Genomic DNA, 71582 nt, shown 5'->3' on the forward strand with positions numbered 1-71582 from the left:
AAATAAACCCACGTATATATAGTCAATTAACTTATGACAAAGGAGGCAAGAATACACAATTGGGAAAGGGAAGTGTCTTCAATAAATGGTACTGGGAAAACTTGACAACCCACATGCAAAAGAATGAAACTGGACCACTATCTCACACCATACACAAAAATAAACTCAAAACGAATGAAAGACTTGAGCTTAGGACCTGACCGTAAAACTCTTAGAAGAAAATATAGGTGATATGCTCTTTGACACTGGTCTTGACAATAATTTTTTTGATTTGACAGTAAAAGCAAGGGCCATAAAAGCAAAAAGGAACAAGTAGGACTACATCAAACTAAAAAGCTCCTGCACAGCAAAGGAAGCCATCAACGAAATGGACCTTGTGGCTTGTTTGGAGGTTATAACAGAGGATCGCCACTACGCATGTGCCCTTGACCCAAGAATGACCCTCCTCTATCAGGGAAGGTCATGTGCTTCAGGAGGGACACACATGGAGTGGTGAGGGAGGAAAGGAACCCCTGTCCATCCAGCCAGATCAGCCAAATCAACCCTGGTGACCAGTGGGGTGACAGATGTCTCAGCCAGACTGCCCTCAAAACCACATCAACAAAATGAAAAAACAGCCTACAGAATAGGAGAAAATGTTTGTAAATCATATATATCTGATATGGGGTTAATATCCAAAATACGCAAAGAACTTTCATAACATATAATCCAATTAAAAAATGGGTAGAGGATCTCAATAGACATTTTTTCAAAGAAGACATACAGATGGCAAACAGGTATATGAAAAGGTGCTCAGCATGACTCAGCATCAGAAAAATTCAAATCAAAACCACGAGTCCTCCCTTTATACCTGTCAGAATGGCTATTACAAAAAGATGAAAAAAACAAGTGTTGGTGAGGCTGTGGAGAGACCGGAACCATCGTTCACTGCTGGTAGCGATGTAAACTGGTGCAGCTACTGTGGAAAACAGTCTGGACGGTCCTTAAAAAATGAAAGAATAGAACTACCCTATGATCCAGTGATTCTACTTCTGAGTGTTTATCTGAAGAAAACAAAAACACTATCTTGAAAAGACACATACATCCCCACGTTTATTTTAGCATTATTTACAATAGCCAAGATATGAAACAATCCATCTATCAATGGATGAATGGGAAAAGAAAATGTTGTATGTATACACAAACACACACAAGAATATTATTCTGCCATAAAAAGGAGGAAATGTTGTCATTTTTTGATAACACGGATGGACCTTGAAGACATTGTGCCAAGTGAAATAAGTCAGACAGAGAAAAGCAAATACCGTAATGATATCACTTGTTGAATCTAAAACCAACCAAATCAAAACAAGCCCCCCCAACCACAAAACACCCAAAACTGAACTTGTAGATCCAGAGAATAGACAGAGGGTTACCAGAGGGTGGGGTTTAGACAAAATGGGTAAAGGGAGTCAAAGGTATAAAGTTCCAGTTATAAAATAAATCACGGGGGGGAGAGGCGCCTGGGTGGCTCAGTCAATTAAACATCTGCCTTGGTCATGATCCCAGCATCCTGGGATCAAGCCCCACATCAGGCTCTCTCCTCAGCAGAGAACCTGCTTCTCCCTCTCCCTGTGACTGACATTCTGCGCACTTGTGCTCTCTGTCAAGCAAATAAATAAAATATTTAAAAAAAAAAAAGTCATGGGGATATAATGCATGAGGACTATAGTTAATAATACTGTATAGCATGTTTGAAAATCAATGAGAGAGTAGAACTTAAAAGATCTTGAAGATCTTAAAAGTTTTCACCATGAGAAAAGAAGTTTTCTAACTGTAAATGGTGACAGATGTTCACTAGACTTACAGGAGTGATCATTTCACAATACATTCAAATATCAAGTCATTATGTCATACACTTAAAACTAATGTGATGTTATATACAATTACACCTCAAGAAAAAAATAAAAGAGAAAAGAGAAAAAAATACTTTAATCAATACCAATACAGAATGTGCAGTTGTGGGACACTGAATCACGATCATTTTGGGCCCGTTGCATTAAATAGGTGATATATTTGAGATGCAACTGCCTTGAGTAAAATCAAAGGATTTTCCAGTCATGCTCCCATCTGAGTTGATTGCTTTCCTTTGTTACAAGATAACTTCAAGGTGCACACACTCAAATTTGGTGTGATTTGTTTTTCAATCTGTCATTAGTTCTACATGGGAATTTCAAACACTTTTCAAAATCTATCAGCAGGAAATTGAGGCAGGAACAGTTTAGAAAGGGGTGGTTGGGTGTCAGGAAACCACAAAGAGGATTGTGGCTCCCGGGAACTGTTATGGAAACCTGGAAGGCGAAGAGAAGAGGCATAGAGATGGCTTCCTGCAGAGGACCTGGATCCTCCAGTTGCAAGTTCCAGCTTACTCAAAGTGACCTTGCCCAGAGGGAGCTCGGGTAATAAATACCCTAATCCACTCTTCCTCACCCATTTCCTGCCGAAGCCTCCCATTGGGGGAACCCACACGAGCACCAGAGGATGAGAGAGAACTTGGAATGTCCATCGGGGTCAGAGCTTGGGTAGAAAGCAGGAGCAAGAGCAGGAAATAGGTCTGGAAGATAATTTGTCAAAGGAAGGATCTGGAGTAGAGAATTGAGTGACCTCTCTTCAGGTGGGTAAAATATATAGAAAATGACATCTAGGGCGCCTGGGTGGCTCAGTGGGTTAAGCCTCTGCCTTCGGCTCAGGTCATGATCTCAGGGTCCTGGGATCGAGTCCCGCGTCGGGCTCTCTGCTCAGCAGGGAGCCTGCTTCCTCCTCTCTCTCTGCTTGCCTCTCTGCCTACTTGTGATCTCTCTCTGTCAAATAAATAAATAAATAAAAATTAAAAAAAAAAAAGAAAATGACATCTAAAGAGGAATTAAAACATGAATGTACAAAAAAACCACATGAATATATGGTAAGCTGAAGAGTTGTAAAAAATACAAAAAACACAACATTGGACTTTAAAGTCCAAAGTGTTGTTTTATCCCCCCCAAATCCTTTGTAACAGAAACAAAAATATAATCACATAAAATCCACATGATCATAACGTCAGTTAACCTGTCTTGGGTATGCACCGGAGCTGGGGGTGTGTATAAGCTAAGTGCCTCTGACATGCATGATGAGGGGGATTCAAGACACTTGCAGTCTGTTACTCAGTCCTAGGTTAACAGTTGGTCTGCAGATTAGAAAAGAAGGGGAAACTGAAGGCACATGATTGAGCCAGCTTTTTCTGGGGCGAGAAGTGAAAACATGGAGTCTTCCCCAGTGTCTTACTAGAGCTGGGCTCTGTGGCCAGGAAGGCTTGTGAGACTTACTCTCCTTTTGACTCCTGATGGCCGGAACGTGGTCTGACCTAATGCTGAGCCAGCTCAAGTCTGGCAACAGCCAAAGGGCAAGGAAGGCCACAGAGAAAGACCGGATAAGGGAAGAGAAACCAAAAAGCCAGGAGTCCTGCGCCAAGACAGGATCATGAGCAGATTCAAAGAAGACATCAAGGCTATCTATAGAGAGAAGCAGGGGCCAGAAAAATGGGGAACTAGAACACAGGGAGATGATATTTTGAGACTGTGGGTTTGGGTAGTAAATGTGTTTATTTTAGCAACTGCTGATAGGTTGGTTTTCGGCCATCAGAACAAATGCTCACTGCCCTTTGAAATCCTGACCAACTCTCCAATGAAAGAAATGACTTTCCACTTCTTTATTTTTGAAAGAAAGGTATATTTTATTAATGAGTTCTAAAGATTTTTAAAAAATAATACGTGATGAAGCAAGGAAAAGTATGGTTTGAGAAACAACCATTAAGCATTTAATTCTGCTTAGGAGTGGAAGTGGATAGAATTCACTTGAAAATATATCTGAATTGGACCCCAGTGGATTTCCAGGAAAAGGTCATGGGGGCGCAAGGAGTGAGTGGTGAGACCAAGCACGAGGAAGTGTGACAGCACCTAGGCTGGAAAAATGGGCCCTGGGTCAGGTGAACACAAGACTTGTTCCCTCCACTTCATGGTGAGTGTGATGAAGTGTAGGCAAAAATGCTTCAGGTAGGGTGCCTGGAGGGCTCAGTCGTTAAGCGTCTGCCTTTGACTCAGGTCATTATCCCTGCGTCCTGAGATCAAGCCCCTCATCGGGCTCCCCGCTCAGTGGGAAGCCTGCTTCTCCCTCTCCTACTGCCCTTGCTTGTGTTCCCTCTTTCGCTGTATCTCTCTGTCAAATAAATAAATAAAATCTTTTTAAAAAATGCTTCAGGTTTGGGAGGGTACAGTCTTGTGTCATACAAGATGGGCCAAGAGTTTTTATTAAAAAATCAGGTCCGTTAATTTGCCAAGAGGAAAACCAAGCAAAGTGTAGAAGTGGGCAGATCTGAGATACAATATAGGCAATCATTTATGAAAGGAAATTGTATCTGAGAAGATATGGTTCCTGTAGTTTGTTTTCTAGGGGAGTGATTGCTAAATAAGCAGGCAATTGTGAAATTAGAAATTCTTATGCCAAATGCTACAATGTCTAGGCTTCAAACAGCCAACCTCTTATCACATGTTCTGAGGCTATCGAAGACAAGTAGTTTATAATCTAGTTAGAGAGCAACATGGAGGGATGAGAAAATAACACAAGGTGGAATTTAATAAAAGGCTTAACTGTGTAGTTCTGGCTGTCAGCGTGACACAAATTCAGAGAAAAGCCCGTGTGGTGTTGACAGGTTCTCAAGAAGTTGGGAAAGATGCCAGCTGGGCCTGGAAGGACAGAGAGAATGCCAACAGTGCAAGAGAGAGAATGTGCCATTTGGGGAGTGCGGGCACTGGGACCACAGACTCAAAGGAAGGAATGAAAACCAGGCCAGAGCACAGGCCTGGCTGAGGGTCCTGAGCAAGAGGGCGGAGGGGTCAGGGTCTGCGGGGTCTGGAAACACCACTAAGCCATCTGGAATAGTTAGTACTAACTCTCAGAAGCCACTGGTTTCTGAAATATTTGGGTCACACAAGAAAGACAGTCTTTGTGAATTCGGCCCCATGAGGTACCCCCTGAGCATGATTCAGATGCCGGCCCCATTCTTCCCAGAAGCTAGAGAGGACGGTCGACAATCATGACACAGCCCTGTTGCTGGAGAGGATGGCGATGCTGACAATAGCAAGTAGGATTGTCAGTCACTGAAATTTCTTGGATTATAATTTTTTTTGATTATAACTTTTAAAAAATCACTACCAAAGAGCCTTAAAACGGCTATAGATAGCTTCTTCGCAGGTGAATTCATCAAAATATTTGTGGAAGAAACAATACACAGGTCTTCCCGAAAACGAAGTGAACGGAATATTCCAAACCCAATCGATGAGGCCAGCATTACCCTAATACCAAAACCGGGCAAGGACACAACAAGAAAAGAAACTACCCACCGATATCCCTCATGAGCATAGATATAAAAATTCTTTTTTTTTTTCAAGATTTTATTTATTTATTTGACAGAGAGAGATCACAAGTAGGCAGAGAGGCAGGCAGAGAGAGAGAGAGGAGGAAGCAGGCTCCCCGCTGAGCAGAGAGCCCGATGCGGGACTTGATCCCAGGACCCTGAGATCATGACCTGAGCCGAAGGCAGCGGCTCAACCCACTGAGCTACCCAGGCGCCCTAGATTTAAGAATTCTTAACAGCATTTAGCAAATTGAATCCAACAATATGCTGAAAGGATATTACATCATAACCAAGTGCAATTTAACCCAAGAATTCAGGGTTGATTAAATATTCAAAACCACTCAATCTAAGTATCCATATTAAAAGATGAAAAAATCCTGCATGATGTCCTTAATAGACGTAGAACGAAAATTTGATAAAAACCTTACCTCCATTCCTGACTAAAAACTCTCAGCAAGCTAGGAATAGAAAGGAACTTCCTCAATTGATAAATGGCAACTATGAGAAAGCCGCATTTGACATCACGCTCAAACGGCTGGAGATGATCCCTCTGCCGCTATGATCAGGAGTGAGACAGTGCATCTGCTCTCGGGCCTCCTACTCCACTCGGCCCTGGAGATGATGGGGAACTACAGTGGTTTATTCCCAGCACCCCTTGGTTTGGCCCGTTCTCCTGCATACCTTGCATGGTTTTGAGAAGCTGTGTCACTTCTAAACAAAGGATAGTTGTGCCCTTTGGGGGTGGAGTTGGTCTAAGTTGTGGATCTTGGGAAATTTAACTACAAAACTAATGAAATATGTTTTGATATTCTTTGGTTGTGATTTAAAAAAAAAAAAAAATCCAAAAAGAATGAACAACTGGTAATTGACTGAGGTCCTTAGTAACCTTATCCCTAGTGAGCCCATTTCCAAACCCCTTCCTGAGTTTGGGAACCCCGTCCCTCTACAACAGATGAAAATGCCAGATCCTTGTTCTCCAAGTTTCCCCTTTGCTGCTAGGGCCTGAGCCTAGGTCATAAGTTTCATCCACCCAAAGGCCCAGCCCAGATTCTGAAGTAGGAGGGCATTGCAGGCAGGAGGTGGTGGGGGCGGCAGGGGGGGGTGGTGGTGGTGGTGACAGTCACCTGCCCTGCCCAGCCAGAGAGGAGACAGGGCTGTGTGCTGCTGAGCGGTGGGGGGCTGGCCCACAGTGCCCCAAGCACTGCCTTGCCTTTGGTTCTTTCTGGACTCTGCCAGTTCAGCCCTGCTGCCTGAATGAAGTAATGTCACTCTGGGGCAAGAAATCCTCTTGCCAGTTTCTCTCGGTCATTTCCTACCTGCCCTTCCTAAGCTTTCAACTGATCAGCGTCCTTGCTCCAATTCAAGCCCTGCATTTGAAGCGGTGTGCCCAGGGCACACACGAATAAGTCTGTGGTTTAGCTTCCATCCCCAGCTGGGCCTGGGCCTGGCCCAGGAAGATGACAGAAAGCACGGGAGCAAAGCACTTCTCCTCAAATAGCAGTGTGGCTATGGGCACACGAACACCATGAAATATGAAATATCATAGACACATTTTTAAATGGCATAGGTCCAATCTCAAGTCATGGAATTTCATAAAATGGCCAAGATTTTATAACCAAAAGTCGTCTTAAAATCAGCGGTGCTTCATAACGAGGACGTCATGGACCAGAACGCCTGTGCACTTCACCGGAGGTCTCATAGGGTGTGATTGCTGCCATGCTCCACTGCTCCTCCCCTCACTCAGGATGTTTATTTGACAAACATCGTTACATTATCAAGTTCAATAAAAAAATCTCTTGATCATTTGAAATAACCAGAACTCTCATTTGCTGCTCGTGGGAAAGTAAACTGGTACCATCACTTATCCAAAATACTTGGCAGTACCTACTAAGCCATAGCCTAGGACCCAGCAATCCCACTCCTGGTGTGAGCCAATAGAAATGTGCACATACGTGCACCAAAAGATACGCACAAGGTTCGCAGCAGCTTCCAAGGGCCCCGGAGACAAGCTGAAGGTCTACCAGCAGAATGAAATGGGCGGTCGGTTCTCACCATGGAAAACTAGACAGCATGAAGACAAAGCACAGCTACAGGACACAAAGCTGAGTGTCCCCAAAGAAGAGAGACCAGACAGAAATACAATGTGCATGATTGCATTTATATGAACTTCAGGACATGGGGCTCCTGGGTGGCTCAGTGAGTTAAAGCCTTTGTCTTTGGCTCAGGTCATGATCTCAGGGTGCTGGGATTGAGCCCCGCATCGGGCTCTCCGCTCTCTGGGGAGCCTGCTTCCCCCTCTCTCTGTCTCTACCTGCCTCTCTACCTACTTGTAATCTCTGTTTGTCAAGCAAATAAGCAAATAAATAAAATCTTAAAAAAAAAAAAAAAAAAGAACTTCGGGATGCATCTCTGGTGTTAGAAGCCAGGATATGGGTAACCATGGGGGAGTAGAAGGACTTGGCGATGGGTCTCAGACAGGAGCTTTTCAGATGCCAATTCTGTTCCGTCCCTTGTCCTGGATTACCGATGTGTTTACCTTGTAAAAATCCATCTGACAGTATACTTATGATTCTTAATACCTTTTTTGTGTGAGTTATGCTTTAATATTTTTAAAATGCCTGAAAACTTAGATAAACAAGATAAGTGAATTTATTTTACATATAAGGAAACTGAGGCCCAAAAGGTACAAGACCTAAAGATAAAGTCTTCAGTCGGTCAGAATGAATCTCCCACAGTCCACACACGGAAGCACAAGCCCTGGACGCCCACTCTGGCCCCACCAGAGCCGCACTCACAGACACCTGTAACGATTTTAGACATACTTCTAATACTTTTGTGGCTCCATGACTTTAGTCCACAGCATATTAGAAACAGGAAATCTTCTAAGTTTATGATGTGCTGGGACAGGTGTCTAACGCCAACTTTCTAACGGTGGAAATGAGAATCAGAAGGCAAGAACTCTAACTGCACATTGGTGCAGGGCCATTTAGTATAGGGAAAATGCCTCATACACCAGCTTGGGGTTTCTGTTAAAGATTTGTTTATTTGAGAGAGACGGAGAGAGAAAGAGTGTGGTGGGTGAAGGGGCAGAAGGAGAGACAGAATCTCAAGCAGGCTCCACACCCAGCGTGGAGCCCGACACCGACCTCGATCTCAAGACCCTGAGATCATGACCTGAGCTGAAATCAAGAGTCAGATGCTTCACCGACTGACCACCCAGCTGTCCCACCTCACACACCAGTTGTAACTCATGAGAACTTGCTTGTATTAGAGCAGAGTACAAATATTCAGAAGTTTAATTCACTGATGATTTCCAATCTTTATGAAAGGTTCGGATTCTTAGTGCATGTGGGTGGAACCAAATAGAGTATTTCAGAAAGAGCCCCACAAGAGTCAGGAAGTTGCTAAGGCAAGAGGCCAGAAGCCATCTCTGCACACAGGTCAAGGGATTGGGCTCAAAGGAGCCACGGCAGGAATGAAGTCAGACTGGGGTGGCGGGAGTGGCTCCCTGACTGCCCCAAGAGATGTGGGATGAAGGGCAGGGCATCTGGACTTGGTCAGAACCCATCTAAGTGCCCCAGTGTGAGTTGAAGAGTTAAGGGAAAGATGCAGATCAGTCAGAGTACATCAGAAGTAGTTGGAGACTTTTTAAAAAAGATTTTTATGTATTTATTTGAGAAAGAGAGAGAACTAGCAGAGGGAAGGGCAGAGGGAGGGACAAGCAGACTCTCCACTGAACAAGCAACCTGATGCGGGGCTTGACCCCAGGACCCCAGGATTAGGACCCAAGCCAAAGGCAGATGCTTAGCCGACTAAGTCATCAGGCGCCCCGTATATAGTTTGAGACTTTACAGAATGAATGGTTTTCTAAGATGCTGAGAGCACAATCATGGGTTCCATTTCTTGCTCTTTGAAACAATAGCAGGCAGAACACTCATCAGCAAGCCTAGCTTCCCGGGACAAGGCATGGTGGGGAGTGGGGGATGAGGGATAGAGGGGTCTCCTGCGCCCACAGGCCTCTGGACTTCTCCACTGTACTACCAGGGAAAAAGGTGTCTGACACTATCCTTTTGCTCAGGAAATGTGTCCCTCCCTTGGGTGGCCAGGCCCTCTTCTGGCCCTGCCCCCATCCCCACGGCTGAGGCACACTCTGGGAGCCGGACTGGTTGGTCCACCTGCCCTGGGGAGGAGCAACGTCTTGTGAGGACATGGAGTAAAGGGCCCCGTGGAGGAAGTCTCAGCTTCTCGGAATCTTCGGACAGTTTCTTTTTGAGCTTAGAAAATGAACGTCGGGACGCCTGGGTGGCTCAGTCGGTTGGACGACTGCCTTCGGCTCAGGGCGTGATTCTGGAGTCCCGGGATCGAGTACCGCATCAGGCTCCCAGCTCCATGGGGAGTCTGCTTCGCTCTCTGACCTTCTCCTCGCTCGTGCTCTCTCTCACTGTCTCTCTCTCTCTCAAATAAATAAATAAAATCTTTAAAAAAAAAAAAAAAGAAAAGAAAATGAACGTCTCTGAGCCTCCATGCCGTCTCTGTCTTATTCCACAAAGCAACTGTCCCCAGGGCTTTTCAGATCGACTTTTTCCAGCACTTTCTCAAAGTGCAAGTACTGCTGGTGGAAACACAATGTCACGGGTGAATAAGAACAAACAAAAATCAACAACACGGCAGCAGAGTGAGGAACCATGGCACGGGGAGGAAAAATCGAAGCAGGCTGGCAATTTAAGCAGGCAGGCGTTGTCATAGCGTGGGGATTAGCAAATTTGAGGTTTAGAGAGAGCAAAATAGGGAGGGAATCTCAGAGATGGGAGAATTATAGTAATTACAATTGTTTTCTTTCTCGATGGTATGCACAGAGTGTTAAAATAATAATTCATTTTAAGTAATGGGTAGGAGCTCTGTTGAGAGAGGAGGGAAGGACCAGTGCTCAGGGGGACCATGTTCACCAGGGTGGGTTACTCGGACGAGGAAAATACTATCCTGGGAGTGTGATCCTGGGACTCTGAATTAAAGGTAAGCGCCCCACTATTTAAGAAAACCTTTGTCAGCCTTTTGAGGCCATATCTGTAATGTTAAATTAGTGTTTACATAACAGGTCTGGATTTAAGAAGCAATTCCAGCAACCATAAGGACCTGTGAAACTATTTTCCCTCATTCAGACTCTGCAAAGTGGTATTAACTGATGAGGTCACACTTCAGAGAGGAGACTAGGAGCCTCGGTGCCCCAGGTGTGGCTGTGCATGAAGCCTGAAACCTGAGTCAAACCTGAGTCAAAGGTTGCCCTTCCCAGTGGTGATGTTAACAGTGCATCCTGGTGGGGGGTTGGGGAGCTGTACCCTACCTGCCCCCGTGAACCCAGGCAGCCATGGCAGGCCCTCAGCACTGTCACCAAGTTCCTCACAAAACTGGTAGGCACTGGCTTCTCCAATCAACTATGATTCTCCCCAAATCTCTGTCCCTGTCCCTTCACCTATAAGGTGACGCTACCTCCCCTTCACTAAGAAAACCCAGGCTGAGAGATGGAAATCACAGCAACTTCCTGCTACTTCCTCCAGAAATGGGTTGCTACCTCCTCATCGGCCTTTCCCGGTCGCATCTCTCTTCTCGTCACTTGAGTTCCTTATCTGATAGCTTCTTGAGACTGGGGCCTCAGTATAGGTTCATCCCTGGACCGCACTTGAGCACTGAGTAAGGAGTCTATGCAGACAGGGATATGTGGCCCCCTGGGTCCATGCCGTGCCTCTTGTAGGACATGCTCTGGGTGCAGGGGATCCCATTATGTCCTTTCCAGATGGCCCTGTGGGCCTTTTCCCTGGGCCCATGTGTATACCCCCAGGACTGAGGTATGGTAAAGAGGAAGGTGTTCACAAGAGCAGGGGAGAAGGATGATGGGATGTCTGGATTGGGGTTTCCACAGGGGCACACTGGATACCTCAGGGTGCCTGTGGCGTGAGGGCTGAAAGGGAGCAGGTCAGCCCCTGGAATGGGGCTCCTCTTGTGACCACATCCAGAGCAGAACTCGAAGCACTCTGAGAATACTACATCCAGAATACGTAAGGATTCATTCTGAGTTGAGAAGGCACATTTGCCGAGACAGAAGGGTGGAACACACTCTGCTTTATAGTCTAGTAGCTTGATTTGTACACTGAAATCTCAAAATATACATCATATAGGCCTCCGTGTGTATTCTTGTCCCAGACCCCGCAAAGGTTAGGGTCAGGCCTATTCTCAATCACTCGTTTTTTCCATGCAAACTGTCAGGGGGGAAATAAGCAGATAACTCTGTGAACAAAGCTCCCTCCCTCCCAGCCCCCACTGCCCTGGCTCTCTCCTTTCAATGACTGGTTAAATAACACTGCACTCAGCAGATCAACCCCCAGGGCCTGATGCTCAAAATACACTGAGGAAGAAGAAACTGTCTCTGCTCCAGTATGTCTACAACCCACGGGCACTTACCACACCACGTCCACGGATCGGGGACGGAGGAGACGGGTCCCCACGGTTCAGAAAATGCGCCCCACACTCAGTTGTGTCCTGCGGCCGCTGTGAGGCTGGGAACTTTAGGGTCTTGACTGGCGCTTCAGGGTTTCTCCATGTCACCAGGGAGGCCCGTTATCAACTGGAGCAGCCATCCTCTGTACGGTGAGCAGGGACTATCACACCGGACCCAAGCTACCCAGGAAAGTGGGCAGTGTGTCTTCCATCCAGTAGCGTGGCCCCAGATATCCACCTTGTTTCTGGAGATTTTCAAGACTCAAGATGGTAATGTTTGTGTATCAAACAACAGAGGAGAGCTTAACAAGTATATTGTTCTTTTTCAGTCAGGAAGTCTTAACTGGGATCAGCACTCTGGCTGAGGCTACTTATGTGCCCGCCTCCACCCCCCCCAGAGGCTCCAGCAGCTTTTGCCCAAGAAGTGTGGCCCTGGTGGCGGGGTGCGGTGCAGGAGCAGCAGGGGGCAGCAAGGAGGCCAGAGAGGAAGCACCTGAGAGGGGTCCCGGAGCAGAGGTGAGACGCGCCCTGCAGGAGCTCAGGAATCTCAGGTGAGGGGACTCGGGAAAGCTCTGCCTCAGCGGGCAACCCAGAACAGGGTGGCTAGTCAGTGTTCATTTACCTTCCACAATAGGCACGGGAGCGTGGGTTGCACATGCGGCCATGCACGGAGTCCCTACACGTGTTCACGCTGCCCCGCCAGGTGCTGCCTAGGTGGACACGGAAGAACATTCTCCCCAGCCCACAGCTTCCGCTCCCTTGAGTGGCCATCCTCCCGCCTTCCTCTCTCCTTGCCGGTATCCTCTGTCTGTGTTCTGCCACTCAGTCCTCCATGACTCTGGTAATGGCCCACAGAGGGTTTATGTTGAGCCCAGAAGACAAATCAAGGGGCACCTCGGTGGTTCAGTCAAAAGCATCTGCCTTTGGTTCAGGTCATGATCCCAGGGTCATGGGATCAAGCCCCACACAAGGCTCCCTGCTTAGTGGGAAGCCTGCTTCTCCCTCTCCCTCTGCTGTTCCCCCGCCCCGCATGTTCTCTCTGTGTCAAATAAACAAAATCTTAAAAAAAAAAAAAAAAAAAAGGCAAATCAAACGTCTCTCTTCCTATGTATGACCTTGTCTCTGTCCTCAGAGCTCAGCACATAATGCACAATCAACAGGTCCTAGAGGACCAACGCTGAAAGAAACATGGAACAAGTGGTTTTAATCAGAACCAAGGGGGTAGGAGAAGCTGAAAAAAATAGCATGTCAGCCAAGATAGGAAGGATGGGTAGAAGTAAATCAGACAGAGGTGGGCTGCCAGGGGAGGAAAGCAGCTTCTAGGCTCCAGCAGGAGCGATCTGTGTCAAGGCCATGAGGGAGAAAGGAGCACAGCTGGCCTGTGGAACCGACCGAAGTGAACACTGAACTGGAATGCGGACTGCTGGGCCAGAGGCAAGGCTGGAGAGATGAATGGGCGGGTCTCCGAAGACCTGGAACCATGTTATGGACACTGGATTTCATTCTAGGAGACACAAGAAGCCACTGAAAGGGTTCAAGAAGAGGATGTGATCTCAATGTGCCTATCTGTATTGTCTATGAGGCCACCAGGAAGCACGAAGGATGACTGGATGGATGGGAGGTGGAAGCAGGGAGACAAATAAAGTGATGTGGGAATCTGGGAGACAGAGGAAGGCTGGCATGGGTTACGGCCTGGAGGTGGATGAAGGAGGGGAGGCCAAGATGACTCCCAGGTTTCAGGTTTGCACAACTAGTGTATAATGGTGGCATTTGCTGATAGGAAAGATGGAGGAGGAGCACATTTTAGAGGATCAGAGAGGATGAGAATTCTCTTTCTGCCATGCTGGGTGCAAGATCCTGTAAGCATCCTGAGTTTATATCTGGGCAGGGGATTTTATATCTGGGTATGCATCTTTGGAAGAAGATCCAGGTAAAAGAAGCCATTCTGAAAGTGGTCTGCATTTGGATGGTACCTGAGGCTCCATAAGTTGAAGAAACAGCTGGGAAAGTATAGACTGAGGAGGGCAGAGAGACTTTGACCAAGCACTGAGAACTCTCAGTGTGTAAGGAGCGAGCAGGGAGACCCTGGTTCATCATCAGAATCATCTGGGAAGCTTTAGGAATTGGTATCTGCTGAGGGAGTGAGACCATATAACTGATATTTTGAAAAACCTGCCATAGGCTTAGAACCCACTTGGTAAAAGATGATGACTGTAAAAGGGCATAGGTGGTTAGGAAAGAGGAGAATAAAGGAATGGTAGCCTTCCAGATTCCAAGGGAAGGGCTTCAGAAAGAAGGGCTCAGACAAGATCAGGACTGAGTTTACCAACAGGAAGCCAGATGGTGGTGCATCCACCGGCCTGACTCCTTAGAAGTAGGGAATTGGTGTTTGAACTCCACCAACATTTACCCAGGTATTACAGGAAGGAGCGCAGCATCGCTTCTGGTGCTCAAAGCTCTCAGAGAAGGGTGCAAAGGGTGGGAGCAGGGGAGGAAGAGGAGAGCAGGGTGCACTAGATGGCAGAAAGCTTTGCGCTGGAAATAGCATTTGAACCAGCAAAGGGGCTGAGAAGTCCTGAGAGAGGAAATAATGAAAGTGAAAGTATGATGAGTTAGAACTACCTCCAGTTTAGGAAACAGACTTAGTTCCTGACTGGAGCACAGCAGATTAAGTGTTGGGAAGGAAGCATGAGAAGGGGGGTAGGGGGAGTGCAGAGCCCAGTTATATGCCAAGGTAAAAATTCTTTGGATTTCAAGGTAGAGGCATAGTTAGATTTGTGATTCAGAAGCCCACCTGTGGCAACCAGTGTGAAGGATGGCTTGGGGTCAGGGAGGATTAGGAAAAGATAAAAACCCAAACTTCCATCAGGAGGCTGTTGCAGGGATCCAGATGAAGGGGGACGGAATCGCCAGGGTCGGAGTGAAGGAGAGAAGTGAGCTGAGGGGGTGGGGTACTAGAGAGGGGTACCTTGGGTCAACACCTAGTTTCTGGCTTAGGTGACCCATTGGTTTGAGGTGTCAGTCCCTGAGAAAAAGAACAAGGAAGACTCGATATAGATGAAGATTGAGTGGCTACTGGGGCATGGGAGAGGACATTTCAACACTGGTTGGTCATTCCTTTCTCCAAAGGAGAAAAGAGGTATAACATTACTGCCAGTTTCCCTATTTATTCTCTCTCAACTCTAAGTCTTTCTGCAGCCGGTTTCCTTCACATATCCAGATTCATATAGGCACCTTTCCTGTTTTAGAACACAGTAGCTTCAAGCAGTTACTGCAGTGGACTTGATCATTTGTGAATTATTTCATTAAGAACCAAAGAAAATTTGTTCCGAAGACTTGCAAGGTAGTATCACCCAGAAAAGGTAAGTGAACAAAACATTACCAGCCTCCCCCTTATGGAACTCACGTTCTAACAGGGGCCAAAAAAGACATTAACCAATTTACAATCCACGCAGTATGTGGCACATAACGAGGGGTGGCGGGAGAGGGTGTCCCATCGAAGTTTGTAATTAGGTTTTAGCAGATCTGTGAATTCCCCGAAATCTACACGTAAAATACTGTCTGTACCTGCATACATTTGATGGGGGCAGGGGAGGGGCTTACATGCTCCAAGGGGTCTGGGACTCCTAAAGGGTTAAGGACCACTCTTCAAGCCCATTTGGACTCCCAGCCAATATACACAAACTTGTTCCGCACGCGAAGGCAGCGACCAAGGGAAAGCCAGCAGCTTGACAGTCTGTTCAATCCACTCAGAACAACACTAACTTTACTCAGACATTAAAAGTGATCAGTTGGGACGCCTGGGTGGCTCAGTTGGTTGAGCAGCTGCCTTCGGCTCCGGTCATGGTCCCGGTGTCCATGATCGAGTCCCACATCCGGCTCTCTGCTCAGCAGGGAGCCTGCTTCTCCCTCTGCCTCTGCCTGCCACTCTGTCTGCCTGTGCTCTCTCTCCCCCCTCTCTCTGATAAATAAATAAAATCTTAAAAAAAAAAAAACCTTAAAAAAAATAAAAAAATAAAAGTGATCAGTTTTCCAACTTAATGTGAGAATGACAACACGGTTATTGATTTTTTTTTTTTTTAGATTTTATTTATTTACTTGACAGACAGAGATCACAAGTAGGCAGAGAGGCAGGCAGAGAGGAGGAAGCAGGCTCCCCGCAGAGCAGAGAGCCCCATATGGGGCTCGATCCCAGGACCCTGAGATCATGACCTGAGCTGAAGGCAGCGGCTTAACCCACTGAGCCACCCAGGGGACCCTGGTTATTGATTTTTAAAAGAACCCAGTGTTTGAAAAAAGGTCACGAGATGTTCTGTTCCTCAACCACGGCGGATTTCCCAGCACGTGCCCAGGCTGACAGCGGGACACAACCTGGCCGACCCCCTCCGGCCTCCGCGGATTGGGCTGCTCCGACCTCCGCCTTTTAGAATTGGCCGAAAGGAGTCCGCGAACCCGCTGGGAGTCCAGGCCGGATTTTCGCGCCTGAAGGCGGAAGTAAGGGCGAGCCGGAAGTTCCAAAGCCTGTACCGAGAAAGTGGGGGCGGGGGCGGAGGAAGACTCAGGGTAGGAATGGCGGCTCAAATTCCAATTGTGGCCACTACATCCACTCCGGGGATAGCTCGGAACAGCAAGAAGAGGCCAGCCAGTCCTTCCCACAACGGCAGCAGCGCTGGCGGTTACAGTGCCAGTAAAAAGAAAAAAGTGTCCGCCGCCGGCTTTACGCAGGTATGCTTAGGCTTGTCTAGTCTGCGCGTGCGCGGGGCCGTGCGGGGCGGAGCGAGGGCGCGTGCGCAGGGCAGGGCGGGGCAGGGCGAAGGTGCCGGGCCTTGAAGTCCCGCTTGAGTGGGGGAGAGGGGGTTCACATCGCTGGCGCAAATGAAACATTTTTTCCCAAGTGTGGACGAGTGGGCTTGGGTTCAGGCACCACCCGCCTTGCATTGTCCTTGAGAGCGGGAGAGGTGGGGATGTTATTACCGACTTAGTGCAGGGATCGTCTCTTCCCGTCGCGTTTAGGTTGAGGCTCGGGACGTTTCTGTGAGTTTCAGTCAAGCACAAGTCCGCGTGTCTCCCGTTGGTCCTTTCTGCAGATCTGTACCAAGTGTCCGTGAGGTGCAGAGCGCCCCAATGTCCTGAAAATGGAGAAATCCCAAAATGTATTGATACCGATGGCGTCCCTCATTCTCAGAAAAGTACTTTGTGGACAACTCGGTCTCCCCGTCCTAAAGTGGTTTGGTCTTACTCCATGGCTTTGGTGAAAGGATTCCGTGAGATCATGGTGGGAAGGCACTGAGCACAGTACCTGGCACAGATCTCATGGCATCTGGATAATCTAGGCTCCACAATTCCAGCAAAAGATTTTCTGCAGAGGAGTGATTTGGTTAGATTAGTGTTTCTCTTGGCTCCTGCATTTTATTTCATGCAATTAGAGAGCACTGTTCTAAGCACTTTCTAAATACTATCTCCTTTAATTCTTTTATTAAAAAAGATTTAAGTTATCTATATATCCAACATGGGGCTCGAAATTACAACCCCAAGATCTAGAGTCGCCAGCCCCAATGAAGGAGAAAACCAGGTACCCCTTTCTCATTCATTCATTATTTATTTTTCTTTTCTTTTTTTTTTTTTTTTAAATTTGACAGACAAAGATCACAAATAGGCAGAGAGGCAGGCAGAGAGAGAGGAAGAAGCAGGCTCTCTTTTCAGCGGGGCAGAGAGCCCGATGTGGGGCTTGATCCCAGGACCCTGAGATCATGACCTGAGCCAAACCCACCGAGCCACCCAGGCATCTCCATTCATTATTTATTTTTAAGATTTTATTTATTTATTAGTGAGAGACTGAAAGAGCATGAGTGGGAGGGGCAGAAGAAAAGGGAGAGGCAGGGTTGGATGGCAGAACCCTGCGATCATGACCCCAGCAGAAGGCAGAGGCTTAAAGCACTGAGCCTCCCAGGCGTCCCACCCTTATGTCATTTAATTCTTAAAATAAACCTCTGTGTTTTGCTTTGTTTTTAAAGATTTATTTGAGAGAGAGAGAGAGAAAGAGCACACACAAGTGGGGGGAGGGGCAAAAGGAGAGAGAGAGAGAATGAGTGCAGAGCTGGTTGCAGGACTTGGTACCAGGACCCCGGGGGATCAGGACCTCAGGCAAAATCAAGAGTCAGATCCTTAACCGACTGAGCTACCCAGGTGCCCTTACCTTAGCTTTTAAAAAAATATGATAATGTTAGTTTTAGAAGTTCCTTTGTTCTGTTTTTCAAAAGAAAATTTATTTTGAGAGAGAGAATGGGGGAGGGGCAGAGGGAAAGAATCTCAAGCTGACTCTCCTCTGAGCACACAGCTGATGGGGGGCTCATTCTCATGACCCTGGAATGGTGACCTGAGCTGAAATCAAGAGTCTGACTCAACCAGCTGAGCCACCCAGGTGCTCCCCACCTTTTTTCTATTTTTAAAATGGACATAAGAGTCATCCACTTCAGGGCGCCTGTGTGGCTCAATGGGTTAAAGCCGCTGCCTTCGGCTCAGGTCATGATCCCAGAGTCCCGGGATCCAGCCCCGCATCTGGCTCTCTGCTCAGCAGGGAGCCTGCTTCCTCCTCTCTCTTCCTGCCTCTCTGCCTACTTGTGATCTCTGTCTGTCAAATAAATAAATAAAATCTTAAAAAAAAAAAATCCACTTTTCCCCCGACAACTGTTATGATTTGTCTTTTTTATGTGGAGATAGTTTTTCATTACTGTCCTCGATGCATAACATTGTGTGCCCTGCTTTTCACTCAGCATCATTTCACGGATCTCCCTATGTTGACTGGCTTCCGAAGAAATTGAGTGCTCTTATTTAATTGACTTTATCGAATATTTTGCTTCTCGCAATTCTGTCTTAAGTCACCCTACTACAACACTGCAGTTCTAGATCAGGCTCAGCGACTTTATCCTAGAATACTGTCAGATCGATGTAACTGGGCATTCGGTTTTCCGGTGATGAGACAAAGACCATTTGTCTCCCTCCTTCGTGACCCCACTGTCCTCACGTCTGAGTCGGTTGTGCAGGTTGCCATCTGGAGACGTGAAGCTATTTGGCGGGTAGAGGTCTTGCTGACTGCAGTCTCAGAGGCAGGCCGGGGCTGCTTTGATAGGGCCAGGTTTCTGCTCCCTGGGACTTGTGTCGTCTCTTCTCGAGCTGCAAAGAGAGGACAGCCCTGAATGCTGAGCATTACTTCTCTCCTCTTCATAGGGTATTCGTGTCTCAGGGATGGGCTGGTTCATCTCGGAAGGTCTCAATGTTAACAGTGGCTGAGTAATGTGGAAACTGTAGGTCATTTACAATTTTATTTTCTTGCGTTTCAGCCTCACAGACTTGATCCTCCCTTTCACTGAGAGCCACTCCCTCTCATCCCATCGCTAATAGGCAGCAGAGTCTCAGCATGGCTGAAGCCCAGGGTGCGGGATCATGCAGGGTGGGGTTCAGGAGGAAGGAATGGCACAACACCCAGTTCTGGGCCCAGGATCTTGGATCCTGGTCTGAGAGGGAAGAGAGTCCTCACTGTTTTCACAGGCAGGAGGCAGCTGTGGAATGACAGGGCTCAGTTCTTGTTGGGATGCCTTCCTTTCTCTGCCCCTTCTTCAGCAAGCGTGGATCCTCACCGGCCCTGCTGACAGGGGAAGGACAGAGGATGGAGGGACCAAATGAGCAGGAGGGGTCCGCTTTGAATCTCGGTGCTGGAGCACATCCTCTCCGTCCCCTTGCTGCCTCTTCTCTGGCACGCTGCCCTGAGTGGCGGTGCAGACTTCTGGCACTCTCTCCCACACCTTCCCCTTCCTCCCAGCAGATGCACCTGTCTGACAGTGCGTCCTCTCCCCTGGCAGAGGGCCCAGACCTCCCAGCCCACACACACTGGCCGAGGTACCTGTTTCTCTCGGCAGCCTCTTGGGCAGTGCCGCCTCCCCAGTCTCCGCCAGGCCTTGCCACCTGCCAGCGTTCTCCCATCTCTTCCTGGGGCCTGGGAACGGCCTACGTCAAAGAGCACCCGGATTCCTTCCCAGGATTTCACTGTGCGCACAGCCCTGGGAGCTCACCCACTAGGCATCAGGGACGGGGCCTCCGGAGAACGGGAGAGATGCAGTCTCTCTGGCCTTCCTGCACAAGAGAAAAGCTGAGACCGTCATTTGAGGATGGTGGCTGCCAGTGGGGTGCATCCCCTACGTGCTGTCTGTCGGGCCTGGAGGCCTGCTTCGCCCATCCCCCGCTGGGATCTTCCCCTTGCGTTGTTAGCATTTCCGTTTGCTTATTTTCTCCCAGATGGGAACATTACATAAGCAGTCATTTTCTTTATAAAAAACTGCAACAGTGAAGTTGCCACTTAAATGTGTGTGGCCCTGGGAAACCTCTCCCTTTCTGCCTGTTTCCCCTGAGCTGTCCCTAGCGGTCTGGCTTTTCTGTCCCAACACGATGCTCCCTGTGTAGTTCTCAGGCTGTCTTTTCTCTCTCTCACGTACTGGAGGCTACCTGTAGGCCAGCCTCCCCGCTGCCTTTGCCCACTGGCCCATCCTCGCTGAGTAGTCCCAGGGCCGCCCTGACGAATCCCTAGATTCCTTGGGGAAGAGACCACTTTGCTGCCTCTGACACTGGCCAGTTTCCTTGGACCTGTTCATCTCGTGTGCCTTCCAGCCAGTGAGCAAGGCTTCCTCCTCCACCCCTGAACTACAGCCTCTCGGGAGAGCAGATGGCACTCACTCTTCCTGACCCGCCTGCCAGCTGTAGCTTCCTTTTGGGGGCCGTGGAGCAACCTGGTTAGCAGGTTAGCAGCTGGGCGAACCCTAGGGGAGAGGTTTCTCTTGGCCACTGTTATTTATTTATTTTTTTAATGTTCTAAACATTTCAGTGTGAATTTCCTAAAATCAAAGTCATTCTCCTACATAACAACAGTACAGCCGTCAGATTTAGCGATTAACACTGAACCAGCACTGACCCCTAACCACAGATGGCGTTCTTATCTTTGGTCGACCCCAGGATTCAGGCCGGGATCACACGTTTGTTTTATCATATGTCTTTAGCTTCTTTTTCTATAGGACAGTTCTCTGGTCTTTATCTTTCACGACGTGACGCTCTTGAAGAGTACTGGTCACTTATTTTATAGAGTGTTCCTGAATTTGGACTTGTCTGATATTTCCTATGATCAGATATGGGTAATACATGGGTAATACATTCTTGGCAAGAGGACAGAAGTGACACTGTCCCCTTCTCAGTGCGTCGTATCATAGCACATGGTGGCCCGTGTTCTGCTACCAACAGTGTTTGCTTTGAGCACTTAGTAAGGTGGTGTCTGCCCACTTCACAGTCTCTCCACTGTGAAGTTAATTTTTTCCTGTTCGTATTAAAGAATCCTGCGGGGGGGATACTTTGAGACTAGCTTTATTCATTCATCCATAAATGTGTTTGTTTGTAACTGCTTTATTGAGTTACAATTCACATCTCATAAAATTCACCCTCTTAAAATGTGCGCTTCTGTGGTTCGTAATATATTCTGAGTTGTGTAACCACCCCTACCATCTAATTTTAGAATATTTCCATGACCCCAAAAAGAAACCCTCTACCTATTAGCAGTTACTCCCATTAACCCTTCCTCTGAGCCTGTGACCGCCTCTGATCTTTGACTGCTGTAGTTACCTCATGTGAATGGAATCATAGAATATGTGGCCTTTTCTGTCTGTGTTCAATTACCATAATATTTTCTTTCCTTTTTTGAAAAGACTTACTTATTTATTTGAGAGAAAGAGCGCATGAGGAGGAGCAGGAGGAAAGGGAGAGAAACTCAAGCTGACTCTGCTCTGAGCATGGAGTCCAGTGCAGGGGCTTGATCTCATGACCTTGAGATCATGACCTGAGCTGAAAACAAGAGCTGGACGCTTAACCAACTGCGCCACCCAGGTGCCTGTTGGTTAGCGTAGTATTTTCAAGGCTTATCCATGTGGTTGCATGGATTAGTACTTTATTCCCTTCCGTGGTTGAATGCCACTCCATTGTACGGATATACCACACCTGTGTATTCTTCAGTTGATGGCCATGTAGGTTGTTTGTACATCTTAGCTTTCATGGGAAATACTTCTATGAGTATGCACATGTTTTTACAGACTTTTTTTTTTTTTTTTTTAATTCTCTGGGGTATATATTAGGAGTCGAATTATTGGGTCACATGATAATTCTGTTTAACATTTTGAGGAAACACCAACTGTTTTTCGAAGTGACCACACTCTTTTCCTTTCTTACCAGCCCTGCGTGAGGGTTGCAGTCGCTCTGCACCCTCCCTGGCACTTTAGCCAGTGTCTTCGATCATGGCCATCCCCGTGGGTGTGACGTGATAGCTCAGTGCAGTTTTGAGGATGCCGAACATCTTTTCTGCTGGCCATAAAAGAGGAAATGTTGATTGGAATCCTTTGCCCTTTTTACAGTGGAATTTGCATTGTTGTTGTTGAGTGATAACAATCCTTTATATGTTCTGGATTAGTGTTATTTATTTTGATGCTCAAATTATCCTCTGCTAGTAGGAACCTCTTCAAACCGCTTCTTTGTGTTTTAATAGACCCCCGTCATTTTCTCAGTGCTATTACGTACTGTGGTAAACTGAATTGTTTCCCTTCAAGATCCATATGAAGTCCTAGTGCGCTCCCCCCTCCCCCCCGCCCACCGCCCGTACACCTCAGAACATTACTGTGTTTGGAGATAGGGCTGTTACAGAGGTAATTAAGGTTAAAGGAGGTCAATAAAGGTGGAGCCCTAATCCAATAGGACTGTTGTTCATATGAGAGGAAGAGACACCAAGGAGGGGAGTGTACAGAGGAGAGGCCCTGTGAGGACACAGCAAGACGACAGCCATCTACAAGCCAATGACCCAGGCATCAGGAGAAACCAACCCCGCTGATAACTTGATCTGGACTTGTAGTTCCCAGAGCTGTGAGAAAATGCGTGTCTGTTGTTTAACCCACCCAGTCTGTGGCGTTTTGTCAGGACAGCCCTAGCCGACCAATACAGCTATTTTCTTACTTTCTGAACCACAAGGCTCATCCTGTACTTTTCTGCCCCAGCCCTGGAACCAGTTACTTTTTTAAGGATCAGTGTTCTTGGAGAATCACATTTAGAAACCAGGATCTGAGCCCAGGTGTACCTGTTGTTTCCAGCTGTCTCTGTGGAGAGAGCTAGGAAAGATGGGGGGGTGTGTACCACCCTCCCCATACTCTCTGTATCGGTTTCTCTGTTTCTCTGCCTGAGCTGTATTAAAGCCTTGAGTACACACTGCGAACCTTCGATTTCAGTCCAGTAGCACAGGCTTCGTTCTAGCCTCCCCTTGGTCCTTCCATGCCCCTCTTCAGGACCCATATACACTATTTCTGATCCAGTTAAATGTTGGGAACAGAAGGCTGAGCCACACTGTGGGGCAGGGTGTACATCTGCTCGGAGATGCTCTCTTTCCTTGTCTGGTCATCTCTCTCTCATCTCTCCTTCTTCTGGTCTGTGGTTCCCTGTTTCATAAAGCTGCTGTTTTTTTCCTTGACTAAGACATAAATACAAACTATCCAACATATATCTAATTTATAATAGATACTAGTCAACCCAAAATAACATTGACAGCTGACTAAAACTATACACGGTAATGTTGGTTATTGATTAAATGTGATGGGAAAATCAAATTTCCCTCATCAAATTGGGCCTTCTAGGATACATGTACCTGGCAGAAATGCCATGACAGGAAGGAAAAATTACAAGGGCAGTAAAAGTTAGTTATGTACAAAATGCTAGATCTAATCTTTGTTATAAAATTAAAGCTGACATGAATTAATCCCGATGAAAATAATCTTAGGAAAGTATAAATGAAAATGGGAAAATTGGAAACTATTTGTGCCATATAGAAAATGACTCAGTGGATTTGTACCGGAAAATACAAAATGCAGTAAGGAGGGATAATGAAAGGTAAGGCTGGAGAGGAGGCCAGATGTGTTTCTCATCTCAAAGTCCGTGGGGCCCACCGGCCTGCTGGAGGGGAGGGGAGCCCCGTCAAGCTTGCGTTTAAGAGGGCCTCACTGTGCTGGAGACAAGGAGTGGGCAAGGTGTGCACCGCCGAGCCCCTCCTCTGAGGGGCAGGCTGAGGAAGGTGCCAGGTAAGGGAGGACTGTGGGAAGGATGGCTGGGGGAGGGAGGGAGGGAGGGAGTGCGAGAGGAGAGAGAGACGCAAGAACACTTGTGGCTGTGGCTGGTAGGAAAAGGTTGAGGAATTGGAGGCCTCTTACTTCTTACAGGGTCGGCATCGAGCTGGGCTTTGGAAAGATCATGGGTGGGGGTGGGTTGAGCGGCATGTCAGACAAAAGAGGTGGTGTGGACCAAGGAGGCGCCCAGGCCCACGTGCAGAGACTGGCAAAGCCTCTGGGAAGGTGTCTGAGAGGAGACCATTTGGAGAACTACGCATCAGAGTGGGTGCCCCCTGCGCCCCCCACAGATGTCACTGCAGGGTTGGAGATGGGGTGATAGACCACACACACACACACACACACACATCCAGCACGCTCATACACTGCTGCTGGGAGTGTCAAATCGGGCCACCATTTAGGAAAGCGAATTGGCAGCTTCTTTCAGTGTTAAATACACTTACCCTGTCATGCAGCCATTCCGCTCCTAGGTGTTTACCCTAGAGAAGTGTAAACACAGGTCCACCCAAAGCCTGTAGGGACTGTTCACAGCAGCGTTATTTATACTAGCTGAAGCCTGAAAATGGCCCACACGTTCATCAGCAGCGAGTGGATAAACACATTGTGGTACAACCATACGGGGGGATGCCGCTCTGCTGAACATACACAGATACAGCGAAACGAATTACTGACCTCTACGGCAACACGGAGAGATCTTCAAAACTCTGCTGCACTAAAGAAGCCAAACACGAGTACATGTTGTCACATTCCCTTTATATGAAGTTGTAAAAGGGGCAAAAGTGGGGTGGGAGTAACCACAATAGCGACTGCCCTGAAGGTGGAAGGTACTGCCTAGGAAGGGAATGAGGGAACTTTCTGGGATGACGGAAATGTTCTGTAATCCATAGGGACACAGATTAAACAAGTATAAAGATTTGGCAAAACTCACGAAACCTATACTTAAGATCTGTGCATTTCACTGTATGTAAATTATATATCAATTAAAAATAATTAATTGCAGTTTGGGAGTACTGGAAATTGCATTAAACATCAGAAGCCATTTCTTACTTTGGCTTGTTTTTTCTTGGTGATGGTGAGCTTGAAAGGTTATTTTGTTTTAAAGAGTTTAGCCTGCTATTGGGGGCATTCTGGCGGCAGGCGGCTGACCTGTGGCTACCCAGCCCCCTCTTCCTCTGCTCTCCTCTTTCAGAATGCCTGTTATCCCCTTACTTCGCTGGCGCAGAAGAGTTGTAGCCTGGGTTCTCTGACTGATGACACCCTTACAGGGGCTGGCCCTTTTTTGTCTCAGTGTGACAAGATCAATAGGAGTAGGGACACTGTGGTGTTGTGGAGATGGTGAGGACTTTGGAATCGGCTCCACCTGGGTTTGGATCCAGAGGTAATCACTGTGTGGTCTTGAACCCATACCCCTGAGCCTCAATTTTCTCTTCTGAAAACTGGGGATAACAGCAGTTGTCAGAGTTCAGTGAGGCGGCTCATGGGGGACAGCCATCCCTCCTACTTGGCACATGGGGGATCCGGGAAGCCTGGCAGCTGGGGTCCTGGCTCTCCTTCCCATGGCTTCCACACAACAGGTGTTGCTCCCAATCTGGCATGCCCTTCTCTTGTGCAGGCCACCTGCTAGGGCTCTGGGGCACTGTCTTCCTTCACATCTCCCGTGGCGTCATCTTTGGTCTCGTTAGGAGCAGAGTTAGGGACCTCGCCAAGAAAAAAACGGACCTCAGACTATCATTATGTTTTAAGGGTATCAGCATGGAAGCCATGAGCGAGAATAAGATGGTGCCCTCTGACTTCAGCACGGGACCTATGGAAAAAGCTGCCAAGCCATTGCCATTTAAGGATCCAAACTTTGTGGTAAGCTTCTAAGGTATTTTAGAAATGAAAAAAAAAAAAAAAAGCAAAAACAAACAGCCACACCCCAGCCTCTGATCCTGCTGGGCCGGCAGCCCGGGTGGCCCTGGTGGCCCGTTCTCCGTCAGTTCAAGTCACCACCTTCTTTGCCAGGGGCTCTTAGGAGAGGGTGGTGCAGGAGGAAGGCCCTACCTGTTGCTCACCCCGTGGGCCGGTTCCCCAGGATTTAGGTGCTCCTCGTGGAACTGATTAAAGGGTACTCTTCTGAGGGTGGGTCATTTCCATGATGGTTCACCATCCCTTTTCACTGGGCTTATGTAAGTTTTCGTTGAAAACTAACTAAAAGAGGAGTTCTCCTTGTTAGTTTAAGTAAATCTAACTTATGTTGCTGTAAAGTAGGAATAGTCTACTCTTCCTTTCATTCTTGAGAGCTATAATTCCAGAGATTGAGATGATATTAGAAGTTTGTTTTTCAGTAGTCTTTTTTTTTTAACCTTTTTTTTTTTTTGGTCAGAGAGAGTGAGCATAGGCAGACAGAGTGGCAGGCAGAGGCAGAGGGAGAAGCAGGCTTCCTGCTGAGCAAGGAGCCCGATGTGGGACTAGATCCCAGGATGCTGGGATCATGACCTGAGCCAAAGGTAGCCGCTTAATCAACTGAGCCACCCAGGCGTCCCTGTTTTTCATTAGTTTTAAAAATACAGTATTACCAGTGCCTACAGCAGATTTTGGTATTCTTTTCCATTTTATTTTATCATTTTTATAGAACAAGAAAGAAAACAAATTTCCAGAGGGCTTGCCATGCCATGATTGAGGCTTTCTTGTGTTTTCCAGCATCTCCAGTGACTTGCCAGGCAGTGAGTGACCTGCCCTCAGAAGGGAGTTGAGAGATGTGGTCATGAGTTTAAAGCTGACTTTGTAATAAATTTATTTTAAAGTAAGGGAGGATTCATGAATGCTCTAAAGTTAGTCCCCAAAAGGATGTGATTTTTCTATGAGCATATAAAAACAGACAATAACAACAAAAAAACTCATTTATTTCTACTCCATGACCAACTACTTCATGGGTTTTGATAATCCAAAAGCTTTGTGTTTTTATCAGTAAGATTAACGTGTACAGTGTAATACTTAAAAACAAACAAACCCAGCCCTTCGGGGTACAAATGAGCTGACAGAACAAGGGGCATGTTACTGTTAGGGATGCGTGTCATTCTGATCCTGAAATGATGGCCTCCGCTGATTCCTGTCGCTTCCACCCCCATCTTTCACTCCAGCACTCTGGCCATGGTGGCGCAGTCGCCGGCAAGAAGAACAGAACCTGGAAGAACCTGAAACAGATCCTCGCCTCTGAAAGGGCATTGCCGTGGCAACTAAACGATCCCAACTGTGAGCTGTCTAGAGCCTTCTGTGTGTCCATGATGATGCTTAGAGTAGGAACTTGTAACAAACCTGCGTGTTTGTGTTAGTGTAGGAAGCGACCCGTAGCTCTGGGGTTGGCGAGTTGCGTCAGCCTCGGGAGACGCCGTGCACGTAGCTGGTCGCTGAGCCCTTCTGTGCAACAGGGGTGTGTGCTTGTTCGTGGTGCTGTGACATTTCAGTCTGGAGAAGTCGGTCCTGATGTGCTAATCCTGGTGTTTGTGTCAGACAAACTTCTTTTCAGGAGTCTGCTCTTAAAATGTGTTTCTAGAACAGGGTTTGCCAAGATTTCAGAGGGTTTCTAACCACCGTCTTAAAGGCTAACTCTGTTTTACTCTGTGCCATTGTTAGAGTGAGTGCTTTCCGCTGCAGTGTTTTCACATTTGTGTAAAGCACTGTTCTGTGTTCTGTTCGTCCTCCCTGGAAAGTACAGTCAAAGTTTCCCTCACCTCCTGTCCCACAGCACATCTTTCATGGGGTGACTCAGATGGGTGACCAGTGAGCTAGTCAGGGTCTGGGTGTGGACACTCCAGTGTCCGGATGCTCTGATCCTATTAGAGGGTGGTTGGGTTTCGCCCACAGCCTGTGTAGCCTGGGATGGTGAGAGTGGCCTGTGGGCAGAGGAGCTTTCCAGGGGTTCCGCCAGAGCAGAGGGGCCCCAGGGACAGGGTAGAGCTCGATCCAGAGCCTGTGCCTGGTCTGTGACGTAGTGCATCACTCCCCCGGAGAAGTGTCTGAGGACTTAATTACCGCGTCAAAATTTTAGAAATATTATGAGACAGCACTTTCAGAGAAAGAAGGAGAGGGATCTGAATATTTTAAAGCCAGCTTAGTTATCTTCTTTCTTTTTTTTTCCCCCCCAGACTTCAGTATTGATGCTCCTCCCTCCTTTAAACCAGCTAAGAAGTATTCTGATGTTTCAGGTCTTCTTGTGAGTATAAATCCATCTCGGGGTCTCATAGCATTGAGCTGAAAGGGAGATTTCATAATACTGTCGAAGGAAGTGTTGATGGGGCTGCCCCTGACCCTGCCGGGAGCCTGCGCACTTCGACAGGTCCTGGGTTTGTGCTGAAGAGCTCACACGCTTGTCTCAGAGTGGCTGCAGCCTGGGGCCTCCGTGCAGGAGGGAAGACTGCTCCAGAAAGCAGGAGACCCGGCTCTCACCTCCCCTTCCTCTGCTTGTTAACACATGAGATAACATGAAAGAAACAATTTCTTTTTTAACTGCTGAAATTTAAAAAATTTCTCATATTTTGGAGATGATTGTACTTTTAAAAATGTAGTTAAACTAATATGGGGCACTTCACTTTTTAAAACTCATACATGTCATTTAAATGCTTTACATTTTTATGAAAATGGATGACTCCAAACTTCCGTGTCAAACAGACTAAACCAATGATATGCGTTTTTTGCTGGGAAAGAGGTTGAGTTCTTTTATACTTTTGAAAATACTGTTAGTTACTGTCTCTGAATCAGTTGTATGTTGTAGCTTCTCCGCAGAGCACACATTCCTCCGTGTACTACAAACCTTTTTTTTTTTTTTAAAGTAGGCTCCATGCCCAGTGTGGAGCTCAGCATGGGGCTTGAGCCCCTGCGATCAAGACCTGAGCTGAGGGGCGCCTGTGTGGTTCAGTTGGTTGAGCAACTGCCTTCGGCTCAGGTCATGATCCTGGACTTTCAGGTTCGAGTCCCACATCGGGCTCCCAGCTCCTTGGGGAGTCTGCTTCTCCCTCTGACCTCCTCCTTTCTCATGCTCTCTCTCACTCATTCTCCCTCAAATAAATAAATAAAATCTTAAAAAAAAAAAAAAAGACCTGAGCTGAGATTGAGAGTCAGACACTTAGCTGACTGAGCCAGCCAGGTGCCCCGTACTACAAACTTCTTAACACAGACCCTTAAGTACAGTGATCATAAAAAACAACAGGCAGAATAGAGGTGCTATAACATGGCATGCGTGTGCATGTGTGTGTGCGTGTGTGCATGCGTGGTGGGTTCTTCTGCCGTCCATTCAGGGCACGTATCTCCTAACCTCGGAGGGTACTTCACCTGCACGAGCAATGTTGTGGTCTTACACGATCTCTTGTTTCCTGCCTGAAAATAGTCACCTCATCGATTTGACCCATTTTAATAACTGTTTATGGCAGGAGAGCTAGTGTGCGAGCAGCTGTTCCGTTCCAGCCCCAGATGGGCATTTCTCCATGGAGAGGCCAGCGTTTAGGGGCAGACCTAGTAGGTGGTCCCTTAGAAGGTCGCTTTGTCCTCGCCGCTCGGCAGCTCATTTGTTAGTGCGGTGGCTCGCACACATTGGAGGCATGAGAATCACTTTGAGAAGCGTCGTTCCAGGCCCTTTATGCTACAGGCAAGGCCTTGTCATGTCATACATAGCCTAAAACCTCTGGCTGCTTGGATCTGCAAAGAACCCTACCAGATCATGGAAAGGCGGACCCACAGGACTGGCTAGAAGGATGTGAAGACAGTACAAGGAGGACATACAGACAATCAGTAGATATTCAGTCTCCCTGATAATTAGGGAAAGGGCTCACCAGCAGGGGAGAAATGAAGATGTTTCATTATAAACATCACCAACACAGAGAAGCAAATCTTCTCAATACACGGCCCTTTTGAGGTGGGAATACATTAGTCTGGATTCTTGGGAGGATATTTGACAGCACCTGTTGAGACAGAAAAGCTAAAGCTTATGACTTAGCAGTTTGCCTTCCAGGCAGCTCCCTAGAGAAGGTGTGTGTACACGGAGTTTCGTGCAGAAATAATTATGAGAAAATGGGGTTATGAGCCAAGTATTGGGAACACAATAAAGGTCAGTCAACCAGGGCTTGGGGGTGGAGATGATTTCATACTGGTCTGTGAGCTTGATGTGTTTGTAACAACAGGAATAAACTTCTAGATGTGTCGTTTACTCAAAGGTGCAAAGCAGCGTAAGCAGCATGCTACCATTTAAGCAAAAACCAACACACACTTACAAAAAAATAGTGGGTAATTTCCCTGGTGTGTTTATATACATAAGGGTGGATACAAACAAGGACTGGAAGGGTGCCCAGGGACAGTGGTTTCCTCAGGGAAAGGCAGGGACTTTTGGATGGTAGATGCTTGGAAAAGAGGACTTGAGTCTTATAATGTTTTCTTTCTTTCTTTTTTTTTTAAGAGGAGAATATATCCATTTGTTGACTTGGGTAAATTAAAGTTGCGTCATTAAAAAATATAGCCCCACTCATGTTTACATGGACACACCTGTTCGCGCCAAACAGCTGTCCGCTGTGCGTGGGCAAGGCAGGAAGCCACGTGGGTTCACACCTGTGGGCAGTCCTTGTTCCAAAGCTCTGGAAAAAGCCGTGGCTATGGGTGAGATGGGCAGAGCAGTGAGCGCTGCCTGTCACCTTGCGGCAGGGGAGCCCTTATAGCCACTTACTGCCACCCTACCGGACGGGGCTTCTGTTCCGTTCAGGCTCTGGAGACTGAAGCCAGAGGAGAGCAAACCGGAAGAGTGCAGTTTCTCACTTGTTCAACCCTGGGGTGTCCCTTGGCACCCTTCCTTTTCTTCAGAATACTAGGGCACGTCCGGTCTGTGCAAGCTTTCGTTGGTGACCTTCCTGTGGGTGCCAGGGCATCTCTGTATCGTGCCTTATTTACTTATTTACAGTGGCCTTCTTGGCAGGGAGGTCTGAAGTTGGGCAGGCCGGCTCGGCGCACGCAGTTCGGTGGTAGGAGTGAAGTGGCTGCAGAAATGGAGCCAGGCCGGAGCTGGTGCTTCTCTAGAGGCCAGATGATGCAAGCCAGCTGCGCGGGCCTGCCCCCTCCCACTCCCCCTGCGGCCACAGGGGAGCCTCTCCTCCCGTCCACGCCTCTGCCTGCCTCCTGGCCAGTCCTCCAGAGGGGCTTCTTGCTATTTTTCTGTGGAAGCCTTCCTGAATATTACTGTCATTAAAATGTGGGACAGAAAGGCAAGATCTAGATGAAGCCAAAGGATCAAGGTTTTATTTTATGGAGAGTTTTAATTAATCTGGAGGACTAATCTCCTTTTCCTGCCACGCAGATGTTAACTACTGTAGGGAGATCCCCTGAGGCAAAATTGGGACTTTGGAGAGTGTGAGAACCCTGTAACTAAGTTCCCCTCCAAGGTTGCTTCTTCAGCCTCCCCGCCCTTCCTCGGTGACACAGCACTGCCACCAGGCGGGGTCCGCACACAGGCCGTCGGCAAGGCAATAACTGGACGTTATCCGTCTAGACTTTAATGGCATCTTGTATAATTTTTAAAAGGAGTTCCAAATGACTCACCCTCATGTTTTCTGTTTCAAAGTCTGTAGAATCCATGTGACTTGAAGTATACAGTAAATGAGTTTATTTTCTCCATTTTGCACGTGGGGAACCCAGACCAAAAGAGAATTTTGATATCAGTGAGAAGTGAGTTCTCTTTTCCGTGATGGTCTTGATTATCCATGGGTTCATTCATTTGTGCGTTTACACATTCCTCACTCATTGCACAAACATTCCCTGAAGGCCAGGGCGCACTCTGCATTGCACTCGGAGCAGGGATGCGTGATAAGCAAACCATGGGGTTCCTGCCCCGTGGAGCCGCTCAGCTTAGACCTTACTCAGAGTCATGCCAATAATAAACGGGAAAGCAAGAGAGAAGCATTCTACAGGAGACAGATGTGGGAGAGCGGGGGAGCAGATAAGACTTCCCTGATGAGATGCCTGGGGGCTGAGTCTGAAGGATGAGCCCACGACTGGGGAGCAGAGCGGCCCCTCCCCAGGGAAGGGCGAGTGGGGCATGAATGCCAGGAGGGACTGAGAGCCAGGGCAGTTGGAACCAGGGTGGGGACATGTGGCTGAGGAAGAGGCTTGGGAAGGTGGAGGGCCCGGGCTGGCTTTCGGGATCTGAGAAGCCATGCTGAGGACTTGAGATCCTGGGAGTTTTCAAGCCAAGGGAAGACGCAATCAGAAGTGCAAGTTGTGGAAATGACCTTGGTTTTCACTGTGGGGTGGCGGTCCCTTCCAGTGGGAGGGTGGGAGTGGGTGGCCCATCAGTACTGCCGAGTAGCCCAGGGAGCCTGGGAGTGGCATGGGGAAGGCATAGAGCCGGAGAGAGCACTTGGAGCAGGTGGGGTGTAGGGGTGTAACAGGGAGGGGTGGGTGTGCCTGGGCAGCCCCTGTTCCTGCCTTGGGGGACAGAGCCAAAACATCTGTTGAAAGCAGGTGGGAGTCTGAAGGCAGGGGCCAGGGAGGGACGATCATCAGGAATTCCATTTTGGACCTGTTGCTCGGAGCCCTTGCAGTGTCCACCGTTCTGACCTGTCCTGGTGTCTGATGTGGTTACTCCTCTTCCTCCCGTCTATACCCTGAAGTATTTCTCAAGTCTGGGAAGATTAACAAGTCATTGCCAAAGTAGGCAGTTTGTGTTCTTCATGACAGAGTAAGACAAAATGCAGATATTTCACTTTAGGTAAAATAGAAAAAATTTGTAAACTTGAACTTCAAACATTCACCATGACCACCAGTGTTCTGCCTTTCCCTGTGCCGGTTTCCCACCCAGGCCAACTACACTGACCCCCAGAGCAAGCTGCGGTTCAGCACCATCGAAGAGTTTTCCTACATCCGGAGGCTGCCCTCCGACGTCGTCACTGGCTACCTGGCCCTGAGGAAGGCCACAAGCATCGTTCCCTGAGCCTGGAGAAATGGGGAGGCGGTGGAAAGCTATTTCAAAGGCAAACTTTGGACTCATGATTTTGTTTCATGGAAACAAACTCATTCTGCTGTCAATCTGGAAATGTCAGTGCTGTGCCTTGGAAAGAATGTTTGGCTTAAATTTCAGGGGTTGTTTTTTTTTTTTTTTCTTTTCTATGTTTTCCCTCCAACTGTGATATTTCCTGTTGAATTAAATTATATTTCAGTTGTTGCCTCAAGTAAAGTTGTTTGACAAGAAAATATAAAATTGTGCTTTTAACTTAACCCATGTAGTTTTTGCTTCAACGTTATAAATGCTCCTATAACACATTTCAAGACTTATAATGAATCCTGACATCAGGGCTAGATTATTCCTGGTCCTGGTGACTCCCACTTTAGAGCAGATTAGATTTTTTTTTTTTTTTTAATCAGTATACTTGGAGGAGGTCCAAAATTGGGGACTGGCAAAGAAAGAGCAGAGTACTCTCCCTGCTGCACCGGGCCAGCCTCTCCCCAGCCTCCAGAACTCTCTCCAGAGAGAAATATGTGTCTGTTATATAAGCTACCCAGTCTGGCATTTTGTATGGCTGCTTTGGCTGGCTGAAACAGCAGCCCTAGCCCCACTTCTGGAGTGTGGGGTGCGAACACTGGCACCTGTTCCGAGAAGGGCTCTTGTCCTGGTATAGGCTGCTGCCCCTTTGACCGAAGCCTGCTCGGGAACAGCAGTGTTGGCTTCCCCTTCTCATAGCGGGAGAGCGGGGGAGAGTGTGGAGATAGGCCTGGGACTTTCTGAGCCCACTCCTGTATTTCTCTAGGGAGGGCAGTGGGCCTGAGCTGCCTCTGCTTTAGGGGATTAGGCGGTCAGGTGCCGGCCTTTTCTTTCTGAGGGAACGCCCCTCGTGCAACCTCTCCTGGCTTAGAAGAAAGAAAAACAAAGCTGGGAGAGCAGCCTGCTGAGCAGGTGGCAGCTGCCCGGAACCTGGCAGCCCCTGTGTCACCCCAGTCACCGGTGGTGAGGGCGGGAGGAGTGCAGGGTGGCTCCGCTCCCACGGAAAAGGACTAAGGGAGGACCGGGGGCGGGGGGACCTTTCTTAAGCCTATGCACACTGAACATCTGAGGCTCTGGTGCAGGAATCCTCAAGCCTGAAACCGAAGTTTCCTGAGACACCAGAGTCTGCTTCTTGGGCTCCCACACTGACTCCTGCACTGGCTGCCAACAGTCAGCCTCGGAAAATCCCCCAGTTTCCCTTTTGGTGGAAATAAGGAGTAAGTGAGCCAAGGGCCCTTCCTGTTTCACTTCCACCTCCTATTATACAAAGAAAACTGGGAGCAGGTCCACCCCTTTTCCATGAAGGCCCCCAGTTGGATAGTGCTCCACTATCCAACTTCAACCATTCCTAGAAATGGAAGTCGTGATCGTTCCTAACACTTACTGCTGGGCGCTACCTCAGTCCTAACTGTTCAGACTCTCCTGGCCAGGGTCCAGGATGAAGAAGAATCCCTGGCCCGTGTGCATCCCTCATGGGGGCCCACAGACCATCCGTCCCGCAGACCTCTCGGGCCTTCTGGGGTGTGTGCAGGCCTGCGCATGCGTGCTGAGCGCCCTCTGTCAGCGTTGCCTGGGACCCATTAAAAAGCAGATTCCTGGGCCACACCCTAGACTTCAGACCCTAGCAGGGAGCAGGACCCAGGCATCTGCATTGGACAAACATCCCCTTGTGAACGTGACATGTCAGAGTGTGAGAACCGCCACCCACCACAGGCAGAGGGAAGCACATGTGCAGACACCTGGCTCCCTTCTTTCCTGTTCCCCTGACAGGCTTTCCTTGCCGGCCTCTGCACAGAGGGCTGAGTTCCAAAGGTCAGGTCGGTTCAGTCCAAGCCACAGGGAACCAGACTGAGCCAAGCTAAGCTTCAAGCTGTGGACACTTCCAACAAGGGGTCCAGTCAGGTAATTTTGTGCTGAAAGAGCCGTTGCTATCCATGCCTGGCCCAGAGCCTCTCAGTCCGGGCTGCACATCAGCACCTCTCTGTTGCAGATGGGGGTGCTGGTGGGGAGAGGTGTAAAAGTACCCAGAGATTCTGGCTCAGCTGCCTTGAGCTGGGGCCTGGGCACAGTATTTTCAAACGCCCCAGGCGATTCTAATGTGCAGCCAGAGTTGAGGACCCTTGTTGCTCTAACTACAGAGTGGATATTTCACATGGGGTGTTTTCTAAGCCACAGATCAGCTGACTCTTTCCATTGCAGGGCCATGGGCAATTTGGAAGGGGATTCTGTGCGCGTGTGTGTGCATGTGTGCGCACATGTGTGCGTGCAGGACTCCATTTTACACACCAACCCAGCACTGGAGATTCCTCCCTCCTGCCTCTTTACTGCCCACTCCATCTGTCCTCATATCCCTTCTTCTGCTGTACTGATCCTTCCCCTCTGTCTGGTCTCATTCCCACCTGACTCCAGGAGCATATCACCTCCTGCCTGGACATTTTCAGTGTCCTCCTAACTGCCCTTTCAAATGGTCTGATCCCCATCACTCCACTGTCCCCTCTGCTGGCAGAGGGTCCTTCCTCAACTTTGGATGAGAACTTAACCTCACGGCATGTCCACAGCTGATTTGTCTCATATACCTTATCAATTCTGGCCTTGGCCTATAGTATCCAAAGGAGACACTCAGCCTCTTAAAAAAGAAGACTTCAGCTAAGAAATCAGATTGTTTTCATAAAACCAAACTGAGGTCTGGTCTGGTCTGCTCTGAGTGGAGTTTGACTCTTTCCCAGCGTCTGTCTGATACTTTAAGAGGAGAAGGATCTCTTATTGCATATATATTAGAATCTCTTGTAATGTTGGGACAAATGCCCTCCAGGGCTCATGTGGATGAGGGGGACCCATTTTGCTCCTATCTTCCAAGTTACAGCATACATCCATTTTATTTTAAATTTTATTTTATAATTGGCCCAAAAGTGTCTTCAGTGAGAAATCTCTCATTTCTGAATCCATGGCCATTAGAAAGAGATATCAGACTCTGAATGCTGCTGTCAGTGACCTGTAACTCAGTGGGGAGTGCTTAACTTAGTAAAAAATAAAGGGTAACAAAAGAAATGGTTGGAGTAGCGAGTAAAAAACTTGCCCAAATAGGTCAGGTGCCGTGGGAAGAGACTGAGAATGATGTCCTCTTCCAAAAGCATGAAATACTATTACTTAAAATAATAGGGGCGCCTGGGTGGCTCAGTGGGTTAAAGCCTCTGGCTTCGGCTCAGGTCATGATCCCAGGGTCCTGGACTCGAGCCCCACATCGGGCTCCCTGTTCAGTGGGGAGCCTGCTTCCTCCTCTCTCTCTGCCTGCCTCTCTGCCTACTTGTGATCTCTGTCAAATAAATAAATAAAATATTAAAAATAAAATAATGTTTTCTCTGGGGGCACCTGGGTGGCTCGGGGGGTTAAACCTCTGCCTTCGGCTCAGGTCATGATCTCAGGGTCCTGGGATCGAGCCCCACATCAGGCTCTCTGCTCAGCGGGGAGCCTGCTTCCCTCTCTCTCTCTGCCTGCCTCTCCATCTACCTGTGATCTCTGTCTGTCAAATAAATAAATAAATCTTTTAAAAATATATTTTTGAGACAATTGGACATTTGATATTTGATGATTCTTAGGAACTCTTATAAATATTGTTAGTTGTGATAATGGTCTTATAATGTTAAAAGGAAGGACTGGTGTCTTTTAGAGACGCATACTGAAATATTTATGGATGGAAGGATATGATCTCTGGGATTTGTTGTGGGAATGTATGGGAGAGAGGAAGTGGAGGGGAGCAGTGTTGAAATAAGATTGGCCATGAGTCAGTAACTGTTGAAGCTGAGTGATGGGTGTGCGGAGGTTCATTATACTATTCTGCTTTCTCCATAATAAAATGCTTTTTTAAAGAATATAATGCTTTGGGGCACCTGGGTGGCTCAGTTGATTAAGTGTCTGACTCTTGACCTCAGCTCGGGTCTTGATCTCAGGGTTTTGAGTTCAAACCTCATATTGGGCTCCATGTTGGAAATGGAGCCTACTTTTTAAAAAAAAGAAAAAAGATTATGATATTTTTAATACTAAATATTTAAATACATTTTTACCTAAAATTGGTGGTCTGCTTTAGCTTGGCGTTGTAGGTGCTGGCAGTTTGAGAACCGCTGCCTGAACAGCAAGAGGTCTTGAAGAGAGGGAATACCCAATTCCTAAAGCCTGGCACAAAGGATGCGTGGGAGGAAAAGAGCCACAGGGCAGGTGAAGTTGTCCTTTAGTGTGCTCTGTGATCCCAGAGCACTGTAAGAGTAGTTCCTGATGTAGGCAAGGGAGTGGAGAGACCGAAGACCTCAGCTTCAGGTTTCTCTTGTGTAGAATTTGGTACTAGAGCAGGCTTGGGATGCATTAGAATGACTCACTATGGTCTGAGAAAATACCAGTTGATCTTGGGACCGGAGACACAGGCCTACAAAAGTGGCTACTGCGTGTGATGCAGGGATACCCCCGTGGGACCCCACTGACCTGCAGGGTGAACTTCCTGTTGAGGCACCCACACTTGGAGCCTGATAGCCTGGGCTTGAATCTCATTTCTGTAATTGACTAACTCTCTGGTCTTGGGCAAATTACTAACTCTCAAATTGTCAAGTTTTCTAATCTGTGAAATGAGCATCATAACTGTATCTACCCCACAAGATTGCCAGGATCGAATGAGGAAATGTCACAAGAGCATTAACTCAGAGTCTGGCCCATGTGCCGGCAAGCGTGAGCTGTGACCACTCACCTCCCTCTGGACTCTGCTTTGGAACGGCAGGTCTTCTCCTAACTCACCAACGTACTCCTTCCGCCCAACTTTTTTCTCTGTTGTTTGTTTTTTAAATGTATTCTTTGTTCTCTTTTCTTAGGCTTCTAGGACTCTTAGATCCATGTTTGCAGCCCACCTGTAGTAACAGAACATCATCATAGGATAGATGTTTCCGTGTGCTCATTTACTACTGGCTCTATCAACTGGTTTCCTTGTCTTCTTCATGGGTTATCTTGGACATTTATTCCATTTTCTGTTCTGTGTGTCTTTATAAGCTGGTTCTTTTTTTTTTTTTTTTTTTTTTTTTGATGATGCAAGGGAAGGAGTAAATACCTAGCTAAATAAATAAGCCACCTGTGACAGAGGCCAGGGGAAGAAAGGAGTCACAGGGGTAGAAGGAGAGGACTCTGATTAATGAGCGCCCCTGGAGTAACAGGGAGAGGAGGGGCCAAAAGATACAACTCACTGGGCCTCTTCAAAATCATTGCTGCTTGGGGCGCCTGGGAGGCTCAGTTGTTAAGCGGCTGCCTTCAGCTCAGGTCATGACCCCAGGGTTCTGGGATCCAGACCTGCATCAGGCTTCCTGCTCAGCAGAAGTCTGCTTCTCTCTCTGCCTGTCACTCCCCTGCTTGTTCTCTTTCTCTCTTTCTGACAAATAAAATCTTATAAAAAAAAGAAAAATCACTGCTGCTTTATGCCTTCCTTGGTATTCATCATGTAGGCTCCCATCCTTTGTTTCCCTGTAATAATGGACCATCGAATCCTTAAACACAGAAAAGGGGCAAGTTGCCTCCCTGTTTGGGTGGCAGGGTAGGGGGTGAAAATGGGGCAGGTTTCTTCCCACTACAGATGCAGAAGCCCAGGGTTCAGCCAGGTTTTCTTCTCTGACTCAGTGGGGCTTCTGTCTGCGCAGCAAACAAAGCCTTTCCTGGGAAGAGGTAGTGCTTTCCTGGCCAACAGGATGCTGACTGCTGACAGGCGTCCCGTGCACCCCAAACACGCCACTCTCTTCCACTCAGGGTCAGAGAGATGAGTCACCTCCACCAGCCCGGGGACTTGGAGCCTTGGATCTTTCCAGCATGACCGCAGAAGGGCAGGGCCTGGGACTTTGTGATAGGGAACAGGGCAAGGGCTTTTTTCAGAGATCTAACCAAGGCCTTGGTGACTGATATCTCCCCTCATAACAACTGGGGAGGAAGCTGTTAACTAGAGATAAAGATGACAGAGTTTCTGGTCTTTTCAAAGAAAAAGTCCCTTTAGAGACAATCTGACCTTGCAAACAAGGTGTCCCTGAAGTACACATGACCATTCTTCCCCCTAAACTCCTTGCTTGCCTGTCTGGAAGGTTTTGCAAAGAAATAATAACCCAAGTATCTGTGCCACTCAGTACCATCTTCCCTCAAATCTGACACTGCCGTCTCTGCTGGAGTGGCGGGGGACATCAGCTTTGCTCAGAGACAAACATGCCTACAGGAACAGAAGGGAGAGGCAAGGACTGGAACGTGTCCATGGGAGGTCCAGTGCATGCTGGTTCTAGGCCCTCGTAGTCACACTGCCTGAGCCAGGACCCTCCTCCAAGGAAGGGGGCTGTGCAGTGTGGACCCTCACTCTTGCAGGCCTCCGGCAAGGTTTTTCTTTAATTATAAGAAGTTCTTATTTATTTTCCTCATCTTTTTCCTCTAATTTAATAGAATTTTAAAAAACCAGGATATATGAAACGTCAGAGTCGGTCACGGAAACCATGAATGGCATATTGCTAAGTGCATGAGAAAAATCACAAAATCGTAGGTGAACCCCATTTTCATAGTAATGAAAACATCAGTAAGAAAGGATGTGAAAGGATTCATGCCAAGGAGTGAATTGTCTCCTCTGGAGAGGGGAGTGGATTTGGGGTAGGAGTTATGAAGAAGGGGAACTTAAACTTTTACTCTGAAATTGTGGAATCTGGGGGAAGAGCACTTAGTCAATTTAAAAGAGTAAAAAAGTCCATTTAGGTGCTCTGGGTTGGGAGTACTCACCTTCCTGTGGAACACAGGCTTGTCCTTGAGGTGGGATCCTCCCTCCCAGGCTTCCTGGGTCCATAAAGAAAGCCCCTCACCACCTGCCCTGTCCACCAAGACATGAGACCCTCTGTCCTGCCGTGTGTCAGGCCTGCCAAGGCTCCCCAACTGCACAATGGCTGTGCTTCAGGGAATACAAAGCACACCCCACTGTTATCCTCACATAATGCTCATGGTGCTCCTGTGGCATCGGGACAGCAGTGTGTCCACTCCACACTGGAGGAACCTGAAGCTCAAGGGGTGAGGCCACACAGCAGCTAGGAGGCAGGGAAGGCAGTGAGGCAGGCCCCCTCCACCCACACTCAGGCTTCCTTCCAGCCCCTGCCTCCTCTGGCAAAAGAAGGTTGGTGTGGAGCTACATGAGAACAGCAAGAAGGAGCACAGGGACTCTGCCTGGATAGAACACAAGGACACTGTGTAAGTGCACATGCCCACGTAATTAACGTCCTGGGATGCTTACCTTTATGTGCGACTTGGCTAGGCCATGGTACCCAGATATTCAGTCAAACACCAGTCTAGATTTGCTTTTTTAGATGGACGTTAATATTTAAACCAGTAGACTTTGAATAAATCATTACTCTTCATAATGTGGTGGGCCTCATCTAATCAGTTGAAGGCTTTAAAAGGAAAAAACTGAAGACCACTCAAGAAGTGAGAATTCTGCCTCCAGGCTGTTTTTGGACTCAGTATCAATCCTACCCCGGATCTCTTGCCTGTTGGTCTGCCTTTCAAATTTCAGACCTGCCAACCCCATAGTCCTGTGAGCCGTTCCTTAAAATAAATCTCTTTCTCTTCATATATACACACATTCTATTGGTTCTTTCTCTAGAGACCTCTGACCAACACACTTTCCCTAACGGGTGGACACATTCAGTTTAAATTAGTTTTTGTTGCTATTACTATACCTAGCAGTGAGGCTTACCCATCTTATATGCTTCATGAACATTTGAGTGAAAACCAACAGCCAGACTAAAAACACTCTATGGCTTTGCCAGATGTGATTTTTATTTAAACTATTATTTTATTCCCTTATAGTCACTCTAAAGGAAAGGAACAAATATTGTCTTGATTAAATTAGAGGTGGGAGGGTGGGAGCAATGAGTGGTAAGATGTCTTCTTTTTCTGAAGATTCTGTGACCCATCATTCCAAAAACTAGTTTTTTTTTGGTTTGTTTGTTCATTTTGTTTTTTGTCTTTTAAATCAGAGTAAACGGGGACTGGCAGGGCCAGAAGAAGAGCTCGAGGTGCCTCTCACCTTCTCCCTAGGGGCCCTGGACTATCCTTTCTGCAAGGATGTGCCCAATCCCATTCTGTCCATACTCCCCCCACCCCCACAGGCAAACATTCTCTTGCTACCAGACATGCTGCTGAGGCCAGCATGAACTCATTCACATGTTTGCCCAGCAGTGTTTGCACTTTACAAGAGCTGGGAGAAGAACCAAGGAAACAGCTTCCTGCAGGGCAGCTTCACTGCTCCCACTTCAACCAGAAAGGATGCTGAGGCACAGGGATGTTGGGCAGTGTATGCAAGGCTGCACAGGAGTCATGGTCCAGGCTGGTCACGAGGCAGCCAGGAGGAAGAAAGGTGTCTGGGAGGGTGTGCCTCACTGCTCTGGAATCCGGGTTCACTAAGCGTTCCCAATTCCTGGAGAGCAGATCCTGATGAAGGGATTGAGGCTTCACATCTGGCTTCACTCTCCCCAGGGCCAACCCCTGGATACAGAGGAGTGCTTCTTCATTCCCAGTTGCTTTTTGACCTTATGTGTTCTTTCACATAAGTCGTGTTTGAAGCAACGTTCATTTCCCACAATGTGGCCAGTTCATTCCCAGCCTGCTATCACTTGGAGAGTTCCCTCACCCCTCAGCACTTAGCATAGTGGTCACCTCCTCCACAAGGCTTCCTCTGTCTTCCCTGCCCCAGAATTCCCCCAAGTCCACAGTGCACAGGTTCCATGTTTGTTGCCTGGCATGGTCACTGGGTTGAGATCCTTGAGGCCAGGGATACTGACACTGAGCAGTGTCTGGCCCACAGTAGATCCAGTAAAAGTGAGTAAACCAGGAAATATTTCCTTTTCACAGGGGAAAATGACTAGAAATTACTAGTACTCTGCCTGATACATGATGGGCATTCCATATTTATAGGATAGTTCTTAAGAGTGCTTAGAATAAATACCCCCGACCTAAGTAATGCTGTGGGCATTCGAGGTACTATCATATCTGGGTAAAATGTCAATGGCCACAAAGAAATTCCTTATAGTACATGTGATGTTTTAATTTTTTTATTTTTGAGAATGTTTTTAAGTTTTCCTGCCATACATTTTCTAAAAACCACTGGGATTCTTTTTCCTTCTCCAGAATCTAGTAATTGGCACAAAATGTAGCCTCAAATTTAGTATTATAAGTATTTTAAACTTGAAATGCCATATGACACAATTTCAGGGGCCTGCCAATTATTTTATTTTATTTTTTTTGAAGGTCAAGCAAAGCTTTATTTCGTTCCAAGCATCGAGAATCAAACTGACCAGTCAGGGCCAACTCTTACAAACAGGCGACCCCTCTCAGCCTCACAGACTAACTTTTATAGAGTCAAGGCCATGTGGTTGAACCTGGCTACACACAAGTGGCCAATGAGATTACAATACACAGAGAAAATTGCACAGTCATGCTAGGTCACACATGGGTGGCCAATTGAATTACAATTCACCCTAGTTGATATTTGAACTAGCCTATCACCTTGGTCAGAACTAGCATAAGGCATGGGCCACTCTCCTTGGTAGCTAGGGAGACAGTATGCGTGCCCCACTGATTGGATGTCTCCACCTGGCCTGACGCTCCCTTGTATCTGGACCTTGCAAGTAAGTTCCTCTGGGAGGGGCAGGGTCAATCTAAGTTTACTGCATAAACAACAAGATGGCTCCCTCTGGCTAAGTAGGCCCTTACAAGGAGAACTGGCTTTGGCCAGGGAGGAGGCCTTCACACTCTGTCTGCCCTGACTTCTCTTGTGGGCACGGAGCTAAGGGAACTGTAAGGGCCTAGTTAGCCAGAGGAACTTAGTTGTAAACCCCGGATATAGGGGTGGGCCAGGCCGGATGGAGACATCCAATCGTGGGGCGCACATATATTTACTGCGCGCATATATTTATTATGGCCCATTGGCCACCTGTGTGGGGGACGGGCTCAACCACCTATATAAAGGTTAGTCTATGAGACTGGGGAGTAGTAGGAGTAGTAGGAGGAGTTAGAATAGCAGTTAGGATAGCAGTTAGAATAGCCGTTAGGGTAGTCTTTGGGAGAGTCGGAGCTTTGGGGTCATCATGATTGTCGGGAGCGTCGTGGTCATCCTGGTCATCGTAGTGGTAGGCAGCGGCGCCACAGCGAATGGCCTCGCTGCTAGCAGCCTCGCCGACGAGTGGCCTCGCTGCCCCAAGCCACGGCGCTGCCGCGAGTGGCCTTGCCAGAGCGGCATCATTCTGGGGAGCGGCCCCGTCCAGGGAGCGGCCCCCTCTGGGGAGCGGCCTCACCAGAGCAGCCTCATTCCGGGGAACAGCCCTGTCCAGGGAGCGGCCTTATCGGCAGCGGCCTCGTCTGGAGTAGCCTCGTCCTGGGAGCGGGCTCGTCCAGAGCGGCCCTGTGGGCAAGTGGCCTTGTCCAGAGTGGCCTTGTCGGGATCATCATCGTCGCCTCTTTGAGTGGCCTCATCTGCGGAGCGGCCTCGTCCTGGGAGTGGCCTTGTCGGGAGTGGCCTCATCTGTGGAGCGGCCTTGTCCAGAGCGGCCTCGTCCAGAGCAGCCTTGTCCAGAGCAGCCTCGTCTGCGGAGCAGCCTCGTCCAGAGTGGCCTTGTCCAGAGCGGCCTTCTTGGGAGCGGCCTTGTCGCGGTCGTCGTGGTCACCTCTTCGAGTGGCCTCGTCTGGGGAGCAGCCTTGTCAGCGAGCGGCCTCGTCCTGGGAGCGGCCTCATCCAGAGTGGCCTTGTCTGCAGAGTGGCCTCATCCAGAGCGGCCTCGTCCAGAGCGGCCTCCTTGGGAGTGGCCTTGTCGGGGTCGTCGCCGTCGTCGTCTCTTCGTAAGAGATGGCCCCTACCAGTCGGTTTGATTTTCGATGCTTGGCACGAAATAAAGCTTTGCTTGACTTTCACTTTGCATCAGTCTCGTTCCTTTGATCATGGACCCTAACAGGACCCAGCCCTGCCTTGAGCGCCTAGGTTGGCTGGAGGGCCAGGTAGTCCTGGAGGTGCTGAGCTCCAGGCGGCCATGAGCCCTTCCCACCTCCCCCAGGGCTTGTGTGGTTGACACAACTTTGTACTGGACAACAAAGTCAGGAGGAGCTGTTTCCTAGAACCTGGCTGGCCTCCCCTCCCCCATGCCCAACTGCTCTGCCCCAGTTGCCATGCACAGGGTGACCTCAGACACGGAACTCTCCACAGGGTTCTGAGTGGTCAGTTGGGGCCCCAGGATGCTGGCATTTGGAGGTGTAGCTGTGGAGCCCGACGCAGCCATGGAGGGCCCTCCTTCAGCCAGCGGATCCACTTGCCAGGTAGTCCTAGAGGACGTGTGGGATGTGCTGCTGATTTCCAGAAGCTGGACACATATCCCTGGGTGGCCCTGGTTGGTGCTGCTAGGGACCGTGCTGCTGCTTTTCCTGCTGAAGAGACGACTCCCTCCAGGAAGTGAGAAGGCTCTGGGACAAAGGTGCTCTGCCCGCCCCGAAGTCTGCGGAGCAGGCTGCTAGGATATGGGCCCAACCACACAAGCCCAGGACGCCCCGCGAGCAACCTGGGGTGGTGGCCAGTCCTCCCTCATTACAAATCTTGTGCTTGTCAGCCATGAATCAAAAGCTGAACAGGCTGGTCCTTTGGGACCCTACCGACGTCCTGAAGAAGGACCAGAGAAGCCAGCCCCCCTCAACGTCCCCAGGTCACTGGAGAAAACGCCATCATAAGAACACCAGAGAAGGACCGAGAACAACTTGGGATGAAAAGACCGAGGGACTGCAGGGACAACACTCCTTTTCCAGAACCACCAGGACTGCTCAACCAACAGGGTTCGAGATGGAGTCAGAGAGGGCAGGAAAAGGAGGAGGAAGAAAGGCTGGAGCTGGTCCTGAAACATCAAACCCACCAGTCACCATACAGGGCAGGACCCGGGCTGCAGGCTGAGCCCCGCCTGACTTCCCAGCAGGTGATGCCGGTGCAAGGACCTGCGGAGTCCCGCAGACAAGCAGAGCCCGGAATGGCGACCACCCCGCCTGTCAGGCAGCCCTCGATCCACAGGCTGTCACCAACGACGCTGGCTTCCCTGTGTCCCCTCCAAGTCCTGAAGCAGATCCACAAGACAGCCACACACCTGGAGGCAGAAAGGTAAGATACCACAGAGCTGGCCTGACACATCCACCATCTGCACACCCAGGAAGTGGCTCTGCAGCAGGAAAATGCACAGCTGGACCGTGAGATTCAGCAGCTGAGGTGGAGCCTGCAGAAGCCACTGGACGAGCAGGACGAACACGCCTTGTGACTGCACGGAGTCCTGTGTCGAGGGGCAGCTCAGCGCGAGGCCATGCAGAAGAAACTGGCTGGCCTGTATGGACAACTGGAATTCATGAGCCAGCTGCACAACCTCCACAAGGAGATGGGCCTGCCAATTATTTAAGATACATAAGATCCATCTGGTCTCAAAATTTCTGGTCAATGCAACATCACTTGGTTTAGACATCACTTGGTTTAGACATTTGGCATCATCGCAGTTGTTCATTTTCATTCATCCACCCATTCCTACAGGGAATGGAAGCCTCCTGCCATTGGAGGGGTAGTAAGGTGGTCAAGGAGAGAAGACATTGATAAGGAGGAGAAGGTCAGAAGTGCACTGACTGCTGGTTGGGGAGTATGTGGACCATCCCTCAAAGGACGGGCTAGCCCTTTTGACCAAAGTGGTATTGTAACTGTCAAGGAAAACTAGGGGAAAGTAAGTACACAAATCATGTTGTAACTAGGAGTGGAACCCAGCAGGGATGGGATAGGCTAGGTCTTAAGCAGGAGGTAGGAAAGGAAAGGGGATTATCACTGAAGTATGGAAAATTTTCCTGGGGTACTAAATCGTCATTTCATATAGGCAGTAAAAAAATAAATGTGTAATATTTTTGAAGAAGAAAGGAACCAGCCACAGGATGGACTGGGACAGCAGCTGTTCCCTAGGCCACACTGGAGGAAAGACAGCATGTGGCCTGGGCGGTGACTCAGGCAGGAGGGATAGGGCACAAGTTGCCTGCAGCTGTGATCAGGAGGACAGGATGGGAGCCTGCAGAGGACATCCTGGAGCAGCCTGGGGACTTTCCATGAAGGAACATATGTGGAAACCCACAACCCGAGAGAATTCTGGCCTGCCAGGCAGAGTCCTTGAGTGTGAGCAAGGAGAGATGAATGGGAATGCTAACACTGCACCACCACAGCACAGGAGAGATGGGGAAGGAAGCAGGGCTGAGGGCCAGTGCACTCTGCAGACAGCTTCATTACAGGCCTGACTGGCCCTGGCCTTCTAGAGCCCTGCCTTCCAAGAGTTGCGTGGAACCCTTTTCAGGGTAGCCTGGCTGCTTCAGGCTCTGTGGCGTTCTCCTACCAGACTGGTTTGTGCCATATCTGTGTCATGCCTGTGCCTCGACTGACTTAGGATGCTCCTTTAAAAAGGTCTGCCTAGGGGCGCCTGGGTGGCTCAGTGGGTTAAGCCGCTGCCTTCGGCTCAGGTCATGATCTTGGGGTCCTGGGATCGAGTCCCGCATCGGGCTCTCTGCTCGGCAGGGAGCCTGCTTCTCTCTCTCTCTCTCTGCCTGCCTCTCCATCTACTTGTGATTTCTCTCTGTCAAATAAATAAATAAAATCTTTAAAAAAAAAGAAAAAGGTCTGCATAAATATCTACATTCATAAATTACTCCCACCTGAACCACACCCCCCACCCTCCCCCAGTCACTGGGCTTCCTTGTGTAGTAAAAACCCTTCCTGGGCATCCTGGTGGGCCTGGGGCACAGGACAACTTCTCCCCCCTTAGAAGCAATCTTGTGACTCAGCAAAGTGAATCACAGGGGCCTCCTGGAAGGCATAGGTGCCTGCCTCATCAGGTTTCTTCTCTTTTTAAATTCTATCACAGAGTGTGGAGCTCTGACCTCTCTCCCTACAACCTCTCCTGGGGGTTGGGCTTCTGGCTGAGTCTTCAGGGGGCTCCTGACTTCCTCGGTGAGGGAAAACATCACCCTATTAACGTCCACCGTTGTAAGTCATGTTGATAGCACCCACTCTTAATGAGACGTAATGAGAATAACACTTCACCTCTATGGTCTTCCTTCCAAAATCCAATTAGCTTGGACCAGTTACGAGAAAAATTTTAGACAATCCCAATTGAGTGATATATAAAAGTGATATATATATAAAATATATATATATATAAAATTGAATGATTTATATATATATATATATAAAATTGAGTGATTCTATAAAAGAACTTACCAGTGCTCCTCAAAACTGTCAAGGTCATCAAAAATGAGGAAAGCCTGTGGATTCATCACAGCCATGATGATTAAATGTAATATGGCAACCTAAATGGTATCCTAGAACAGAAAAGGAACATTAGGCAGAAACTAAGGAAATCTGAGAAAGGTATGGGTTTTAGTTAATAATAATGTATTAGTATTGGTTCATTAATTCTAGGAAATATACCATATTAATATAAGAAATTAATAATTGAGGGAACTGTGTGTGTGGGTGGTTACGTGGCAATTCTTTATCTTTGCAACTTTCCTGTAAATCTAAAACTGTTTTAGAATTAAAATTTATTTAAAAAATAAAAGCTTTTTAAAAACATCATCCTAGGGGCACCTGGGTGGCTCTGTCAGTTGAGTGTCTCACTTGATTTGGGCTCAGGTGATGACCTCTGGGTTGTGAGACTGAGCCCTGTGTGGGGCTCCATGCTCAGCAGGGAGTCTGCTTCTCTCTCATTCTCTCTTCCTCCCTCTCTGTCCCTCCCCCACCCTCTCTCAAATAAATAAATACATCTTTTTTTTTAAAGATTTTTTATTTATTTTATTTGATAGAGAGAGAGATCACAAGTAGGCAGAGAGGCAGGCAGAGACAGAGGGGGAAGCAGGCTCCCTGCCGAACAGAGGGCCCGATGCGGGGCTCGATCCCAGGACACTGAGATCATGACCTGAGCCGAAGGCAGCAGCTTAATCCACTGAGCCACCCAGGCACCCCTAAATAAATATATCTTAAAAAAAAAAAAAAAGTCATCCGAAAACCCCCAGTGGAATGGCAACTGCCGGATCCCACATCATTGAAGAAAATTTTATCATAGATCCTAAATGCTGCCTTTCTTTTCCTTCTTTTTTTCTTTAAGATTTTATTTATTTATTTACAGACAGAGGTCACAAGTAGACAGAGAGGCAGGCAGAGTGTGTGTGTGGGGAAAGCAGGCTCCTTGCTGAGCAGAAAGCCCGATATGGGGCTCAATTCCAAGGACCCTGAGATCATGACCCGAGCCGAAGGCAGAGGCTTTAACCCACTGAGCCACCTAGGAGCCCCTAAATGCTACCTTTCAAGCCACAAGCACAATAGAATATCAGCTACTTACTAAGTGAAACTTTCCCACTTTAGCCTCCTTTACTGCTGTTTTAAATATGTATTATACAATCTACAGTCCATTCACTTTAAAAAATACTGGTTTGGGGGCACCTGGGTGGCATAGTGGTTTTAAGTGTCCTGCTACTGTTTTCAGCTCAGGTCTTGATCTTAGCCCAAGCCCCAAGATGGGCTCTGCAGTCAGCTTGGCGTGTGCTTAAAAGATTGTCTCTTCTCCTCTAACTGCCCCTCGCTTCCGCTAGCCTCTTTTTCTCAAATAAATAAATCTAAAAAAAAAAAAAATCTGGTTCAATTATTTTCTAATTCAAAAAGTAATATGTTACTTGGTGTGACTTGAAAAAAGGAAATTGTTGTCAAAATTTTTTCTCCCTTAAGAAATAGTGTTATTTGCACAATTTCCTGTAAAAGCATTTTTGGAAATGACTCTGAATGCTCAGGGGCTCCAGCACATTCCACCTTGAAGGAACCATGGTGATAAGGAAGCAGTAATCTCCAGTAACAGCTAGATGTGACAAAATCCAAATTAGCAGGTGCCTCATCTTACTGGGTGTCTGCGAAGCCTGGCCCCCTGTCTCCTGGAGTAATTTGTGCGGCTGCAAATGTGTTAGTCTGGTTGTATCCATCATGTGTTTCCTGCGCTGTTGTTTAACGGGGAGTGGTAGGGTTGGGGAAGGGGAGAGAGATTATCAAGGGGAAGTGGGGAGAAGCTTTTCTTTTCTTTTTTTTTAAAAAGATTTTATTTATTTGACAGAGAGATATCACAAGTAGACGGAGAGGCAGGCAGAGAGAAAGAGAGAGAGGGAAGCAGGCTCTCTGCTCGGCAGGGAGCCTGATGTGGGACTTGATCCCAGGACCCTGAGATCATGACCTGAGCGGAAGGCAGCGGCTTAACCCACTGAGCCACCCAGGCGCCAGGGAGAAGCTTTTCTTGTTCTCAGTAGGAATATCTCAAACAGTTGTGCTTTGATCAAGTTACAGGAGGCTTCTGGTTGAAAGGAAAATAACGGGCGGGCCCATGGCTTTGAAACCCTGAAATATGCCCCCGACCCCGTCCCGCACCCCGGCCCCCCGCCGCGATGCTAGCATCTGGCCATTTTGTTTTGTCCGCTGCCGTTGCCGCGCTCTTGCCTCTCGGGCTGCTCCCACCTCAGGCCGGTCCCCCTCCTTTTACCCTCTGCCAGATTCCGCCTGGTTTCCCGTTCTTCCCCGCCCAGCACACACGCTTCTCTGTGTAGGAGTCCGGACAGAAAGCCGGGAGGGGGTCAGCAGGCCGCGGAACGAGCCCTCTGGATGTTCCGTTCCCCGTCAAACGCTCCTCAGTTGGCTTCGTCAGCGAGCAACGGCTTCGGTATTTCGCAACGGCACCAGGACTCGAAGGCTCCGATCAATCAGCCAACCAAAAAGCTGCCGGCAACCGCGTGTCCCGGTGTCTCGAAGGCCCACACCCCAGGGACGGCCTGCTGAGATGCTGGAGGCGGTTTGCTCGCTCCTTCTCCGCCGGTGGCTACGGATCCCGCGAAGCAAACCTGGCGGGTCTGCTGCCTGCTGGAGGTCCGCGGGCTGCTCGCTGCGGGGAAACACCACCCCGGGTTCCAGGGAGCCTCCGCGGCCCGGTGAGGGCAGCTCGCACTGCGCCTGGTCACGCCGGGATGGGCAAAACGAGCGGCCGCGGTCCCCGCTATTCTGAAAATTCTGCTGCATGCGGCCTGCACACGGATTCGCCCCCGGTGCTGACGGGCAGAATTGGTGATAAGATTTTCACCATCATCTCACAGCCAGGCCTGGCAGTGAGGTGGAAGGCCTGGGGTTGGAAGCCGAGGGTCTGGGTTTAAGCTCCAGGCCTGCACTTCCGAGTGTGGGTTCCAAGGCCGCTGGGAAATGTCCCTGTGCTCATCCGACACTGAAGGTAATAATCCCGGCACCTTGTGCAGTTTATGTGAAATTTCACGGAGAATTCTGTGAGGTGCTCCACATCTGAGGTGCCGTAGTAGTCACGGTACACATTTTACAGAAGATGCTTCCTGAGCAAGCGGAAGTAGGACGCTGGCAGTCTCAGAACTATCAAGCTCATTATGGTATTCAAATGTGAGTCTTAAGGTCTTTTGCTCCTGAACTTGGCTACCATTTGAATATTAAAATCTTTTGCTCCTGAACTTGGCTACCATTTGAATATTTAAAAAAAAAAAAAAAAGGTGGAGAATGATTGAAATAAAAAAGACACGAAATGTAAAAATTGTGGAGAAACAGGAACCCTCATACCCTGTCAGTGGGGATGTAAACTGGTGGCAGCCACCGTGGAAAACAGCATGGAGGTTCCTCAAAAAATTAAAAACAGAAATATCATATGATCTAGTAATTCTACTACTGGGTATTTACCCAAAGAAAACAAAAACGAAACACTAACTTGAAAAAAAATCTGTACCCTCATGTTTACAGCAGCATTGCTGACAACAGGCCAAGACACGGGAGCAGCCCGAGTGTCCATCTACAGATGAACGGACAAGGAAGATGTGGTGCATATACACAATGGACTATGTTACTCAAGCATGAATAAGGATGAGATCTGTCATTTGAGACAATATGGATGAACCTAAAGATGCTAAATGAAGTAAGTCAGAGAAAGACAAATACCATATGGCTCCACTTATATGTAGAATCTAAAAAACGAAAAACAGCAGAAACAGACCCATAAATACAGAGAACAAACCGATGGTTGCCAGAGGGGAGGGTGGTGGAGGGCTGGGCAAAATGGGTGAAGGGGAGTGGGGCATACAGGCTTTCAGTTATGGAATGAGTAAGTCATGGAGTAAAAGGTAGAGCACAGGGAAAGCAGTTAATGGGATTGTAACAGCATCGTATGGTGACAGGTGGTAGCTCCTCTTGTGAGCACAGTGAGATGTAGAGAGATGCCGGTTCACTGTATTGCATTCCTAAACTAAAGTTAGACAGGAAAGCTCTTGAACTGGCCAGGGCCAGACATATCCTTAACAAACTGTCCATCTGTCACTCTAAGTGAGAAAAGATGGTTGACATGGTCTTTTACATGGTTCAAGCCTTTGGAGGAGGAGATTGAGATGCCAGTAAAAGCTGCTGGAGGCTGGGGCTATAGCGGTCATCTGGGTTCTGCATTCTTTTCATTCTCTGAATGCTATCTTCTGATGAGCTGAGTTTTAATTTTGATGCCCTCTTTTGATCACTATTTTTCTTGTATGATCAGTGTTTTTTGTATTCTAAGAAATCTTTACTGACCTCAAGATCATGAAGGTATTTTCCCATATTTTCTTTTAGAACCATTAGTTTTCCTTTAAAAAAAAAAAAAGCAAAAAGCTTTTATTTATTTGAGAGAGAGAGCAAGCATGAGAGGAGAGAGGTCAGGGGGAGCAGATTCCTCGCAGAGCAGGGAGCCAGATGTGGGACTCAATCCTGGAACTGCAGGATCATGACCTGAGCCAGACGCAGTCACTTTACCAATTGAGCCACCCAGGTGCCCTAGTTTTCCTTTTCTATTTAAATTTGTTATCCATCTTGAACGAGTTACTTTGAATATGACGTTAGGCTTGTATAAATGTATGATGACATGTATCCATCACTATGGTATCATACAGAATATGTTCAGTGCCATAAAAATCCTCTGTGCTCTGTCTATTCATCTCTTCTCTCCCCCTGGCCCCTGGTAACCACCCGTCTTTTTACTGTCTCCATAGCTTTGCATCTTCTAGAATGTCATATAGCTGGAATTACACACAGCCTTTTCAGATTGGCTTCTTTCACTTAGGAATATGCATTTAAATTTCCTCCAATTCTTTCCATGACTTGATCACCCTTTTTTCCCATGCTCATTTCTTTTTAGTAATGAAGAATATTTCATTGGCTAGATACACCACAGTTTATTTATCTGTTCACCTACTGAAGGTCATCTTGGTTGTTTCCAAGTTTTGGCAACTGTGAATATAGCCACTATAAACATGCCCGTGCAGGTTTGTGTGTGGACATAAGTTTTCACCTGCTTTGGATTTGTAAATCCCAGAAAGCATGATCACTGGATCTCGTAGCAGGTTTAGTTTTGTATGAAACATCAAACTGTCTTCCAAAGTAACTGTACCATTTTGCACTCCCACATGCAATGAATGAGAGTTCCTTTTGCTTCTCATCCTTTCCAATGTTTGGTGTTGTCGGTGTTCTGGATTTTGGCCATTCTAATAGGTGGCTAGATGTAATATTCACCTTTTTGGTGTGCAGTTCCATTTCACGTAGAATTTGAAGAATTGAGATATAATTTACATACAATAAAAACCTTTTAAAAGGGTACAGTTTGGTGGTTTCTAGTATACTCACAATGGTGTGCAACCATCACCCCTATCTAATTTTAGAACATTTCCATAATGCCACACCCAAAACCATATTCATCAGCAGTATCTCTTTCTTCTTCTCCCTAGTCCATGGCAACCACGACACTGCTTTCTGTATCTACAGATTTACTCATTCTCGATATTTTCAATCAGTACAATCATGTAATATGTGACCTTTTGCATCTGGCTTCTTTCACTTCACATCATGTTTTTAAGGTTCGTCCATGTTTTAGCAGGTGTTGCTACTTCAGTCCTTTGTATGGTTGAGTAATACTCCATAGTATGTGGATTAACCACATTTTGGATCGTTTCACCTTTAAGCTATCATGAATAGTGCTGCTATGAACATTCATGTCCATGTTTTTGCTTGAATACTTTTTCCCAATTCTTTTTGGTATATACCTAGAAGTAGAATTGCTGAATCATTTGGTAATTCTATGTTTAACTTTTTCAGGAACTGTCAAACTATTTCCCCACAGTGGCTACACAATTTATATTCCCACCAGCGATACACGACAATTCCAATTTTTCCATATCCCCTCCAACAGAGTTTATTTTCTATTGCTGTTTTTTCAAATAGTTATTATAGCTATCTTGGTGAGTAGGAAGGGATATCTTATTATGATTTTGATGTTAATTTAATTTCTCTGGTGACTAATGATGTTCAGCATCTTTGTATGTGCTTTTTTTGGCCATTTGTGTATCTTTGTTGGAGAAATTTCTGTTCATTTGAAATCAAGAAGTATGAGTCCTTCAATTTTGTTCTTTTCAAATTTATTTTGGCAGTTGGAGTCTCTTAAGTTTCCATTTAAATTTTAGTTTTTTCTATTTCTGTAAAAAAAATGCCATTGGGATTTGGATAGGGAGTCTGCTGACTCTACATATTGCTTTTGGGTACTACTGTCCATGTAGCAATATTAAGTCTTCCAATACATAAAAATGGTACATCTTTCTACTTACTTAGGTCTACTTTCATTTCTTTCAGCAATGTTTTGTAGTTTTCATCATACGAGTCTTTTGCCTTCTTATTCCTAAGTATGTTGTTGCTTTCGTGCTTTTCTAATGGAATTGCTTTCTTTATCTTCAGACTGTGCGTTACCACCATCATAAACGAGATTTCAATACCCCAAAGTGTTCCCTCTGGCCCTTTTTGTGAAATGGTATTATTAAATTTAATTTTTATTTGTTTGCTACAAGTGCAGATAAATACAGTTTACATTTGAATCCTGATTTTGTATTCTGAGACCTTGCTAAATTCACTTACTGGTTCTAGACTGTTTCAATTCTTTCTTTCCAATCTTTATGCCTATTTTTTTTTTTTTTTTGGCTCTACTGTCCCAGTCCCAGTGAATAGTGGTCTCCAGTACGATGTTGAAGAAGTGGTAAGAGTAGACAGCTTTGGCTTGCTCTTCATTTTAAGGTGAAACTTCCAATATTTCATCATTATGTATGCTGTTAGCTGTAGGTTTTTTGAAGTTTGCTCTATCAGGTTAAGGAAGTTTCTTCTTCTTATTCTTCTTTTTTTTTTTTTTTTTAAAGAAGTTTCTTTATTTTTTCTAGTGTGCTAAGAGTTTTTACCCTGAAGAACTATTGAATTTTGTAAAATGTTTTTCCTATATCTATTGAGATGCTCATATGTTTTTTCTTTTATTCTGACAATGTGATGAATTATATTGATTGCTATTAAAAACTTAACCTTACATTCCTGGGGAAATTTCCTTGGTTTTGGTGATGTTGTATTATCCTTTTAAAAAGAATGCTGGGCTAAATTTGCTAATATTTTGTTAAGGATGTTTGTGTCTTTGTTCATGAAGGATATTGGTCTGTGGTTTTCTCTTCTGGTAATGTCTTAGTATGCTTTTGGTATTAGGGTTGGGCTGGCCAAAAAATTTAAAAATTGGGAAATAGTTTCTCCTCTATTCTCTAAAAACAGTCTGTGTACAATTGGTAATTTCTTCCTCACAAGTTTGATAGAATTTACCAGTGAAACCATCTGTGACTGGAAAAGTTTCAAGCACAAAAGTGTTTTAGTTGCACACTCAATCTTAAAAATCAACATGGAGAGCTTCAGATTTTCTATTTCTTCCTGTGTCAGTTTTGATAAATATTGTTTTTCAAGGAATTTTTTAAATCTAACTTGTTAGTATTTTTTAGCATAAAATTGTTTAAAAAAACTATTAATCTTTATTAATCCTTTATGGCTGTAGGACTGCTAGTGAAACTGCCTCTTAATCCTGATGTTTGAAATCTGTGTTTTCTACCTTGTTGACTTACTCAGTGAAATCAATTTCTATCAACTTCAAGGATCTTCTTTACATTTCTTTTTCTTTTTTTTTTTTTAAATCTTTAAAGATTTTTTTAAAATTTTATTTATTTATTTGAGAGAGAGAGAGACAGTGAGAGAGAGCATGAGCGAGGAGAAGGTCAGAGAGCGAAGCAGACTCCCCATGGAGCTGGGAGCCCGATGTGGGACTCGATCCCAGGACTCCAGGATCACGCCCTGAGCCGAAGGCAGTCGTCCAACCAACTGAGCCACCCAGGCGTCCCAAGGATCTTCTTTACATTTCTTATAGTGTGAGTTTGATAGAGATGATTCTCAGCCCTTGTTTATCTAAAAATGCCTTATTTTACCTTAAATTTTAAAAGGTATTTTTGGTAGTGTACTGATCCTAAGTTGCAGGTGTTTTTCTTATAGCATTTAAAAGGGTTTGTTCCATTATCTCCTGGCCTTCATTGTTTCTGATGAGATGTCAGCTTTAATTTTAAGTATATAATGTGTATTTTCCTCTTCCTTCTTTTAACAGTTCTTTAAACTTATTGCAACATTTTGACTACAAAGTGCCTGAGTGTGATTTCCTTTATATGTATTCTGATTTTGACTTGCTCAGCTTCTTCAGTTTGTGGGTTTATATTTATTTTCTCTTGTTTAATCATAACCTAGCTGTCATTTAAATCTTGGCTGCCTCCCAGGAACAATGTCTTCTTCTATAGCAGACCTGTTCTTCTACCTACCTGCACCAGGCTAGGTTGACTTAACGATTAGGAGCTCATCTCCACCTAAAATTCAGTTGATCAGGGCTTCCCTGTATCTACAAGTCATTCACCAAATAGAAATGTATGATTCTTAGTTCATCTAGATTTATTTTGTTGCTGTTATGGTCACAAAGGCCTTTTGCATTCTTCTTCATCCTAATCCTGAAGAAGAACTGGAGGTGTTTCTCCTTATTCTCTTGGGACGCCTGGGTGGCTCAGTTGGTTGGACGACTGCCTTCGGCTCAGGGCGTGATCCTGGAGTCCCGGGATCGAGTCCCACATCGGGCTCCCAGCTCCATGGGGAGTCTGCTTCGCTCTCTGACCTTCTCCTCGCTCATGCTCTCTCTCACTGTCTCTCTCTCAAATAAATAAATAAAATCTTCATTCTCTATATAAGAAAGATTGTATTTCCTGCCCATAAAGTTAGATGTGGCCATGTGACTTGACTGACCAAACAAATGTGTGAAGTGCAAATGCTTCTAGGCATATATGTTTGTGTATGACTAGACACTGTCACTCTGTGTTGTAAGCTGCATAATGGCCCCCCAAATGTCCACATGTTAATCTCTGGAACTCATAAATATGTTACCTCATTGGAGAGAGAGGATACTGCAAATGTGATTATGCTGAGGGTCTTGAGATAAGATTATCATTGATTCTCTAGGTGGGCCCAGTGTAATCACAAGGATCCTCCTAAGAGGTAGGCAGAAGAGTCAGAGAGAGAGAAGATGTGACTATGGTAGCAGAAGTCACAGAGAGAAAGAGACAGAGATTTGAAAATGCTGCATTGCTTGCTCTGATGGGAGATGGAAAAAGGGCCATGGGCCAAGAAATGCAGGTGGCCTGTAGAAGGTGGAAAAGGAAGGAAGCAGATTCTCCCCTAGAGCCTCTAGAAGAAAAGCAGCCCTGCCAACGTCTTGATTTTCATCCGTTTTAGACTTGGACTTCCATAACTAAGTCAGCATCTCTGTGTTGTCTGAAGACGCTTAAGTTTGTGGTGATTCATTATAGGAACACTAGGAAACTAACACACTCCATCACAACAACAGCGTGCTCCCCTTTGTGGAGACTGTCAGCGGGCATTCCTGAGTGAGCAACACAGCGGAGCAGAGTCACCGGCTGCCCATGGTGGACTTGGAGCATGAGTAAGAAATAAAACATTGTCCTTTTAAACTATGGCGATTTTGGAAAGGTTTGCTTTTACAGCACAGCTACATGGGGGTACAAATCCCACATAAAGAATTTTACTGTGTACATTATTACTGTGGGGCCTGAAGACACTTCTCCATGGAGCCGGAGAGTTCAGGCCCCTAGAAGTGATGAGACATTGGGCTGTTCTGACAGGAACCTCAGAAGCAGTTTAGAGCTACTTCAGCAGGTCTGCTGAGGGCCTGGTATGTTACGGCTCCTCAGTGGCCAAGACAATACCTGCAGAGGTTTACATGTTCTGCTCCTTCTCTCAGAAAGAGCACCATCTAATTGGAGGGAGAGCTTGTGCGGGCAGGAAGCCCGGACGAGAATATAAGGTGTAGAATGAAGCATACCTTAGAGGGTCTGGTAATGCTGAACAGGAGTTACTGCGGGGAGGAAACTTGCTGACAGAAAACAGCATCTCTCAGAAAGGAATTTTGCTAAATGTTGCTCTCAGGAGGGGCAGAGCTGAGGTCTTCATTCTACTTTGGTGAGGGCAAGTCCAATAACAAAAGCAAAAACGAAGAAAACCAGCTGAAAGCATGTGCTTCTGCAAGCACGTACGTGGCAGGGTCTTCCCTGGGGTGTCTCTCTTTGCATCTAAAGAAGAGGGCAATAAATGTTCCCAAGGAGCCAGCTAAATGTGTTAAGATTCTGTAGTATTGTAATCACAACTGTGTGTTGCAGGAAGGGAGAAATGTGTTCATTGCCTTGGCTTCTAAGGCATTAAGGAATGTATTACATTTTTAAAGATTTCTCTTGGGATCCAGGAAAGTTCTAATGAATCATTTCATCTAATGCCCTGTGAGGGCTAACTGGTCCTGACCATAACTCTGGGCCCAGGAGAACCTGGGGGTGGGAGTGTATTTTATAGATTCTGAAGTAAAAGATTCCAAGAGCTGCACTGAGACAGGAGTCAGTGGGGTTGGAGGTAGCCAAGCAGGGTGTACCTTGAGGAGTATGAACCATGATCAGAGGAGTGAAAGGTAAAGTAGGCACAAAGAAAGCTCACCCAACACAGGGGAAGGTGAGGCAAGGAGCCGCTGGGAAATGGAGTCCCAATGGCTGAAATTAGAAATTTGGAATCAAGTCGAGACTGTGGGATGTGCTCAGTGAGACAAAGTCTTTCTTCATGAGGGGCTGGCCTCATGGCCTGGAAAAGGCCTGTGACTCAGAGAGTCAGGAGGTGAGGGGACTTTTTGAGTTTCACATGGAGAAGGGCCCTGATTTATGTGGACACCATCCTCTTTCCACTCTTCCATACCAGCCCCATGTAAACCTTACTCATGAACTCTCTCTTATTTGCCTCAGGGCCTTTGCACTGACTCCTTCTAGTTGGAAGGTTCTTCCTCCACATACCCACTTGGGTCACTCCTGTTCCATCTTTTCTCAAATATCACCCTCCCTCGAGGCCTTTCTCAGAGCACAGTTGTAACTCCTCTGCCTCCCCTATCACTGCCCACCTCTCTTCTTTTTATTTTTCTGACTTTTTTCTTTTTCTGTGGCACCTGACTTCTGGTACACAATGAAATTTACTGATTTACTCTGTTTGTGGCTCATCGTCTCCTGCCTCTTAAGGGCAAGCTCCATGGAATGGGACTGTGTCTGGCCTGCTATATCTCTAGAGCTGTACTGGCCTAGAATGCCCGGGGGATGCCAGAAACCTGCTGCATAGGTGTCCCATAGAGGGAACGTATTCCATGACCAATTCAAGTAACTGAGGGGCTAGCAGACACTGTACGACTCAAGTTAGGGCTGGCTGTCAACACGGTATGTGAGAATTCTGACACCCATTAGTGGCTGCCAGTTAAGTAATTTCAATCTTCTTTTAAAATATCATTACCTTTTCTAAAAGCTTGGGTCCTCTTACCTCTTTTCTGCCAAGGGTAGAAGCAGATATCTACGTCCCTAGCTACCCAGCTCAGAGCACTGGCTGCAGAAGGGCCGAGTTGCCCTCCCCACCCCATGTGAGGGTCACATCTCTGCTTCAGCTTCTTCTTGGGCTATCTCTTCTCAAGGGGGTAGGAAAGAGTAGGGATCAGTGTTACACACCAACTAACCCCTCCCTCACACATACTCACACACACACTTCTACAGAGGGCCGTGGTTTCTGAGGACACACAGCTCAGACATCTGCCATAATGCATGTCTCCCCCACTGGGCTCCCCAGTCTCTTCGGGTTCTTGTGCCAGGCCAGGACTATAGGCTTTTGGGAACACTGTGACCCAAGGTGCTGAATCGTGCAGTCAGCTTGGTTTCCAGCCTCCCAGTGTCATAGCTAATTGCTAGGGCTCACAATAATGACTTGCACACGTGTGTGCACACATGTGCGTACGCACACACACACACACACACACACACCCTCTTTCCTGAGGCAGGCAGCTTTCTTTCTGGTCTGTACAGCTGCTAGGTCCACCAAGCTGCCCTGCACTCCACGCCACATTCTAGATTGTTCTTCATTCAACAGCCACAAGGGAGCATGTCCCTAATTTTGGTCCACAGGCACATGGTGGCTCTTTCAGAGTCTAGGTTTAGAAACAGATACTAGAGAGGCATCATGTCAGAGAGAGATGGCAGCTAGGGCTGTTAATTCAGGGACTGGCTTCCAGGGGCACCATGAAAAAATAGGAGATTAATCTCCTGCCCCTGCCCCCTGATAGCTTCTCTCTACTTGTTAAGGTTCCACACGTGTGAGCTCATGAGAATGCCACACAACCCAGCCGGCGCACAGCATTCTCTGTATTCTCCCCACTGCATGGGGGAGGGAGGTGGGGAGAGGATGCCTGGCCTTCTCATAGGCAGGCTAGTGGGCTATATACAGGGCATCATGGCCCATTCCTTCTTCCTGTCCAGCTCTCTCTAAGCCCCCATGTGAGTGTATGGGGAGATGGGGCCTATGAGGAGGTAAGTAAGGTTACATGAGGTCACAAGGGTGGGGCTCAGATTCCACAGGATTACTGCCTTTATATGAGGAGACACCAGAAGGGCGCCTGGGTGGTTCTGTCAGTTGAGTGTCCGTCCAACTCTTGATTTTGTCTTGGATTGTGGTCTTGGGGTCATGAGATCAAGCTCTGAGTGGTGGGGCCTTGCACTGGGCCTGGAGCCTATTTGAGATTCTCCTTCTCCCTTTGTCCCTCCCCTACTCACATGCACTCTTTCAATCAATCAGTCAATAAACAGACACCAGAGAGCTCTCTCTCTCTCTCTCAGAATACACATGGAGGGAAATCTATGTGAGGACATAGTGAGAAGATAGCTGTCTGCAATCCAGGAAGAGAGTCCTCACCAAAAACTAGCCCTGTCACTCCTCGATCTTGGGCTGCTAGACCCCAGAACTGTGAGAAAATAATTTCTGTTGTTCAGTCACCCAGTCTGTAGTCCTCTGTCATGGCAGCTTGAGCAGAATAATACAGAAGCCATGAGATCAGCCCAGTATGGCTCAGCCTGTGGATCCAGGCTCTGGGGACTCTAATTCTGAGGACAGCAGTCCCTACTATGGTTCCCTGACCCAAGATGCAGGCCTGGGCAAGTACCTGCCTGTCCTGGCCTGCAGTGCTCACTAAGAATTTATAGTTTAGTCATTGAGGACTCTAGAAATGGATTTTCCTTTCCCCACAGATTGATAATAATCTTCCCCAGATATCATGTTGAAGCCTACAACAAAACCTCCTTCTTCAGACCCACCCCTCCACCCCAGAACACTGTGAGGAGACCACAGTGATTATCCCTATGGTCCCCCTGGTTCTCTGGGGGTACTGAGGAGGCACAGGTGGCCAGGACAAGGTCCACATGGGGCTTGTACAGGGTAAACGAGAACTGCCCCCCCTGGCACAAGTCACTCCCTGGGCCTAGATACCCTCTCCTCCTTCCTGTTGTCCAAGGCTAAGTTGGTATGTGTGTGTGTGTGTGTGTGTGTCTTATGGTTCCTGGGTGAGGATGGCAGTTTATGGCACCAAGGCTACAGCTGTATTTCCATTAGGAACACTGATGCTTTGGGGCTGAGGTCTAGTTGGATTACTTGGTTAGCTTAGTTGGTTTAGCTTGGGGTGGGGGGAAAGAGGGAAGAAAAGGAAGGATAAAGTGGAGGAGAAGAAGGGGTCAGGAAGAAAAGGGGGTACAGGAGTCACAGGAATCAAAGCACAGAGATGTCACAGCCACAGAGCCAGGCTGGGAGGGGACACGGACAGTGACACTCGTCATCTCTCTGAATGATGCTTCAGATGACAAGACATGTGAGTTCCCAATTCAGAGCCTCTGTGCTCCCAGCATCCTCATGGGTTTTGCTGCTAGGGCCAAATCCCAGAGGAGGGTAGTTATGGAGAAAAGTCTTTTTAGAGCCTTGACTCATTTTGGATTGTTTGGGAAGGCTTTTTTAAGCCCTGTGTGTTTTTGAAAAAGCAGCACAATAGTCAGGCTGACATCATCTGGTGTTAATGGGAACACTATAAACATTTCCACTTTGAATTAAAACCAAAGCATTATTTTACAAAATCGTTTAATGATTTGTTCCAGCATTCACCTAATCAGTGCAAATGCCAAGCAAGTGTTCAAAATGAAAGAAACCAATGTATTAAGAAATAGACGAATTTGTGGTAATGATAATAGTGACAACAAGCCCCCAGTCAGGCTAAGTACACAAGGTTCTGGACTTCTTCCAGGGGCTTCCACAGAGCCGAGGGATGTTTTTGCCGTTTACTTACACAGCTGAGCTGGCCCATTGCCACGACAGGCAGCTTTGTTTATTTGGTTTTCACTTTTCAGCATGAAATACAGTCCTGTCTTGATTCTCCTGCCTCTGGGTCTCTCTGAACGCTTTAACTAGAATCCTTTCTGCTAATATGCAGAAAGAATCCCTCCCCTGGGACTAGTGGGTACCCTGAAGCTCGACTGGGGGTAGGGGATCTGCACGGACTGTGGCTTTGCTTGGCCAGGTCATAAATCAGTTTCTGAGTGAAACCTTTCCTGAGCAGGAAACTTTATTTGGGGATAGCACTGATTTGGTTTTTAAGCTCAGTGTGACTTGGTGGTAAGGCTAGGGGACTGCTTTATCTGAGGGATCTGTGCGTGGGCTCTGACTGGTCGTCACAGCCCCATGACGCCGCTCATGGGCACCTTGGCCTCAATGTGCCCTCATAATCCCAGAAAACGTCCCCCTGAGGAAGGACATTGGCCAGAGGGTTGCCATCAGGCCTGGTGCCAGCATCAGCGCCTCTTACGCCTGCCCTAGCCCAGAATGACAGCAGGGGTGCCTGAGGAACACAGAGCAGACGTGATGCATCTCAGAAAGAAATAGGCTCTTAGAGTATGGGAGAAGGGGAAATAGGAAAGCAGAGCAGGGTGAAAGATGTCGGGTGTTTCTGGGTGTGCAGGGGGAGTTTACAGTTCAAGACAGAATGATCTGAATTTCTTAAAATATTAAGCATGCAAAAGCAGGCAACCTGGAGGTTATACTCTTGGCTGTTTATCTTAGCGAAATGAAAACTTGTGTTCACCCAAAAACCTAAACAGGAATTTCCAGAGCCCCTCTATTTGTAATAGTCCCAAACGGGGAGCAACCCAGCTGTCCTTCACAGGGCGAACAATCAAACAAACTGGCACCTCCTCACTGTGGAATACTTACTACTCAGCAATGGAAAGGAAGGAACTATTGAAACACCCACAACCTGGGGGAATCTCCAGAGAATTATTCTTAGTTAAAAAAAAAAAAAATCTATCCCTAAGGGTAGACTTACAGCATACCGTAAGTCCTGAGAGGCACTGATACTGTAAGTCTACCCTCATACTATATGATTCTATTTATATGACATTCTTGAAATGACAAAGTTGCCAGGGCTTGGAGGGGGCAGGGCCAGAGGGAAGGGGGTGTGGCTAGAAAAAAGCAGCAGGAGTGATACTTGTGGGGATGGAGATATTTCCTACCTTGACTGTATCAACTGTAAATATACCATATTTTTTACTTTGAGGACAGTGTCCTGGTTGTGCTTTGGAATATAGGTTTGCAACATGTTACCACTGCAGGACACTGAGGGAGGAGCCCAGGAGCTCTGCCTGTTTTATTTCTGGTAACTACATGTGAATCTACACCTGTCTCACAATAAAAAGTCCAATGACTCCCAAAATAGGGTGGCCCATGTGGGTCCACTGAGAAGGTGACATTTGAACTAAAACTTGAAGGAGGTGGCAGAGACAGACAATGTGTTTATCTGGGTAGGCAGGGAAGATGAATCACAGGGGTAGCTGCAGCCAGACCACAGAGGCTGTGGTAGGCACAGTGAGGCGCGGGGCTTTCACTCCTCGTGGTGAGGGGAGCCATGGGTCATTCTGTGCAGCACAGTGACAGGGGCCAACTTTCATTTTAATAGACACCCCCCCAAGCTGCTGAGAGGAGCATACACTGTTGGGGCCTGAGCAGAAGCAGGAACAGTAAGAGGGCCACGACAGACACCCGGGATGCCCTAAGTGTCTCCCCTGCCTTGGCAGGCCCTTTCTGTGGCTTTCCTGAGTGAACGTGAAGTTAGATGTTTGGGAATGCATGCAGGAGCCTCCTAAAGAAGCCCCTGTCCCCAAAGCCCAAGTCTCCATCAGTGACCCACGGAGAGCATACAGCATGGTTGAGAATGAGGATCAGAAAGGCGAAGACAAGGAACCACCAAAGGACAGGAACCGTAGGTTACAACTCAGCATTAAGCTTGGGGGCCCATGCAAGGCAGGTCTGGAAGCCTAGTGGTTTAGTGTGATAGAAATCAGAATGCCCTGGATGGCGTCCAGCATGTTCACACACACATCACTGAGCTTTTCAAGCAGGAATGCCTTCCACAGGTTCTGAGCACTTGCTGTGTGTTGGGGACCGAAGCCCCATAAAGAGAGAGTGGGGGTAAACCTGGCATAGCTCTTATACTCAGAGAGCTCACTATGGCCATAAATAAGAGAGCAAATAAATAAATAAAACAGTGACAAATCATAATAGAGGTTAGGAAGCAAACAAAGAATGGGCCGGGAAGGATGTGAAAAGCGAGGGGGACAAGAGAACTCCTGTAGGTGAAAGGCGACACTTGGGTTGAACTCTTTAGTGGGACAAAGGGCCAGGTTAGACAGTCCCCAGCAGAGGGAGCGGCCTATACGAAGGCCCTGAAGCAGCGAGGAGGTGGGACAGGGTCCAGAGAGGCCGTCACATGGCACTGTCACACTGCTCAGCCCACTTCCCATTTGGCCTCTCCCCAGGACAGTGCTTCGTATTCAGGGCTCCAGCCTTACACTCCTGCCATTTTTGTTACAGAATCCCAGAGTTTCTTAATAGCCTAAGAAACAGCTGCATGTGCAGTGAGCATGAAAGATACTTTCCTCTATAACGTATGAGATGCTGATAAGTGTAAGAAATTGTGGGTGATACCAAAAGGCTGTCTTGCAAAAATCTCAGTCTAAAAATGTGCCTGCTTCCCAAAGCCACTGGCCCCTGGCATGACCATGCAGTTCGGTGAAGGACACAGTCGCGGTCGTCTGCAGCAGGCTGCAGAACACGCAGGGAACCAGGATGGTGGGGTGGAGCATGAGAAAACAGGCATACCATATTCCTCCATTTCCTAGGGCTACCAGAACAAAGTACCACAAGCTGGGGTCTTCAACCAACAGAAATGTATCTCTCACAGTTCTGGAGGTTGGAAGCCCAGAATGAAGCCACCAGTTAGGGCATCTTCTCTCTGAAGTTTCCAGACGTGGATCCTTCCTTGGTTGTCCCAGATTCTGGTGACCCCAAGCATTCTGTGGCTTGTGGGAGTGTCACTCCAATCTCTGCTTCCATCTTGCCATAGCTGTCTTCCCTCTGTGTCTCTGTGTTCCTGCGTCTTCTCCCTGTGTGTCTGTCTTCCCATTGTCTTCCCTCTTCTTATAAGGACACTGGTCATGGTGGATGAGGGCCCATCCGAATGACTTCATCCTAACTAATGACATCTATAATGACCCTATTGCTAAATAAGGTCACATTCTGAGGTACTTGGGGTTAGGAATTCAACATATCTTTTATGAAGACACACTCAACCCACAAAGCAATACTGTGCCAGAAAAGGAAGAGTGGTTAGAAAGTACTGGGCAGCTGTTGGAGGGAGTCACAGATCTCACACCAAAGAAGCTGTTCTGAGCTCACATCCACACCCTGGGTCTGCTTATTCTGAATCATTCCCACTAATGCCTTTAAAAACATGTTTTACCCTAAGCATTTCTGTTATTAATTTTATGTAAGAAGTATTTTTCTGCTGCTGACACTAGGGAATTTTTGTTAGCGGTGCAGTCATCTACAATTCTGCCAGCCCAAATGCCCGGTTTTCTCCCTGTCCTGCACCCCATGGCCATCACACTCTCCAGCTGAGAAGTAAGTGGGAGTAGGTAAGGCCAGGGCAGATCACAAAAGACCCAGCAAGCCAGCAGGACCTAGACTAGCTTGGTTAGGTAGTAGGGAGCCATCCAGTCCCTGGCAGGGGAATGATGTGGGAAACACAGACACTCTCAGGTCTGGGCAGGGCAGGATGAAGGGGACAAATCAGGAAGTGTTTGGAATTAAAGTATAGGTAAAAGGGTCAAGAACTGGGAACCATCCATATGAAGGTACAGATTACATAAAGCTCCCAGTTTTGTGAAGATAAAGATGAACCTTAGAGCTTCTCCCTAGAAGAGAGTGGTTCTTAAGGAAAGATGGGTTGGTCAGTGATGAAAACAGGAGCTTGCAGAAAGGAGAGCTTCAAGTAGAAGGAGAAGGTCAATGGCTTAAAACTTCACCAGAGACAAGTATGTGGTGGTTCTGGTGGGAAGGCCTTCCTTTCCACATGCCCTCTTATCCTCCTCAAGCAGGGATGGCTCTTTGTCCTGCTTCCAAGTCCTGGGATGTCTCAGTTATCCCCTGGTAGCCATATGGCCTCTGAGGCCAGGGCAGGATGTCCTCAGGTCCTGCAGCCCTTCTTCCCATGTCCTTATCAGAGCTAGGGCAAAAGGGCTGGGATGAAAAGGAGGAGTGGTCTTGAGGACAAGGGAAGGTGGTCTGGCTGAGTGCCTGAAATGGTCACAGTACTGGGCCATGTGCAGACTTCTACTTTCTCCTGGTGCCACAGATATTACAGCTGAATCCATTTTAAAGAGGATGGCAAATATATAAATCATGAATCCCCAGAGTTCTTCACCCCTTGTAGTATACCAGGGCAATATTTATATTATGCCTCAATAACAACCATGGTCAAAAATAAATTCAGGATTCTTTAATTTAAACTCTAGTTTATTCTAATGTTTGTTGCTAAGTTAAAAGCTTGAAATAATTTTCTGCTGAAAAAATACAACTCTTGTTATTCAGATAAATAGATTTTTCAAATCAAAGTCTTGGAATCTTAGAAATAGGGTGCCTGGGTGGCTCACTGGGTTGAGCCTCTGCCTTTGGCTCAGGTTATGACCTCAGGGTCCTGGGATCGAGCCCTGCATCCAGCTCTCTGCTCAGTGGAGAGCATGCTTCCCCTCTCTTTCTCTGCCTGCCTCTATGCCTACTTGTGATCTCTGTCAAGTAAATAAGTAAAATCTGTTTAAAAAAAAAAAAGAAAGAAATCTTAGAAATAATTTCAAAATGCCTTTTGGAAAGCTTTTCTGTTTCTGACCATAAAATGTCAAAGTCACATTACAGTTTTTCTATACTTGATCTTAGCCAAAAAGCAAAGAAGCAATCCATTTTTCTAAATGAAGTTTTACATATTAGTATTCATTCACAGGTAAAATGAAAACATGCCTTGCCAAAAAATAATAAAATACATTTCTTTAGAAGTGTATTGTATGGGGTGCCTGGGTGGCTCAGTTGGTTAAGTGTCTGCCTTTGGCTCAGGTCATTATCTCGGGGTCCTGGGATTGAGCCCCACATCGGGCTCCCTGCTCAGCGGGAAGCCTGCTTCTCCCTCTCTCCCTTCCCCTGCTTGTGTTCCCTCTCTCACTGTCTCTTTCTGTCAAATAAATAAATAAAATATTTTTTAAAAATTTGACATGATTGTAAAAAAAAAAAAAACCATTACAGGGCTCTGAATACTGACACAGGTTAACAACAAATTGAGAAACATATAATCATGAAAATCTATGATGATTCAGGTAAAAGCAGTGGAGACAGGTGGGTTCTTGCCTGAGACTGCCTCCACCCTTTATCCCAGCCCAATCAGCCTCGTTGTTCTGCCGGGACATGACTGGCCTTCACTTGATCTGGAGTAAAGAACAGAAAACCACAGCAACAGCAAATGGAAAAAGCCTGTAGATCTCCTAACCTGAAGCTACTATCTTAGTTGGGATGAACAATATAAGACTTTGAGACTATAAGAAATTGAACAGGAAATCTTAGAAATGAGATAGCCATTGAGGTCTTGGCAAACATTCCACATGACCCTGCCTGTCTAGGAGCCTGTGCACATGCACAGATGAGACCGAGAGGGCTTAGAGTTAAGGTAACACCACAGGCAGAGCTGAAATTGCCAAATTTGAATACATCCCCCAATTCAAACACAGAGCTATAGTGTTTATGTGCCAACTTTGCCAGTCACTGAGTGACCACTAAGCTATGCAAACACAAAGGCGACCTACAAGAAGCCAGACCCCCTAATGAAAAAATGCAAATAAGAAGTTAAGAAAACAACAACTGAGCAGAATCATCATAGATAAACACCGGGTGTGTGTGCATTTATGTGAGTGTGACAGATTCTATAGATCAAGTCTAGGCAAGCAGTAACAACTAAGAATCTCAGAGGATAAAAAGGACCTAGATTATTTATATGATCTAAATTATTCAATTTTCAATAAAAATGTATGAGTCATGCAAAAAAAAAAAAAAGATGTGTTACCATAGTTGGAGGAAAAAGCCAATGGAAACTGTATTTGAGTGGTCCAAATGCTGGATTTAATAGACAAGGACTTCAAAGCTGTTATTTTAAATATGTTAAAAAAAAACAAAGGAAACCATGTTTAAAGAATTTTAAGAAAATATTATTAAAGTGACTTGACAAGTAGGAATAGCAATAAAAATAAAATAAAATAATTTTAAAGGACAAATGGAAATCTTAGGGTTGAAAAATACAATAACAAAATGAAAATTTTATAATATGAGATCAGCAGTAGATTTGAGATACTAGAAGAAGGAATAAGTGAATTTGAAGATGGGTCAATAGAAATTCTCCAATCTGAAGAATAAAGAGAAAAAAAAAGAAAAATAAAATTAAAAAAAAAAAAAAAGGATCAAATTCTCAGAGACCTGTAGAACAACATCAAGCATGCCAACTGCATAACAGGAGCCCCAGAATGAGAGGAGAGAGAAAAAGAGCAGGAAAAAAATTTAAAGAAATAATGGTTGAAAACCTCTCAAATTTTATGAAAGCTTTAATCTACAGATCCAAGAAACCTAATGAACACCAATTAGGAAAAACAAAGAGATCTTCAATTAGTCATATCCAACTCTTGAAAGCAAAAAACACAGAATAAATTTTGAAAGTAGCAAGAGAAAAACTAATCATATGTAGGAGATCAAAAATACACAGGATGACTAAATCTTATCAGAAAAAAATGGAGACCAGAAAGCAGTGGAATGGCATATTTAAAGTGCTGAGAGAAACAATCGTCAGCCAAGAATTCTATACCCAGCAAAGCTATCTTTCAAAAGTGAAAGTGAAATAAAGATAGTCATAGATAAACAAAGACTGAGATAAAGTAAGACAAAGATACATGTCTTACAAAAAATACTAAAGCAACCCCTCCAGGATTAAAGAAAATTACTTCACTTGGTAACTTGAATCCACAAAAAGAAATAAGAAATTAATGCCAGAAATTGTAAAAACAAAACAAAAATAATTATAAAAGACTTAATGAATAGACATCTTTTACTATTTTTTAGATAGTGTAAAATTATATAGAGCAAGTATATTTGGGGGTTTACAACATATATAGATGTGTTATATAGGACACTGACGGCACAAAAGTAAAGGTGGGTAGGGACAAAAGGAAGTTATATTGGAACAAGCCTGCTATAATTTATGGGATTAAGTTAGTATTAACCTGAGGTAGGTTTTAATATGTTAAAAATGCATACTGTAATTCCTAGAGAAAATACTAAGACTATAACTTAAAAAAAAATTGTTTAAAAATCAACCAAGGAGGGGCTTGGGTGGCTCAGTTGGTTAAGCATCTGCTTTTGGCTCAGATCATGATCCGAGGGTCCTGGGATCGAGCCCCACATCAGGCTCCCTGCTCAGCAGGGAACCTGCTTCTCTCTCTCTCCTTCTGCATGCTTGTGCTCTCTCTCTCTCTCTCTGTCAAATAACAGACCAAAAAATCTTTTAAAAAATTAAATTAAAAAGATTTCAAAAATCAACCAAGGAATTAAAGTTCTTTTGTTTAACATTAAAAAAGGAAGTAAAGGAGAAATAGAGAAACAAAAAAAGACATAAGGCTTATAGAAAATAGCAAAATGACACAAAAATCCATTCATATTATTAACTGCATTAAATGTGAATGGAATAAATATCCCAGTCAGAACACAGAAACTGTCAGAGTAGATAAGAAAGCAAATCCAAATGTATGTTGTCTATAAGATACACACTTCCAATTCAAAGACACAAACATGTTGAAAACAAAAGGATATCTGCTCTCACCACTCCTATTCAGCACAATACTAGCCTGTACAATGAAACAAGAAAGATTAGCCAGATATAACACATGTAAACTAGAAAAGAAAAAGAAAAACTGGTTTTATTCACAGCATAATCCAGTATGTAGAAAATCTCAAGATAAAGACCAATATAAAAAATACTAATTTTTCCAATAAACTCACAATGAATAATCCAAAAATAAAATTAAGAAAATCTTGTTCACAACAGCATCCAAAGGAATAAAGTACTTAGAGGACTATATTTAACTTAAAAACTTCAAGACCTGTATGCTAAATAGTACTGAACATTACAAGAGAAATGAAAGATCTGTATAAATTGAGATATATTCCATCTTCAAAATGGATTGAAAGAAATTATATTATTAAGATGTCAGTTTTTGGGGTGCCTGGGTGGCTCAGTGGGTTAAGCCTCTGCCTTCGGCTCAGGTCATGATCCTGGGGTCCTGGGATCGAGCCCCGCATCGGGCTCTCTGCTCAGCAGGGAGCCTGCTTCCTCCTCTCTCTCTGCCTGCCTCTCTGCCTACTTGTAATCTCTGCCTGTCAAATAAATAAATAAAATCTTTAAAAAAAAAAAAAGATGTCAGTTTTCCCCAAATTGACCAACAGAATCTCCATCAAAATCCTGGTAGAATTGCTTGTAGGAATTGATAAGCCAATCCTAATATGTATATGAAAATGCAGAAGACCTGGAGTAGCCAACACAATTTTTTAAAAAGATTTTATTATTTATTTGACAGACAGATACCACAAGTAGGTAGAGAGGCAGGCAGAGAGAGAGAGGAGAAAGTAGGTTCCCCGCGGAGCAGAGAGCCTGATGTGGGGCTTGATCCCAGGACCCTGGGATCATGACCCGAGCCAAAGGCAAAGGCTTTAACCCACTGAGCCACCCAGGCACCCGCCAACACATTTTGTTTAAAAGAACAACAAAGTTGGAGGACTCATGCTACCTGATTTCAAAACTTAACTACAAAACCACAGTAACTGAGAAATTGTGGTATTGGCACAAAGATGGACATGTAGATCAATGGAACAGAATTAAGAGTTCAGAAATAAATCTTTATAGTCAATTGATTTTCATCAAAGGTGCCACGGTAGTTTAGTTGAGAAAAAAAAGGTCTTCCATGAATGTTACTGAGACAGTTGAATATCCATATGCAGAAACATGAACTAGGAACCTCACCTCACAAAACATATAACATTTAACCCAAAATGAATTATAGGCTTAAAAGTAAAAGTGACTTCTAGAAAACATTACAGAATATCTTTATGACCTTGGGTTGGGTAAAGAATCCTAAAATATTGCACATAAAAAGTACTATATGATGCCAAAGAAGTAATAAACTGGACTTCATCAAAATGAAAGACTTTTAATCTTAAAAAGTTACCATAAAGAAAACAAAAAGACAAAGCACAATCTATAAGAAAATATTTTCAAATCCATGTCTGATAAAAGATTTGTATCTCAAATATATGAAGAACTCTTACAATCCAATAAGTCAAACAACAACATTTTTAAATGGGCAAAAGATTTTAATAGCTATTTCACCAAGGAAAATACCCAAATTATTAAAAAGCACATGAAAACATGTGTCTATACAAAGACGTATATGTGAACATTTATAACAGATGGCACTTGGGGGTGGCTCTGCCCCTGTTGCTGCTTCTAGGGCTTCCTGGAAAGAGGAGAGTATTGGGCTGCCCTGCTGTGCTTGAATGGATCTGCAGTTCACAAACCAAATCAATCATGAGTTGTAGTAATGATAAGAACAACACTATTATGTAATCTATTTATTCCTGGCAACCGTGCCA

At 46.5% G+C, this 71582-nt stretch overlaps 1 protein-coding gene across 1 annotated transcript; it reads left to right on the forward strand.

Moving 5' to 3' along the window:
- Positions 1-16410: 16410 nt before the first annotated feature.
- INO80C (INO80 complex subunit C) lies at positions 16411-33337 on the forward strand. The gene is made up of 5 exons (XM_044243153.1): positions 16411-16645; positions 25855-25965; positions 27234-27345; positions 28239-28306; positions 32927-33337. The coding sequence occupies exons 1-5, from the start codon at positions 16490-16492 to the stop codon at positions 33056-33058; spliced, it is 579 nt and encodes a 192-aa protein (XP_044099088.1). The 5' UTR covers positions 16411-16489; the 3' UTR covers positions 33059-33337.
- Positions 33338-71582: the final 38245 nt, after the last annotated feature.

This window comes from Neovison vison, chromosome 3, assembly GCF_020171115.1.
Source record: "Neovison vison isolate M4711 chromosome 3, ASM_NN_V1, whole genome shotgun sequence".
NCBI classification, from domain to species: domain Eukaryota; kingdom Metazoa; phylum Chordata; class Mammalia; order Carnivora; family Mustelidae; genus Neogale; species Neogale vison.

Bases quoted from the DNA above. Each gene is read 5' to 3' on its own strand.
- INO80C (XM_044243153.1), top strand. From the start codon at position 16,490: ATGGCGGCTCAAATTCCAATTGTGGCCACTACATCCACTCCGGGGATA. The intron at 27,346-28,238 runs GTGAGCTGTCTA...TTTCCCCCCCAG, and splicing joins GCAACTAAACGATCCCAACT to ACTTCAGTATTGATGCTCCT. The intron at 28,307-32,926 runs GTGAGTATAAAT...TTTCCCACCCAG, and splicing joins CTGATGTTTCAGGTCTTCTT to GCCAACTACACTGACCCCCA.